At 41.4% G+C, this 60,948-nt stretch overlaps 1 protein-coding gene across 1 annotated transcript; it reads left to right on the top strand.

Moving 5' to 3' along the window:
* The first annotated feature begins 19,620 nt into the window (after positions 1-19,620).
* On the top strand, positions 19,621-28,361 carry SOX11 (SRY-box transcription factor 11). Its single transcript, XM_075923536.1, has one exon. The coding sequence runs from the start codon at positions 19,920-19,922 to the stop codon at positions 21,117-21,119; it is 1,200 nt and encodes a 399-aa protein (XP_075779651.1). The 5' UTR covers positions 19,621-19,919; the 3' UTR covers positions 21,120-28,361.
* Positions 28,362-60,948: the final 32,587 nt, after the last annotated feature.

Here is a 60,948-nt window from a genome sequence, read left to right as displayed (position 1 = left end):
CTGCCATAGAGACACCTCCATCTCCCTTTCAGTCTGCCAAAGGTACATTTAACAACCATGTGGTATCAGCTTCACCTGTTGTTGAACTGCTCCTTACCTGTCCAGGTGCCCCATGTAAGGCTTCATGAGCAAGGGCTATAAGGGCTAAGTGACATCACCTAAGATTACTATGAACATATCCACACTGTAATTTTGTGGTCTGGAAAGAAAGTCCCAGCCTGTACAAACCACTTTCTGTACAAACCACTGTTTCTGAAGATGTGTGCATCATACACCTTTCCAGATCACCTCACATTTATGTCTCTGAAATGCACACAGTGATCCACAAGCCCCTGAAGCACCCCTTACAACTGAGGTACTCTGAGGCAAGATGGAGTGGCACTACAATAGTAATATTTGTGCCTTTGATTGCTCCAGTCCCTATGTCATCCATATTTCCCAGAGTCACAGTTCTACATAGCAAAATGCAATGTATTGACCTGCACACTTGCACACTTCCCCACTCCAAATTGATTTGCAACTGAACGGTACCAATCAGGAATTGCCAGCTTCCACAAAGTCTCAACATGTTTCTCTTCTGAGACAGCAGCTCTCATTCAGGTGTCCTTGCACCGCCATTCAGGGACCAACGCAAAACACAGCTCCGGGATGGTTGCTTTATGCATCCAAAAGTTATGTAGCCACTTCTCTTCATCCCACAGCTGCATGACAATGCGATCCCACCATTCAGTGATGGTTTCTCTAGCTCAAAAGCAATTCTCTATTCTGCACAGCTGTTCTGTGATAGCTTAGTGCAATCCCAATTTAGTGCTGTCCCTGTCACTTAAATTGTCATCCACGTCCAAGTTTTTGTGCTCTGCTATTAATTGCACAAGTAGCTCTGCTGCAGTGTGTGATATCTTAAGTACACTCAACACAGCATGGGAGAGAACTGTGGTTTCTTACGATTTCTCACAGCAGTGCTGGCATTCTCAGCAAGGACTGCCATCCAATCAGTGTGACAGTAAGCCAGAAGCCTAGGGAGGACTTGGAAGCACAGAGGTAAGTGACTGGATGTTTTCCACGTTCCCAAAATGCCTTGTACTATGCTGAGCACTCTCACAGTGCTTATTGACTGAAGGTGACACCAGGCACTGAGGGATGCATTCCCATGTTGCTTTGTTCTTTCTGTCAACAGAGAAGTAATAATGTGGTCATGAAATGTTGACAATAGATGACAGAAAAACAGGTTTGACGACTTTTCAGTTTTGATGACTTTTGAATGTCAACAACACTTTCATCACCAAACGTTTCTAGTGTAGACATAACCTTAGAAGTGCAGATCAGGTCCTATTCAAAAGGAAATATATGTGAACATGTATGATGCACAAGCCCCAGAAGGTTGCAGAGCAGACTGAGCTGTCCAAGTTGAGATATAATGTCAAAAACTAGAAGAGTGCTCAGTTCTGCACATAACATTTACAGAGATGGTCATGAGGTATTCATCTACCTAGTTCCCTGCTTCTCACACACGGCTTCTCTCTATTTTGTGTCCCTTCTTCATTCCTACAATAGACAACCAAAGTCCACTGATCCATGAGAAGGTGAGATATGAAGCCTAAGGCAGGGCTTATTAGAGCTTGTCAAACAATGAAAAAGCAGGTTTACAACTATATTTGTGAACAGTAACTTCAATGGGATGTTCTGGCATTTTGGAGGGGGTTGCAATCAGAATCATGTTCTTTCCTACTTACCTGCTTTATCAAAGCACGATTAGTCATGAAAATATTTTAGAATCCTCCAAATGTTACAAATTCATACAGGTAGAACATCACTCATTAACGATTCATCACTGACTATTTTAATCGGGCTATCAAGAAGCAGAAACAATTCCTTATGACCACACCACAAACTGCAAACCTCAAAAAGCTGTAGTGAGCAATTCACCCACCATTCAGCAATTTAAAATTCTTTAACAAAATTATTTAGCAAATAAAAAATATCATTTCAGAAACTTGGAATTGTTCATGGATGGTTCACAAGTTCCATAAAAAGCTTACATTCTGCTGATATTGGTTCAGCAGGGAAAAAACTATTTGACCAACTCTTCTTTTTGTTTTGGTTTTGGGGGTTTTTTTTGTTTTGTTTTGTTTTGTTTTGTTTTGTGTTGTTTTAAATATACATTATACTGAATTTTGAGGGGATTGTCTTCTATTTTAGATCATTTGACGTGATCTCCAGACGGGTGGGTCTATCTCTAGTGTATCCTCCCCCTTGGTGACACACATATTGGAAAAGCAATAGTCCATCTGAAAGGATCATTTCATAAGGCCTGATCCTGACATTGATGAAAACAGGAATAGAGTGACTCTACAGAAGTCAATGAAATGCATTGGTGTATGTGAGACTTATCATCTTCATAGTTCTCCCCTAAATGTTATCATTTCCTCAGGGAAATTAGTTTTGCTTTTTCTTTCCCCCCGAACAATAATGTGGCTGCCCATGTTATAGTGGCCATTGAAGTGGCGAGACCTCTGCAAATATGAGCCTTGTGTTATATTGTGGAGATGGAAAGACTATGTAGTTGAGAGTGAGCTCTTTCTGTAACTCTAGAAATTATGATGGACTTCCAATGTTATGATCAAGAAATTACAGGCCCTATCAAAGATTTTGTGTATGTGGATGGTGGGTGACTGTGGTAGGAAAAGGTGCTCCCGTCTTCCTCTGTTTATCCATTATGAACACTATTAGTAGGGGAGGACAGCTTTGGCTCAATGTAGGGTGACCAGATGTGCCAGTTTCATAGGAACAATTCCAATTTACAAAACTTTTTCTTCTTTCGGCACCTATCACCTCCACCCCATCCCAATTTGTCACACTTGCTATCTAGTCACCCCGGTCCAATAGGCCCTGACTGGGTTCCAAATGAGTGTTGTCGACTAATTAGCCTTAATGATCCACCTGTAAATTTACACCTGTAAATTCTCTTCCCTGGCTGGCTAACAGACATGTAACTGACCCCTGCATTAGAACATTTAAGAAAGCATGCAACATCTAAGAAATATTTTTCAAAATAGGGACAAGTCTGCACAGCTCTATAACTAAGAAAAATGTTGGTGCTACTGTAAGCCAGCACCTATAGAAACAATTTTGGGTTGGATAGAACTCCAAATTAGTCGTTTTTAGAGGTTTCTCCCTGGACTTTGCATGTTTGCCCATTAAATTTGTATGTGTGCACCTATATATTGAAAACGTGGTGAAAAGTATAATTTTTTTTAAGCTAAGAAATGTAAATGGGTGAAATTCCTTTCTTATGTTACAATGGGCCAAATTCATTGCTGGCAAAAGTGGGTGTAACTGCACAATGTTAATGGAGTTGTGTTTGCCTACAACATTGATTAATTTCAACATCCATCTTTAAATTACTCCGTGTCTTTGAATTTTGCAGGGCACTGATCTGAAATTAGTGCATATTTGTATGACAAATATAAGCTGCAAGATGAGCAAAACAGAGTGAATTAAGGACAGAGGGACAATTTAATTTTCAATTTTCTCATTTGATAATCAGTGCTAACATTTAAATATAGTGTAGTTAAAATGTGTGATGAAAATATGGCAGTTGACACAGTAGATTACAATGACGGAATATGTATTTTGGTCTGCATACTTTTCTGATAACAAAAATTATTTACCCATTAGATATCTATGGGCCTTTAGAGGGTTTTTTTTGGGGGGGGGGGGGTTGGTATAAATACATACACAGGCACCCTATAAAAGTGGATTTTGTCATAACAGTTCGAAACAAAAGCTGACTTTTGATGCTGATTTGGAGTTCTTGTGATTTGCCATTTGGCTATAGTGCCAACTGTAGACACCAAATCCAATTTTGTGAGACCTTTAATGGCCTTTCATGATATGTAAATTAGGCCTATTTTTTCCCTAAGTGCACTCTTTGATTCTAGATCATTAACTTGATATCAGGTTAATATAACTGCTGCCCATCCAAGCACACATTCTATGAATTTGAAAACCTTTCTGAAATATTGCTAATAAAAATGTATTGTGCTTATTAGAACTCTTTAATACCTAGTATTTAAGCTGCCCCCCCTCCCCCCGCCACTACCACAAGGATTATGGATGAATTATGTTCCAGATTCCCTATTTACAATCAAAGTTGTTATTTAGTTGTATAAATACAGTAGGTGTCTCACACCATTAACTCTCTACAGTATTTCACACCCATGTAAGTAAAAAACGGATCAGACCAAGTGTTTAGCAAGTTGGGGAGAGGGGAATCATTTCAATCATGTTTACAAGGCAAAAGAGTTAAAGCCCTGAAAATACATATTTTAAGATTAAAATGCTGCCATTCACTTAACTCCAATATATAGTCCAAAAATTCTGCTATAATAAGAATGGCTGCATATCCTTTTGATTTATGGGATATGTAGTAATAAAGTGAGTTGTAGATTGTGATGGTAATTGTGAAGAATAACTATGAATCTTAGGCACTAAGCAATAATTAGTATTAAAGAGGGCTTTGGCATGGTAGGTTTGTGAAGGAAGTTTTAAATTGCAGATAATTTTTGAAACAAAATAATAATAATCTGACCTGAAAATCCATAATTTTATTCACATTTACTGAAATAGTGCTGCTTTTAATTATGTTTTTTTTAAGTCCAGTTGCTGCTTGGAAAAGCTGTCTTGTATTTATAACAAGCTGTAGTAATAGCACTTTCTTTCCCCTTCAGTTTTATAACGTCAATTCAATTTTCAGGGCTACATGAAAGGAATGATATATATTTGTAAATTGGTATTTCTTGTATCTTTTTTATGGTGCTTAAAAGCACAATTGTGGTTAGGAGGACTCTATTAAATTTACTCAAAATATAAGTGATATAGGAGAAAATTTCAAGTGTTTATGTGTTTTTAGATATGTATAGTTGCTTTGTTGGAATCTTTCATATATTAATTTGTGTTTGTGTGCAGCAAATGTTTAATTTGCAAAGCAGCAAATGTTTAAATTAGCTTAACTGAACTGAACAAATACTGCTTCCTGCTGGGTGCTGGAAAGCATTTATGGAACACAACCTGGAGGGCAGCTGCTCTTTTCTGTTAGTCCTGAAAATCATTACATTTCAGCAGCTATGTGACATACGGTAGGAAATTTTGTTTTAGGGCTGCATTCAGTGCTGAAAAGTATAATAATAAGGATTTTTTTTTTTTTTTGGAAACACACATGAGTTGGACTTTGTTGTGAAACTTAGATGTGTTTTTTTAAGGAAAACTCTTTTGGGAACCAATAACTTTTAACACACTCTTTAGTTTAACTAATTGGAGCTTGGACCAGATGGCCCATGTGGTTTCTTCTAATCCTATGATTCCATGTTGTTGCAGCAGGGCAGGTATACCCAGTCACCACTTTGGGGCATGATGGCCCTGCAGCCAAGTCCAAAATAATTGCCCTGCTCCTCAGGGTGGTATTACCTAATGGTCAGAGTCAGAGGGGGCTGTCCTTAGATTCAGGGTCTAGGTTTATGAGGGTGGTCCTGTAGCTCCGACTAGAGTCAATAGAACTGCCCTTCTGCACAGGACAGTTGCACTCAGCGGTTGAGCAGTATGGCCTAGTGGCCAGAGAGGTGTGGACCACTACCCTGGGGAGGGTTGACAGTGAAAATAGAGATTCTGGGTCCTCACTGCTCCATTGGGTTCCAGCCCAGGGTCCTATCAGAAATGAGCATATCTGCCACTCAGTTAACTGATTAGCTCCCTTTTATACTATGGTTCCAGTTGAAACATGCTCAGAAGTGGGGAGGGAGCATGGTATCCTCAATGCATATCATGGGATTAACCACCGCTGGCTCAGTGTGGGACAGGTAAATGCCATCACAGCTGTTTGTGTACACTTGAACAGTTAAAGTCTTCACTGAAGCTTTAACTATTTCCTTTTATTTGTGTGTAACACAGAATGTCTTTAGTTAAAAGAGAAGATCAATCAGTAACCTTATCATATGCACTTGGATGATATCGGAGTTGCTCTAAGAACATCTTTTCTTGGTACTATTTATTTAAGCATATCACTAGCAGAGTAAAGCTGAAGGGAACATTACTGGGAATATTGTAGAAAAAGTACCTGATGCCAGCACAGTCTGTAAATGGGAATGGACAGGACAGATGGACTCATAATGCATTTCAAAATTTTGAAAACATAATTAATTTTCATTAAGAGCAGAAGGTCACACTGGCAGTTTATGGCAGATGAGCACTTTTTCCTGTGCTTCAGTTTCTTTCTTTCTTTCTTTCTTGTCCCCAATCCAGAGTTCATAAATTCATTCAAAAGCGAGCATGTCATTCCTTGGTGTAGGATATAAACCTATCTATTTCCAGTCCCCTGAATCCCCACAGCAAATGGAGGTTGGCACAAAGATCAAGGATAGAATTTGACCTTTATGAAGTAAAAAAAAAAGTTATTAGAGTATCATTATGTATTATTTGTTCAGTACCTTATTGTCAACATCCAGCATCACTGTGGTATAACATGCTCATGCTTAAATTCACTACTATTCCTGCCGAATTTCCCTTTAGTCACCATCATCCTTTCTATGTTTCTCTTCTACTGTTTGTTTGTCTCTTTACTCCTTTTCTCCTTATTTCCTTTCCTTCAGCAATTCCTATTTGCAAACCACCTTTGGTTTCATTCGCAACCTCCCCGTTCTTTCTCTTAAAATGATTGGCAGTTAAGTAGTTAACATTGGAATTGAGAGTACATCATTAGTACAGCTGATCAACATTTTCTGTACAAATAAAATCCTAATCGAAACACGGTTTTTCTCAAAATCAAAATTTTCTTCCCGTGACTGCATAATTCTACTGGAGATCCCATCATGTGTGTGGTATTCAGAAATGTATACACATTGTAAGTCATTTATCTTTTGAAGCTTTACTGTGGATTTTTAATATAAAATAAATTTAAAAATTTTTGAAAATCAAACTTCTGTGTTGGCAAAGATTGATTTCAGCCAACATTTCCAATTTTCCAACTAAGAGATTCTAAACACAAAAATCTAATTTTGGATCAATATTTCAAAACAAAAAAAAAGTATTGATTCCTTACAAAATGTCAATTCCAAATTAAATATGATGTTCTGAAATAGCGAATAATTGAAATATATATATAATATATATATAATGTCTATATTTTTTCATTTTGACATTTCCAGTTAAAAACATTTCAGAATGTTTTAAGTCTAAAATTTTTCAGCATTTCAACTTCCTATTCCAATTTGCAGTAGAAACTTACTTTGAAATTATTAATTATCATTGGTACTACAGTAGCCCATGGGAGCCCCAGTCCTGGACAAATGCGCTGTACAAACATATGTTACTGAGCTCAATACAGGGGTAACTGGGTATAATTTAATGGCCTGTGATATACAAGAGGTCAGTCTATATGATATAATGGTGCTTCCTGGCTTTAAACTCTGTGGCTGTGTCTATACTGGCATGAATTTCCGGAAATGCTTCAAACAGGATACTATTCCGTTTTCAGTTTTTCCGGAAAAGGAGCGTCTACATTGGCAGGCTGCGTTTCCGTAAAAGCCCTTTTTCCGGAAAAGCGTCTGTGGCCAATGTAGACGCGCTTTTCCGGAAAAGAGCCCCAATCGCCATTTTCGCAATCGGGCTTTTTTCCAGAAAAGACTACTGAGCTGTCTACACTGGCCCTTTTCCGAAACAGTGTTCCAGAATAAGGACTTATGCCCGAGCGGGAGCAAAATAGTTTTTCTGGAATAGCGGCTGATTTTGTGCAGTAGAGCATCATTGCTTTTCCAGAAATTCAAGGCCCAGTGTAGAGACAGCCTGTGAGTCTATGAATCAGAGTAATGTCAAAATTTCTCACATGAGCAAATTTCATTTTCCAAACAGCTCTAGTCATTATATTTAAGATAAATGCCCAGTTTGATTAATGTGGGTAAGGCAGTTCTCGTCTCTCAGGATTTAGTGTGTTAGTCTGCATCTCAGGAGTGTACATTCTAGTTCCTGCTAGCATATTGTGCACTAAATGGCTTGTGTGGATCTTGCTAGAACTGTTTGAAATGGGAAATGCTGAAATGTGACTGATTCGGGATGACAGAATTTGAATTTGGCCCTTTCCAGATAATTCAGAGTTCCAAATTCCAAAGACGTTTACATTATTTTTATAGTGGTCACAGCCTTTCTGGGCAGGCCAGGAAAGCAATGTTAGCACCTTTTTAAGTGTGGAAAGGAGTAATAATGTGAGGCCCGGTTTTGTATCTTGCCGCATGCAAGTGGGAGTTTTGTATACCAAGTATTTCTCAGGAAAAATGTTATACTTTGCAAGACTGGGCCCATGGCTTCCAAACTCAATGGCTATGTCTACACTGGCCCCTTTTCCGGAAGGAGCATGTAAATTTCACGAGTCGTCGTAGGGAAATCCGCGGGGGATTTAAATATCCCCCGCGGCATTTAAATAAAAATGTCCGCCGCTTTTTTCCGGCTTTTAAAAAAGCCGGAAAAGAGCGTCTAGACTGGCCCCGATCCTCCGGAAAAAGTGCCCTTACTTCAAAGTAAGAATAAGAGCCTCCGGAAAAGGGCACTTTTTCCGGAGGATCGGGGCCAGTCTAGACGTTTTTTTCCGGCTTTTTTAAAAGCCGGAAAAAAGCGGCGGACATTTTTATTTAAATGCCGCGGGGGATATTTAAATCCCCCGCGGATTTCCCTACGACGACTCGTGAAATTTACATGCCCCTTCCGGAAAAGGGGCCAGTGTAGACGTAGCCAATGTAAACAGGACTTCAGTGTTGAGGGAAAATAGTGAGGCTTCTCAATAGTACAAGAAAATGCACAACTGACAAAACCGGTGATGTTGTCCATATTTCTGGTGCTACAGCTATCTTGCTGCAAATGAAAACACCCATATGTTGAACAGCAAATAATAGATTTTCAGACTTGCAATGAAATGAAAAAGAGCAGTGTCTAGATAAAATGTAAATCCAATCTTGCCATGAAGTGGCTCTGAATAATAAGAAATGCTTACAGTCACTAAAAGACATTACCAGAATAACACAGAAATTGAACACACTGTTATCAGCCATTCTTCCTTCTTCCAGATAAAGGTAGATGGTTATCCAAAATAATTCTACTCTTCCAGAGAATAAATTACACCAGTCTTTCCAGCTGTTTACCAGCAAAATCCAAGTTCCCTTTTTACATATTCCCTTACTAGCATTGGCTCTATTTCTAAACTTCTTTACACTGGTGTAAATCAGGAGTAATTCCAATGGAGCCAACTATCCTTATAAATGGGATTTTAGATACAAATATCATTTCAGTCTGTATGCTGTGTGGTTTAGAAGCATGAACACAAAACTGAATGAGGAAATTCTGAGTTCAATTTCCAGTCCTACCACACTCATCATGTAGCCTAAGAATCAGATTTTCTGCTTCTGTCCCAGGACTCTTTATGCCATCTGAGTGGCACAAAAGCATCAGAATCAGGCCAATGGCCAAGCTGTCAAGCTGAGAATTATCCTCATCCACAGGGAGTCTGATACAAGGCTGATGGAGCTGGCTATTATACCTTTTAAGCCTTTTAAGCTATGGACAAGGGGAGGAGGAATTGTGGAGAAAAAATGAGATGGGATAGGGAATGAGGGAGGAATGGAAAGCAGAGCAGAGCTCTTTTACACCTATTCACAGCTTTCGTATGGTTCTTTGGAGACATGGGTCTGTCTTGGGGCAACTCTGATTTACAGCAGTAGGCATATAATGTCAGGCCCAGAGCAGCATGAAAATGAGGAAACTAGATCTAACTTCTTCCTCTATTCTGTGCTGATGGATCTTGGTGCAGAGGAGAATCTTGCCCAATGTCTCTGCCTCTCCATCTGTAAAATGGTGATAATGCGTACTTACATAAGTCACTGGGTTGAGAACTGGGTAACACTGTTGTCCAGAAGCTCCTTAAAAATGGAAAGCCCTACCTAAGTAGTAAGTGTTAATTATTATTGTTTCTATTTTGACTGAACATTTTGCCAAACACCATATATCCTAGTGTAATGAACGTTTGTTGTTTTGACTGACTTACAGTTCCAAATGCAGAGATACTGAAAATAAGATTGAGTCTCAGCTGATTTACAAAATCATTAGTAACCACATCTCATATGCAAGAACTGGATTTAGGCCATGCTGATTCAAGACAATCAGTTTGCTGTGCTTACAGAATGCTCTTGAACTACATAATAAAAATGAAATTCCTGATCTGATGAAGTTAGTCATGTTATGATGTTTTACTCATTACAGAAAACCTCAAACCTAGCGTTCAGTGTAGTGAGGAATAAGAAGAGGTTAGTGTAAGCAATATTTTAGTTCTTCACCTTCATGAAATAATTAGTATTTGCATGCACCTAGTTTTCTGGAATATTATATAAATGAAAAATTTAAATTAATACATTATATTAATAAAAGGTTTTTTATTCTTCTTTCAAAATAGAGGGATTTTGAAGTACTATATTTTATTTGCACTTGCATGCATTTGGTGTGTATATGTGCGTTTATTTCTACTGCACATTCCTTTAATACCTGAAAGACTCCTCAAGGTAATAATATTCTAATTAAGCATTAGAAACTTGAAATGAATATATATTTGTTTTCTAAAATGTTTTATTTCAGAGGGCCACATGCTGGCCTTACCCACCTAAAGAGGCCCCGTAAAATCAGTGGGACTACTTGTATGAGTAAAATAAATAAGATTTCTAGTGGGATATATTGTTTGAAAACTTTAGGGTTGCTTGTGACATTATTTATTTGTAAGAGTGGTGTTTGTTTTTCAGTGGCAAAATAACCGATTACACTTTTTTTTGGGAGAACTACAAAGAGAAAGAGAGAGAGAGGTGAAAAGATTTTACATTGAGTTAAAAATGAATAAGGAATTAAAGATCTTTCTAAATATCTTCATGAACCCTGTCTTCCATATACATATAACTAATATGAATGTTTTGCAGTGTACTGTTTAATAAAGCAATGAAGTACTAGTTTCTCCTACAACATATAGATGTAGGGCTTGATTCACTCACATTCTGCCAGCATTGACCATGTCACACTGTTGCTAGCAGTGGAAAATATGCCTTCAAGAGGGAACACAGCATAAAAGTGCCCTCAATACCCACCCTTCCTGCCAGCACTGCCTCAGAAGAGGTCAGGACAAGCCTAGGAGAGAACATCTCCAGGGCACCCAGAGGATGTGTTTATTCAGTGCATCCAGGAGCCTTCCTGGAAAATTTAAAGCTGCACTGTGCTCCTAGAACCACCTCTGTTTGCTTCCCCATAACCTTCCATAGTGAAAATGTAGCAGGCATGACTGATGCCATTTTCTATTTTATATGTTCAAATGTTATTTATTTATAACTGAAAATGAGGGCAATACAATTCATCCCCTCTATTCCTCTTTTTGGCAGGGGGAAGAGTTTAAAGACAAATCTTTCCGTATGGATTCAACTGTATGTTTACATATCTGAGCCTCTGACAAACATATCGGAGTTTAATCTATACCTAGTGCAGGTCTTTGTGTATTTTAGTTTCTGCCTTGTTTCTTGTGTAGGCTGTCCAATCTAGAGAAAGCTTCTTGGGGATTTTTTTCTAGAAATAACAAAACTCCAGTATAACTGTGGTTTATATTATGGACTTGATAGAGAGAAGTTTTGGGTGTGCAGCATGAATGATATATAAGGTATAAACAATCATATATGAACCATTAAAAATCTCCAGATAAGCAACTTAGCCAGCATATCAGATTGGGAAATATTATGCAATGAAATCTGTATGTCCTAAGAGACCACAGAGTATTGATGAGCATACTAATTCTAAGCAAAATATGTATTTTAAGCAGAGATTGCCCAGAATTGGTCCAACATACAGCAGCACCTTCTCTTAAGAGACATGCTGAACAGTTTAGGATGTCAGTGCCTATAAGTGTGTGTATATGTATATGTTATTTATACACACACATACATCAAAAGATATTTATGCATAAAAGCCCCTGCAATTTGCTAATTTCTTTGTATTGTTTTAAGTTTTGACATTACATACAAAACAGTAGTTAAACATAATAAACTTTACTTGTTTTATGTTATTTGCATGTAAGATAATTTGTAGGCAGATCAATGTTCCAGCTACTTGTGACTGCATTAAAATTCTGCTTTTATTGCATTTACGTATTCCATGCACTCAACAGAAATAAACAATTGCAAGTATTAACATTTAAAGAGGGTTAGAAACAATAACATTATTTTCTAACATCAAATATGTTTAATTTAATCTTTTATGGATTTCCCTTTAATTTTTCAGCCACTTTTGATAAACGATACACCTTCTCTACATTATGCTTCCTAAAAAGGGATTTGGTAAAAATGACCTTGTGGGGCTCCAGATTCATTATCTCACTGATTTTACTATCCAGTGAACTCAGTTTGCAAGTACATTTCTAACTGCCAGCTGCACAAACTCAGCCGGAGCTCTGACAGTCACACTGGATTCCTTCCATCTCATGCATCACAGTCAGTAATAAATGTTCTGTATGCCAAATGATGCTCTCAGAAGCACCTGTGCAATCCCATTGCCATCCCTGGATTTGCACAGGTGTCACTAGAGACATAATCTCCAATCAATGGGGTTACACAGATGTAGCTGAAGGAAACATTTGGCTTGCAGAATAACTACTATTGGTCTATCTATCTAAGATAGAAGGAACCCAGCTTGACTTTCAGAACTCAGACCAAGTTTCAGAAGCTGGCAGATGATAAAAACATCCTTTTACTTGCAAATAGCAATTTTGACATGGACATAATGAATGTGGAATCTCACAATTCTAATTTCATAAAGTCACTTTTAGAGTCCAAGTGGTTTTATGATTTACAGAACGCAAAAAGCAAGAGTTAATTTGAAAAATTTGAATAGTGTTTTGAATTTTTATCAGACAATAAGATTTTTTTCCTTTGCTGTAAACTTGAAACTTGATAAACTAATTAAGATATTGGTAAGGATGTTGTATCTTTGGATTCAGACAAAAATAGAATTATCTATCAAATTATTCTTCTGTTTAGTTCAGTTTATCTCTTAGGGCATGGTTACACTGCCTAGCTATTTCAGGATACTCTGGTATCCCAAAATAGCTACCCCACATCTTAACAAGCGACCTGTTATTTTGAAATATTTTTTGAAATAATGGGTGTGCTATTTCGGCATCCGAATAGCACATTATTTCAAAATTTGGCACTGTGTAGACGTGCCAAATTTTGAAATAGCCTATTTTGAAATTCAGTCAAAATAAGATACGTAATTTGCATAGCACAAATTGTGTATCTTATTTTGAGTTTAGAGTGCTGTGTAGAGTGCTGTCTTGATGACAAAGTAAGTTATTTTCTAACTCATTTCCAAGCTCCAAGATATTTTTACTTTCAAAAAAACTGTTTTGTGAAAAGCAAAGCACTAGGCTATCTTGAGGTGAAAGGCTCCATAGTCCTTTATTCATCCTCTCAGGCATACATTTGCACTATTATTTAAAGTCACATGTAACCAGACAGTTCCCTTGCTAAGGGTACGTCTTGACTCTGAAAAAGAGCTGATCTTTTTGTGTTAGCTGACATGGAGTTTGTGTTAGCTGTCATGTGGTAACTAATAAGAAGTAAAAATCTTAGTGAAGACAGGGAAGTTTGTAGCTTTTACATATATTACCTGGTTAAGGTAAAGACTCTATGAGAGCCTTACTTTCTAACTCATGTTAAAAACCCAATTTCCTTCTCTTTTGTGGCATTTTACCTTGTGTGAGTTACCATCTGTTAGCTAACACTAGGTAAGAAGATAACTTTTTTCCCTAGTGAAAACAAGACCTAAGCAGCTGACGAGGCTTATGTTTATTCCAGATAAGATCCATAAAGAATGTGTTGGTGATATACTCTGAAGCCTCACTCCTCTCTTACCAAACATGTCCTTGTATCTCTTATCTTAAAACAAACCTCCCTTGACCCTATAACTGTATCACCCCATTTTCCTCCTCCTGTTTGATTCTAAACTTTGAGTTAAAATATCTCCCACACCTTCCAGGGTGTCGTCATCTGCAGTTGTCCTAGTACTCTAGACATAGTTCTAGTTTCACACCTGACAACTTCTACAAAGCAATTTTGGGTGGTCTTGGGCAAAACTCTTTGGTACACTGAAAGTTTGGGGCCAGAATGAAAATTAAATGTAACATTAAAGTAAAAGACAGATGGAAGAATGTACTGATTATATTATTCATTTTCATATTCAATTAAATAAAAAAACCTTTTTTTTTTCAAATTACTTCAAGCTGACACAGAATTTTCAGATCCATGCAATAATTCAACAAAAGAATGTTGGTGGTACCAGTTCAGATACTGATGGAGGCAAATTCCCATTCTCACCTTACACTCTGTCTTGCAGCGAACCCATTGCAGTTTCCATTCATCTCCTCTACTCCTCCTTCAGGGATCCCAGGTTTCCCTCAGCCAGGGAATTTCCCCTTTCTCTTACCTGCACAGGACATAATTTTTTCAGCAGATTCTCCTTCACTCCATAGTAGAGGAGCAGACACCTTGTGCACTAGATCTCAACGCAATTTGCCCCGACCATTGCTTTATTTGGGTGGAGGTGATTCTGGGCCAAATTTTGCAGTGGCCTTGTGACCTTCTGTGCCATGTTACAACACTACTCACTAAAACCTCGCTCAGCTGCCCCTCCACCTGTACAGAGGGATGACATGTCAAATTTCAGTGATGTGATCATACGGCAGGTTTGTGCTGCAAACCATTCTAGGTGCAGCTGTACTTATTTAGTATGGGACTAGTGCTTAAGAATGGTTGGGCTATCCCTCACCAAGCTCTGCAGTGAATGAAACTTTGAACAGATGCAAAAACTTTGCAGAGAGTGGTGGTAGTGGTGAAGATGCACAGAAAGCAGGGAGCCTGTCATCCAATTTTATCTAGCATGCCACACTGGACTTTTGGTATAAAAACAACTGTTGACTCATACCTCCCACTGTTGAAGAAACCCGGCTCCGTTTCTTCTACAGCAGACATGACATATCTGTGAGTCAAACGTAATTCCTATTTTGGCAGATAGCCCATTAGAAGAGCAGTTCATAGGCCAGTCTGCTTCTCAACATGATGATTCCATTTACTTGCAGTCTTCAGTCTCAGGTGCGTTTCTGAAGACAGGTCTATTCTCTTATTCATTTTCCACAAATCTTTTCCTGTGCAGCAGATTTCTGTCTTGACTGTGCCTATTAGTCTGTTTTTCAAATTTCATCATCTCTCCAGCAACACCCTCCCCCCCAAACATCAGAAAGATCAACATTAACTAGCCTACAAGAGGAGTCTGCTTAGAGTTAAAAAAAACAGTTTGAAAGATTTTTAAATGTTGCCGAAATACACCAAAGGCACTCAAAAAACCAAACAAAACAAGAGAGGAAGGATTATGTGGAAGTCTCCATAGTATTTATATTCATCTTTAGAAAGGAGACAAACTCGGATAAGAAAAAATGTTTCAACCAGAATAGTCTTCTTTAGTTCCAATGACAGTGATGAAAAGATGGGAGTAATCTAGCCAGTTTTTTCCTCCCACTAGTTGTAACAGTGTAACTCAGAAAGGCTGAGGCTATATCTAGACTACAAGCCTCTTTCAAAGGAGGCTTTTTCGAAAGAATCTTTTGAAAAAGCCTCTTTTGAAAGAGAGCGTTTAGACTGCAACCACTTCTTTCAAAAAAGTGAGCCACTTTTTCAAAAGAGAGCACCCAGGCAGTCTGGATGCTCTCTTTCGAAAAAGCCCTGTTTGCATTCAAGAATGCCTTTTTTCGAAAGAACACTTTCGAAAAAAAGCGTTCTTCCTCATAAAATGAGGTTTACCATGGTCAAAAAAACTGCCACATTTTTTCAATTTAATTTCAAAAGAACACGGCAGCAGTCTAGACGCAGGGGAAGATTTTTCAAAAAAGGCCACTTTTTTCGAAAAAACCCTGTAGTCTAGACACACCATGAGACCGCTGACAAGGGAAACTGAAGTCTTCTCTACAGCTTTAGCTGAGAGGCAGTTGGCTTTTAATTCATGTGATAGAGGCTCATGGCCTTAACAACTAAGGTAACAGATTCAATCCCTCCTGCCAACAACCAGGATTGGTCAGGTTTATAATAGTAAATCTTTTCTTTTTTGATTTTGCAGTGTTATTGCTACATTAACAGCTCGGGTAGTTAAAGGTCGGATCCAGAAATGCTTTTTAGATGACACCCAACTAAAGGCCCTCTTGTTTATGTTTGAATGCTTAGTCACATTTAGAACTGGTTGGAAATTTTCCATTGAAATAGATTTCCATCAGAATTAAATTAAAAAGTTTCATGGAACATGCCACATTCATTAAAACTTCCTCTCATTTTGATTAGGTCAAAATATTCTGTTTTGACTTTGTCATTTCAACTTGTATGTTATTATAAATTACAATACATGTTATAATTATATGTTCCAGCATAAAAATCAAAATAATAAAGTTGAAATGGAACAGCTGAAACCTACCAAAATGAGATGTTGAAAAAATATTTGAGATATTATGTTTCACAGTATTCTGTGATTTCAGTTTTTCAGCCTGATTCAGAATGTGACCAAATCTCAGAATTTTCCACCGGTTGGACATTCTATTTTTCAACCACCTCTACTCTACTTATTTAAAACAACAAACAAAAAACAGCCATAAGAACAGACATGAAAATGGCCACATTGCATCATACCTATGTTGCATCAAGCCTACCATCCTGTCTCTGAGGGTATGTCTACACTACTCTGCTAGTTCGAACTAGCGGGGTAATGTAGACATACCGCACTTGCAAATGAAATGAGGAGTAACGGTAGTTCGAACTAGGAAGCCTAGTTCGAACTACCTAGTTCGTGCCCCGTGTAGCCGCGCTGCATGGGGTTCGAACCAGCAGGGTTTTAAAAATGGCGGCTCCCCGCTTATGCAAATGAAGCCCGGGAAATTCAAATCCCGGGCTTCATCTGCAAGTGCGGTATGCCTATATTACCCTACTAGTTCGAACTAGGAGGGTAGTGTAGACATACCCCAAGAGTGGCCACTATCAGTTTCACAGGGAGTGTAAGGAACAGGGCAGTTGGAGTGATCCACTTCTGTCTTCTGTTGGTCAGACATTTAGCATCACCCCAATCACAGGGTTACATCCCTAATCACCTTGGCTAACACCCATGGATGGCACTATCTTCCATTCACTTATATAGTTCTTTTTTTTTAAACCCAGGCATACTTTTAGTTTTCACAATATCACATGGCAATGAATTCCACAGGTTAACTGTGTCCTGCACAAACATACATTTCATAATTTGTATTAAATATGCTATTAAATGCTGCCCTCATTTCTTGGATTGTGGGAAAAGGTAAATAACACTTTGCTAATCACTTTTTCCACATTTCAGAATGTTATAACCATCTATCATAACTCTCCTTGCTTGTCTCTTTTTCTAAGATGAACAGCCCCAACCTTTGTAGTCTCTGTTCATATGGAAGCCATTCCATACCCTTAATCATTTCCGTTGGCATTCTGGGACCTTTTGGTTCCACTTTATCTTTTTTTGAGATGGAGTGACCAAAATTGAACTCGGTATTCATAGTGTGGGAACACCATGGATTTATACAGTGGCTTTTTGATATTTTCTGTAATTTAATGATCGTTCCTAACATTCTGCTAGCCTTTTTTGACACTTTTCCAAAGTTCTGGGTATCTTAACATCATTAACAATAAAATCCGAGCAGCCAGTATTTATTTCACAGTAACTCAGCCAGCCAGAAATCTACAGAGATTCCTTTCTACCCCTTCATCATTGTGGGAAACATATCTTCACCCTTTCCAAACCCCTATCAAACAGATGGGATTTGTAGTATGCCCACATGGGCACCAAATTTAGGCTACTTCAAACAGAGTGGGGAGAAAATAAGAGTTTTGGAGCCTTCACACAGAATGGCCAGTGTCTCTCTCTCTTTTATAATGCGGGGAATCCTACTCAGGCCTCACTGCAGATCACAGAGGTGGTAGTATTACACTGGGACAGATCACACAGATAGACCAGGCTTAAAGGGTCTGCTCCCCCTATTAGGAACATCTATTTAGATATATTTACTGTAAGTCATAATTTTTTATGATGGGCTGACTCATGCCATATGGATTTTCCTTTTTACCTCATACAGCCCAGATGATAAGTAATAAACATTATTACTGGTTAGACTGGACGATTAGGCATGTTATGGAGAGCACTGGGAAGCATGTTGCTTCAGAGACAACATTTCTCACATAACCCCTTTTTGTGATGTGGGCAGTAATTTGTAAGAATCTGTTTTCCAGACTATGCTCTCTCTTTCCTCCACTCTGTGCATCCGGACAGCGCTTAGAAGAAGTGTGGAGTGGGGAGTATCTGGTGCTTAGATACTTTTTTCACAGGATCTGGAGCTATCATCTAGATAGCCATAAAACTGAAGGGGGAGGGAGGGAAGAGATTTGCTCTACTTAAACATTTTTAAATACCATCTATGCAGCTGACTTATTAAGAGTGGATTTAAATAACCATGTGTCACACAGTGCCCTATTTACTCTGGTTTACTATCAGTCAGGACAAAAAAGGCTAATTATTGGCATTATGGTCTAGTCAAAATTAGGTGGTGAAATAAATGATTTATGATAGGCAAAGTACTGTTTTTATGCAATTAGGTTGTTTAATGTATGCTATATTTTCTTGATTTAAAAAATGATTACAGGTGGAAGTAATGCCAGAGGTGGTCATGGGCCAATTTGTGCTTGTCAGTGTCACAGCCACCAGATTTTGAAGTACAAAACATCCTCACTTCTCAAATAGGTGACATTGATGTTAACTGATCAAAAGCCAAACCTTTGACTGTTTCTCCTACTATTGGTTTAAGGATGGCAGACAGGGCAACACGAGTAAAGGGGTGATGCCTTGATTGCATGGAGGAAGTTTGGGGAAGAGAACAAGAGAAAGAAGGGATAAAATAGCCACTATGCAAACACAAGAATGAGAATTCAGTACTTATCTTTTAAATTGATTTTGTTGCTTTGCCAAAAATATATAGTGCATGTTTTGAAAAGCTTGTAGTGTTAAAGCGCCACCTTCAGTCCCTTAGAAGCACGGAGAGCAGATGCCCAGAGGATGCACCTCAGTCCCTAGCTAGGACATGAGCTCACCCAGACTGGCTGCACTAGGCAGTGGAAAATAATGGCACCAGATTCACAGCCACTATCCCATGTTCTCTAGCAAAATAAATTGCTTTGCTTTCTAATAGCCAGCCCAGGAGGAGAGGGTGAAAGCATTAATACAACCCATCGTAAATGACCCATGCAAGTCATTTTTAATATATGTATATTAAGATTAAGCTCCCAGCCTCTTCCAATTCCACACCTCCCCCACTGAAACCGTAAGAAGGGGAGGGGGCGAAGGTGGGGGACTTCAATAAAGGCAGAGGGGAGGAGTCAGTGGGAGGAGCCGGGCTTACACTATTGGCTGGCCCGGGGAGTGATGTCACCCATATGAAACCCTGATAACTAGTTCGGAGAGGACCCGGCCGCAACTTTTGCAGAAGGGGGCGTGTGATCTAGTGGGAGCTCGGGTCCGAGCGGCTGCTGCTGCTGCAGGGGGAGGGGAAAGAGCCAGCCGAGCCGGAGAGAGCCCTGCGGGTGCCTGGTGCCAGGGGAGCAGGAGCGGCGGTACGAGCGGCGAAGGGAAGGGAAGGCGCAGGCGGGGAAGGCAACCCGCACGCTGGGCTCCACCTTGTGCCTCCTGTGAGGGCTCGTGCGGCGGGGCAGAGAAAGGGCTGGCACACACAAAGAGACCGCTCCCAGCCCGGCATGGTGCAGCAAGCGGAAAGTACAGAGACTGAAAGCAACCTGCCCAGGGAGGCGATGGACACCGAAGAGGGCGAGTTTATGGCATGCAGCCCGGTGGCTTTGGATGAGAGCGACCCGGACTGGTGCAAAACGGCGTCCGGGCACATTAAGAGACCGATGAATGCCTTCATGGTGTGGTCTAAGATCGAGCGGAGAAAAATCATGGAGCAGTCTCCGGACATGCACAACGCGGAGATCTCCAAGCGGCTGGGCAAGCGGTGGAAAATGCTGAAGGACAGCGAGAAGATCCCCTTCATCCGGGAGGCGGAGAGACTGAGGCTCAAACACATGGCCGATTACCCCGACTACAAATACCGACCCAGGAAAAAGCCCAAAATGGACCCATCCGCCAAGCCCAGTGCCAGCCACAGCCCGGAGAAAAACGCCCCCACCAGCAGCAGCAGCAAAAGCGCCAAGAGCTCCAGTAAGAAATGTAGCAAGCCGAAGTCCTCCTCCTCCTCTCCCGCCAAGCCCGGGGCTAAAGCCACCCACCCCGGGGACTACGCGGGAGAGGACTATGTCTACGGCCCCCTGAAAGTGAGCAGCAAACCGGTCAAGTGCGTCTTCATGGACGAGGAGGACGAAGAGGAGGAGGAGGACGACGAGCTGCAGCTGAGGATCAAGCAAGAGACGGAGGAGGAGGACGAGGAAGACGAGCAGCAGCAGCAGCAGAGGCGATATAACGTGGCCAAAGTCCCGGCCAGCCCCACCTTGAGCTCCTCGGCAGAGTCCACCGAGGGGGCCAGCCTGTACGAAGAGGTCCGGGGCAGCGCGGCTTCGCACGGGAGCAGCGGCAGCAATAGACTGTACTACAACTTCAAGAACATCACCAAGCAGAGCCCGCAGCAACAGCCCAGCCTCTCCCCGGCTTCCTCCAGGTCCATCTCCACCTCCTCCTCCAGCAGCGAGGAGACGGACGACCTGATGTTCGACTTGAGCTTGAATTTCTCCCAGCACCCTCACGTCGCCTCGGAGCTGGGCGGCAGCTCCGCTTCGGGGAACCTGTCTCTGTCCCTGGTGGATAAAGATTTGGATTCGTTCAGCGAGGGCAGCTTGGGCTCTCACTTCGAGTTCCCCGATTACTGCACCCCGGAGCTGAGCGAAATGATTGCAGGGGACTGGCTGGAGGCGAACTTTTCCGACTTGGTCTTCACTTACTGAGCCGCGGGAAGGCGTGTCGCTCATTGAGAACAACAGTGCAGAGAAATCGGAACGGAAAGATGATGCTGGCGGCGATATGATGGAAGCGGTGGAGTAAAAAATGAAATAATCAAATGTCTTGTTTTTTTCTCTTTTTTTAAGTCTCAAAGTTAGTTCCAAATCGAGCCCGGAGTTATGAATTTGTTTTTAATTTGGTGATCGCAACAACAACAAAAAGGCATGGGGGACTGGGGGAAAAATGATACAGAAGTCGATGTTCGAAGCTTGTCGGTCTGTGATTGAAGTCTGGAAGATGGTCTGCAAAGAAGTCTTTTGGCAGCACAACTGTTACTCAAGGGGGTTTGTGGATTTTTTTCCCGTGAGAGATCTTAAAGAACTGTTCTGATTTTTTTCTGAAAGGGACCATTGCAACTTTTTGGAGGGAGAAAACTGATGTCTTCTATGCATCCGATTCTTAACAAAGCTGCAGGGAGCTTGAAAAAATGCAGACTGTACAAACGCTTACAAAAAGAAAAAACTGTGAACTGACTTAAGATCAGAGTTTACTTTTCAGATCAAATTGTCTATGGTTTTACAAATGTGATTTCTACTTGCCAACTTTTTTTTTGTAACTTGTTCCCTTATACCTCCTTGATTGAATACCAGACAGCCTAGACCTCAGTACAAAAAGGTATTGAAACATTTTTGATACATAACAGACCTCAGTCTTTTTTAAAAATTAATATATTTTCAGGCGTATTTTTGTACAGTGAAAAGGGAACATTCTTGCTGTGTTTTTTCAGTAAGACTTTTCAGGCACTTCTTCCCTTTTATTTTTTTTTCTGTTTTTAGCATGCAAGTTTGTTGGTACGTTACGTCCTGGTTTTAAAAGGATTAAAATTTTAAAAATAATCCTTGCATCTAAAGGCCTTGTGGTTTAAAACAAAAAAGAAACTTTTTGTACAGCTATAGTTCAGATTTGTTCAATATTTGTAGGTAAAGATTTATTGAAAATGGTGATATAGACCTCAGAGCTGTTATCTTAGTTTAAAAGATTGTATATGTACTGTACTATAGTAGGACTTTATGTATCTCATACGCTGTGATATGTGGATGGGGCCCCAGATGGAAGGTATGAAACTGGATTCTCGATTTTTAGCAAAAAAAGGCACATAGTTAAAAAAAAGTTTCTCATTTTGTGCAATATAATCTAAAGTACAGACCATCTGCATATTTTGTAGCAAATGATGGCAAAAGCAGACTTGTGCACTGTCAACATCATTGCCTTTTTTTTATGCTGAAAGTCTGTATCTTGACAATTTTAATAAATCAGCTGGAACTGATAGAAACTCGTATCGCTATTAGTGTCTGTAGAAGTAACGCTGGCGATGCCCTGAACCCACGCCCCACCCGCGGAGCTGGAGGCGGCTGGGTCTGTGTGCAGCTAGGGGGGAAGAATGGGAGATTGCTTTAGCGCTGCGTTTCTGGGCCCCGCCCCACTCCTGCTTTCCAGGTTCCGCCAGCCTAGAAAGGGAGCCCGAGAGTGGCTGCTCACAGAAAGATGGGCCGGGGGCAGGGGCGGAGAACGTGATTCCAGGCGCGCTTGAATGCTAGGCTCTCTGCCGCTTTACCTGCCTTCTGTCCAGCTGCATCTCTGCTCGCCAAAGGGGCCCATCGCCGCGGCTAGTGGAGGGGCCCTTGGCTGGGGGCGGGGGGCTGTGGCCCTCTCCCGGGCGGGCGCGGGTAGGAGTGCCTTCAAGCTGCGCTGCGAGCGCCTAGGAGGTGGGGAATGGCTCTGGCTCCGCTCCCTTCCCCCAATGGCAGTGCTCGGCTGCGGAGCACAGCGTCGGGGAGCGCAGCTTGCTCGGCCGGGGCGGGGGATTCTTCCTCGGGATGGCGGGGAGGGGTCTGCGCTGGCTCCCGGGCGAGGGGGCCCTCCCACGTCGGCTGTGCTGTGCGCAGGACTCGGCTGGCTGGGCGCGGAGGGGGTGTGTCCGGCCATGTGCGGCTGCTTCCCGCCTCCCCCTGCATCCCTTCCAAGGGGCAGGCGAGGCGGGGGAGCTGCTGGATTCGTGTCCTCTCGCTCCTGTGCAGCGCTCCCCTCCCTGCCGAGCTCGCCGGGCCGGAGCGATTTGCCCCCAGCCCACCCTCTCCCCGCCTCTTTCCTCCTAGAGCGGCTTGGTCGGGCCCCGTAGTGTCACCCTGCCCAGAGGGTGCTGCTGCCGCCTCGGCAGCGCCACGGCGCTAACCTCCGCCCCGCCCTACCGGCAGCTGGCGAACCCAGGGGATCCGCTCCAGTTCCCTCTCGGCTGCAGTTGCCCGAGAGTTGGGGCGTGGGAAGGGCGGATGGGAGCGGCTGCTGCAGACAAGCTGACTTTGTAAATGTGCATTTTTCCCCCTTAGAAGCCGTCAGATTTCAGTTTTACACTTTGAAAGAACTGCTGATGGCACTGAACAGACTGGCCAGGTGCGATGGTGTTTCTCCAGAAGTTTTAGTTTTATCTGATAGGCGTTGGTTCATTCTTTATCCACTAATAAATGATCCAGCTGTTTACAAGGACAATTCACTGTGCTGGTAATTTTGGTGGCAACCCACCGCTACAGGCTTTCAGACTTGCTGAAAATGAAAATCCTGCATACATATTTGTAAGGCATAATAAAACATAGCAGTTAAACCTGCATGCATGTTATGTTTAATCAAAGACAATTCTTAGGCATTTAAGTGGTGAAATATCTACTTTAGGTTAGTTAAATAATCTGGTAGTTAAATGATTAATATAATCTGATCTCTTTCATAATAATAATACAGTAGTATTTTTTTTAACAAAAGGCACTCATGATTCTAAATGAAAGCTGGCATACATCTTTGCTATCAGAGATACAGCATATCTGGGAACCTAAATTTGTCTTGCATTGTGACAATAAATTATGGGAAAAAAAAAATTTCAAACAAAAGTACAATATACAAAATATCTTTGGCAATGGATAGTCCTCAATAAAACAGATTTTCTTAAATTTTCAGGGTTTTTTTCCTCAAATGACTAGTATGTTCTTTATAATTACTTAGCAATTAGGTTATAAACAAATGACATTTATCTCTTCTAAGGCAAAAAATAAAATAAAAATGTAAGTGCTCTATAGCCTCACCATTAGCTGTCCTAGTGTTGAAAACCAGTTCATGTTCATGGATGAGGATTATAACATTAGATCATTTCCCAATCTTAAAAACTGAGCCAAAATTCTCTTAGCAATTCTTTCAGCTATCATGAGAGGGTGTGGCAATTTCTTCCACTCCCTTCTTTCTGATACGCATCCTTGGTTATTAAAATGATAGGCAGTATAATTGAACATTTGTGTTTTGCAAATGTTCATTGAGTTATGTCTGAATGACGGTCAAATCTAAACTGGGATTTAATTTGTAATAAGATCTATGTTTCAGCTTACAAAAATCTTGATGTATTTTTGGAGGAAATGTTTAAAATTACCATTACAAAATATGAATCAAGACTAACTAATTTGAAATACCCAAGTATAGAGCAGTCAGGCAGATTTTAAAGAGCAACAGGTTTACTTTAGACAAAGGAAAAAAATACCCTGACAAAAGCGTGTGGGCTTTTGGGAGTGAACTGTAAAACAATATGTAAAATTAATATGCATTATATAGGGGAACAGGATATATTTTTCCCAAGAAGTTTAACTTTCCATCCATTAGAGTGATTAATTTTGCATATTGTCCAAGGAAAAAGAATATTCTAATTAAACTATGATACTTTTAGGATCAAAATTTGCTCCATGTTGAAATCAATACCTGGGAGGTAGCCATGTAGCCATTAAAGATCACTACATCAACTAAGTTATTCTATTTTATGTGGCTATGTTCCTGGTCAAACTGAATTTTTAGGCCCAGTTTTTTCCTTTTACGTTATATGATTCTTGTTAGCTTCCCTCTTGGAGAAATCTTTGAATTCCATGCTTAGTGCCTCCCACTTACTTCCTTAATTGTTGCCCCTTTTTCATTTGGCCTCTGTGATACTTTTCTATCAATAAGCAGACATAGGGGAATAAAAGAAGAAAACTCATTTTTTTCCAGTTGGAAAAAAAATAACTTTCTTTACAACATATAGGATCTCACTTCAGTTTCAGACCTAAATAAAAGGTGGTGGTATTTTTCAGATTTTGAAAATGAATATTTTTGGAAACTTCAATTGACATTTCCCCTTTCGATTACTTTCTTTTGTTCACTTTCTCAACTCTAAAAGTACTAACTCATTGTAAATTGTTTGATTCCTTTAAAAGGGCAATATTTTTCAAGTTTAACAGGAAGACATATTCAAAATGTTTTTTAAATATCTAAATAACATGGTCTAAAGTACAGGCATTCACATCCACCCAGGCTAAACTTCCCCAAAGATAAGAGTCTATTGAATGTGGTTTACATGTGTGTCTTGCTTTTTCACTCACCCACGTGTAAATCAAGGGCAACTCTAGAGTTACTCTAGTGTAAAACTGTTGTGAGGTCAGAGTCAGGGCCATATCGTTTTCAGTTATTTGATACTCCACATTCCTTTTCTCTCTACCCTTGCCAGATCATCATATTTGATGGCCTGGTGTGAGCTTAAACCTGCACCTCTTAGAAAAAAATCACCTTGAGCTTAATGAGAGTTTTTTGCCTAAAGAAGGATGTGCAGGATTGGACTTTAATTCCTCCTGTTTTTTGTTTCTTTTTAAATTTTTTTGGAAAACAGCCCTTTTTCTAAATTCCCCTTAATCTTAATTTATGATAATGACCAGAAAGAAACTCCCTCCCTATACAGAGTTGCCTTAGATTTCAACTATTCAATTTTATTCCTTTTATTTCTTTTCCCCTAAATTTCAGGCTGAGATTTTTAAAATTTATTATTTTTTTACACACTACCTGTATCAATTAACTGCCTAATTAGTTTTATCTTCTCTACATGGATGCAGTGAATTTGTAAGAGAATTTCACACGCAAGTAGTTTTTTAGTGAGTTTAAAGTAAATAGAGTTTTAAAGACCTATTTTTATATTCAATATAAAGCACAAATGTGCAGAAAGTGTAGAATGACTTACAAAAAAGGAAAACAAAATTTGTATTTCATGTATAAAAGTAATACCTTCCTTGGGTAGATTTTCTCTTAGGAAATCCAATACTTATGCCAGTGCAAAGATAGGGATATTTTAAAAACTTTTAGAAGATTATGGTGGACAGCAGTTTCAAAGCAATGACTTCTATATATAAAAGTAAACCCCTGAAGCAATACGGTCAAAAAGGGGTGAGTGGTTTTCAATGATGAATAATCAACCTGGAAGTGTGAGAATGGAGGTTCCAGTGCTTATTATTTAATCAAACTTTTTTGGGGGCTTAGATATTATATCTGGATTTTCTGTGCAGTGAAATCTTGCAGAGTGAATGAACATGAGGAAATTAAGATGGATTTGACTATCATGGTATTACATAATAATAATATTCACCTCTCACAGAAAATCAAGACACAGTGATTTACCATCTGAGGAAATTTGATTAAATAATAAATACTATTCCAGGAGCACCTATTATCACATTTGATTTTGTTTCCATCTTCCTGTGTATCTCCAAAACCAACTTGCCTCAACTCCTGGGTGCACCAGGGAGAAGAGTTATATGCCATTGTTAGTTGATTTGCAATTTCTATCTGGTTTTGCTCTTGTATATATGTTGGAGTTTTGGAGTCTCTACATAAATGCTGTGATACTTTTTTTTTTCTTTTTTTGATGGGCTGTTTTAAAATGGAGGCCTATTTTTCCAGTGTGGGACTTTTGATGGTTACAACATTTCAAAGATGTTGTGTGATGGCCACAGGTGGGGAAGATTGAATGTTTTAGAGCCGTTTTTCAGCATGACACTTTTAAAATATGTAATCTGAAAGACTTTTCAAAGGTCACATGAAATTAATTTTCATAGACACTCCAGGTCTGGGGGAAAAAGCTGAAAAGTACTTTTGTTTAGAAGTCTGAGTGATGGTGGGGGGGAACCTTTACTTAAGGTTTTTGCATGCCAGTGCACGGCCTATTGCTATGAGACAGAAGAGGGTAAGCCTGCTTGAGGCAATGCACTGGAGGACAAAGTGTTTTCTAGCACTAGAAAAAGAAAATGCATGGCAAAGTTTTGTCTTCTAGTAGACTATATAGCATGCAGAGTTTAGTATGTGTCAAACAGTGTATGACATTGCTGTATCAAAGTTGTAAAATTAAGCATTATTTATTGAAAACTATGTATTTTTTTTTGTAAAAACCTGATCACTTAGAGGATTAATAACAGTGACTTTGTGCTAGTGCTACAATCTTAACCAGCTTCTTTACTACAGTACTTGATATGCAGTGTTAATGCTCAGGGTTGAAAACAGTCCACTCCAATGTCTTTTTTTGCAAGAGTTTTTAAATAAAGGAACAACATAATACAATTGTTCAAAAGACTCTAATAAAATTGTGTGATCAATCTTCATATGTGTTTTTATGTGGATTTTTTCCAGTTTTGTATTTGCTAAATGCAATTCAATTATTGCTGGGGCTCCATTCTTCATTCTGTGGGCACCCAATACTTCTAGTAAATGGAATGTTGTGTCTTTCTTTCAAAGCCAACATGGCACACAATCCTGACCAGGGTAACATGTGCTGACAGAGAATGCTGTTCTGTGCACATCCAAGAGACAGTGAAGTGAAGAGAAAATTATCTTCTTTCCCTCTCTCTCTCTTTTTTTTCTTTGTTACAACTTTGGATAAAAACCAAAGTGTTTTATGTAAACCTTTCAGATATGTTTTAAAGTAGAACATGAAAGAAAGAAATAAGATGGATTAAATACCAGCAAACCCCGTTTCTCTGTCTTTTTCTACAGTTTACAGTCTATATGTATTTTGGCATAGAAATAAATCATTCTGTATTAAGATTTTAGATATGAAAATGTTTTTATGAAAATCTGTAATTGATTCATGGAACTATAATAAGGTGTTTGAATGTGTTTATGTGGTGAGATTTTGTTGTATATTAAATATGGTTTTATAGAAATGTTTGTGTTATATTGTAACAAATTCAAAATGCACAATTAGCAGAAGCCATCTGTTGCTAAAATTCAACATCCAGAGGTCTTATATGTACATATTTTATCATTCATCAAAGGATAAACAAGACTTGTATTGGGTTAACTTTTGTTTAATATGTATATCTTCAAAGATTGACTTAGATATGTAAATATAAACCTGAAAACTTTGTTGTATCCACATCTTGATGTATGGCGGGTTGTAGCTTCCTGCATGAAGGAAAAGATCAGAAGCTCTTTGAGCATTCACTGGTGGTTTGGGTGGTTTGTTTTGTTTTGTCTTTGTATAGCATCTATAACAATGGGGTTCTGTTCCATGACACTAACTTAATAGCTATGATAATGCTAATTAATTAGTAAAGGATCGTGCTCCTCCTGAAATCAACAATAGAAAAGTCAGTGAGAGCAGATTAGAGCTTCCAAATCTGAGAATAGATTCTTATCTGTACAATTGATTAATCAAATAAAGAGTTCCTTAGACATTCTGGAGCATTAGAACATCTTGAATAGGGAAAAAAACCCACTGGTTAGCTGTCTTACTTCCTAAGGCTGCTTACTCAAGAAATAATAATGCCAATCTAGCTTTCCAAGTACTGTATATGGAGAACATAACTAAAATATGATTTTTTAAAAAGAAGCTCACTTCGCATTAATAAGCTATATGTTACCTGCATGTGGGTATTTGACAATGTGGTGCAGTATAAATGTCTCGTTAGTTTGACTTTGGGAGAGATATAACAGCATTCATAGGCACATGATGGTGATTCTAGACCAGTGTCAATAGGCCTTTTAAACAGCACCATGCCATCGTTTATTCTGTAAATGCTTCAAATGGTACTTAAAAGATATTTTACAATTGTTTTATAGAGCTTTAAAACAATTTGTTAGGTAGTCTGACCAGATGTTTTGATTTTACAGGAAGACGCTCAATGTTTAAGGCCTTGTCTTATTGAGGTGTCTATAACTGTCCACTTGCTTCTGTTTTTTTTTTTCTTCCACACTTGCTATCTGGTCACCCTAATGTTACACTAATATTTGAATCCTTAAGCCTTTGGGTAGCACTAAGCAGCAAGGCAAACAGACACCTCTAAAATAGTATTGAAAAGCTTATACATATTTTAAAGTGTCACAATTTTATGATCCGGTGTCTTAGGACCTACCAGACCTAGAAATCAATGTCTCATATTTCATTAAAAAGCTGGAATTATCCACCTTCTAGTGGTCAAGTTTCCATTTTCTAGCTTGTGGGCCTATGGTTATCAAATCTTATATCCATCTCAGATCTGGGCTGAATATTGCCTATCTTGGTTCTCAAACCAGTGACATATTTGGGAGGGAAATTTTATAGTTAGGGGGGAAGGAATGGAAACATTAGTCTGACAGATTATTGGTACTGTTTTTCACATTCCCCTGCCTCTAAAGCCCTGGTGTTTAATCACCACCGATGGGATTTTCATACTCCTTTTCCATTGATGTCAGTGGTAAATCTTCCTTTGTCTCCCATGCGAGCAGAAATAAGCCAACAATAAGTACTGTTGAAAATGCCAACCCCTGATTCCTCTGAGTGAGAACAATTTTAGAAACCACTAGAATTACCAAAATTGTTCTTATACATAAACTTCTGAGTTTGTTTTGATAAATATGGGATCCCACTAGTGCTAGAAACAAATGGTATGTGTGCCCCACTGGAAAACTAAGTATCTTTCCTAGCCAGTTGTATAAATGTGTTTCCAGACATGATGGGTCACAAGATATCAGTCCTTAACACTGTCACTTTTGGTGATATTGTATGATTATAGCCGTGCATAAGTGTTACTTGGTGGAAGTGGTTTTGTGAGGAAAGAAAGATTCTCCCAGCAAATTGATTTTAGTGCTGATTGACATCGCTTTGAAATTTTTGTCTTAATAGAGATGGATGAATATGCAGGCACAGTCGCAGTAGGTAGACACAGTCGAAGGTATATGTCAATAGTACATGCAGATTATCCCATACATAACACCACCACTTTGAGAATTATTCACTTGCAACTATGTGTGTACATATGATAGTGATAACTGATAATGACCATTCTAAAAACACACGCAAATACCCATTATATCATCCTAAATTCAGTTACTTATAACTTTTGGAAGGTTTAACCTTTTGGATTAAAACTTCCCATGCTTGGTGTCTGTCTCAACATGATCTTTTTGCAAAAGTCTGAGCATAATCCCTACAGTCATTTTTTAGTTAAATAATTTTTAAAAACCTTCCAACAGTTTCTACATTTTTAAAAATGGCAGGTTTTTTTTTTTTTTTTTTTGCATGGGAAGGATAAAAGTGGTGTAACCCTTTCAGATACAATTTGACATCTCTATGGGTGTATTTACACTGCACCCGTACCTAAAAATAAGCTATGCAATTTGAGCTAAGCAAATTACATAGCTTATTTTGAGTCAATTTCAAAATAGCTAATTTAATAATTTGGTGTTGACTACACAGTGCCAAATTTCAAAATAATCCACTCTTCTGAAACATCTCTTACTCCTCATGGAATGAGGTTTACAGTGACATTGGAATAGTGAGCCCGTTGTATTTTGAAATAACAGGCATGCTCATAAGATGTGGGATAGCTATTTTAGGATATCTCTAATATCTCAAAATAGCTACACAGTGTAGATGTAGCCTATAAGATTTTGCATGTGGGCATTGTTTTCCCATGGCTTAGCTGTCATTTGGAAAGCAAAAGTGATTTGAAAATCTACTGAAATGTTTGCAAACTAGAAAACATCACTATTTTCCCCATTACCATGATAGAAGGGTAATGCACTTTGGAAGATGCATAAGGAATGAGGCAGAACTCCTTTGTAATCAGCCACAACTGTCAGAAATTGATAAAAGGTGTGACTCAGTCTTAATAACACAATGTGCCCTTAAGTTTCACAATAATGTAGCATCCTTGTACTTCAAATTCTTGAATATTTGTTTTCTCTGTGACACCAAGACAACTAACATACATGCTGTTAACCCTCTGTCACAGCCCTCTGTACACTGCAGATACATCATTGCTATAAAGTAAGACAGACGGCTTTTAGGCTAGCTATCTGTAAATCATCTTTATATATACTCCCTCCCACTACTGTAACAGTTTGGGTCCATATGTAAGAGTAATAAATAAAACACATCAAAAAGTTCTGTGAAACAAATAGTTTTACCTTCACATTTGACTGTCACTTCGGTTGCTTAATGCGTTTTAGTGCGCATATTTTTAGAGGTCAGTACAAAATTGCTGACGTGATACTGCAGTGCAAATCTCTTCACTTGTAAGTCCCCGATGGGAAGATTTTCAAGGGTACAAAGGCATATGGGCACCTAGCTTCTGCTGACAGTCAATGAGAGTTAGATACAACACCCTACATCAAGGACTCAAAAGTTAGGACATACCAAAATTAATTTGTCCTCCTTGTGCACATGTATGATGATATAGTCTTTAATTACAGGACCTCACTCAGTACGAAGAAGGCATGGTGGTCCCTTAATGAGCAACTATTCAATGTGTTGTTTTTCTCCTCACTGTTCAATATATGGCCCGATGCCTTATTTACTGCACTATATTAAAACCCTGCATTGAAGATAGAATTATTAATTTCCTTATGAGCCTTTTGATGGTGCCCATCACTACAGTATCTGAGAGCTCTGAAAACATTAATTTACTTCCACAACACCTCTGGGAGAATTCTGGTATTCTTGTGCTTCTGGGTGGGTGAAGACAATTCACAAACTTCCATGAAAGTGGCTTTTCACATATGGAAAGTTTTCAGCCGCTGATTGTCCCATACCTGCACCACAAAGCTTTCCCACCTCCCCCTCAAATCTGAATCCTCTCCCTTTTTCTTCATAGGTCACAGTGTCCTGGCTCATCTCTCTTATTGCAGTAAACCAAAACTCTTGCTCTTCCCCTGCCCAGCCCTTCAAGCGGGGCCCTGCCCCTGTCCATCCCTTCTCTGAGTCCCCACTCCCTCTCTCACTCTTCCCCTATTCTTGCTCATTTCCATTGGGCTGGGGTAGAGGGCTGGGGTGTGGGAGTGGGTGAGGACTCTGGCAGGATGTGCAGGTTCCAGGGTGGGACCAAAAATGAGGGGCTCAAGGCAGCATGGGGTTGGAGGGAGAGGGTGACGGCTTCGGATGGGGATGTACGCTCTGGGATGGAGTTTGGGATGAGGGGTTTAAAGTGCAGAGGAGGGGTCTGGATTGGAGCAAGGGGTTGGGAATGCAGGGCTGTGTGGTATGGGCTCCTGGAGGTAGTTTGCGTGTGGGAGGGGGCTCAGGGCTGACACAGGAGGTTGGGGTAAAGGAAGAGGTGAGGGGTGCATGCTCTGGATGGTGCTTACCTCAGGCATCTCCTTGGAAGCAGCAGGTATGTTCCTATGGCTCCTAGGCATAAGGGTTGCCAAGTGGCTCTGCACTTTGACCCCACCCACAGACACTGCCCCTGCAGCTCTCGTTGGTTGCAGTTCCCAGCCAATCGGAGTTGCAGAGCTGGCATTCAGGACAGGAGCAAGGTGCGGAGCTCCCCTGTCCTTTCCTGCAATTTGGGGCTGCAGTGACATATCAGCTCATTCCAGGAGCTGCACAGAGACTGCCATAGTTGTGCTGTGCTGCCAATTGGACTTTTAATAACCATGTCAGTGGTGTTGACTGGAGCTGCCATAATAACTTTTTGTGTTGGCGCGCTGGTCTAAAACCAGATGCCTGGCAATGCTGTCTGTTCCATTTTCCAGCTTCTAGACCCCAGTTTCAGTTTATTTGCCCACCTCAACTCCCACTGGAACTCTCCCTACCCCTTGCCAGCCTGCACTCCCAGTCCCTGCTGTCAGCCCTAGATGCAAGCATTCATGCCTAGTGGCTAGAATAGCAGCCTGTCAAGCATGGCAGTTGGAGCAAAAGCCCCAGACCTGGAACAGCTGTGAGGATCAGAACTTGACTCAGGAACTAGGAATCAGAGCTGGAACCAGGCAGGACCCAGACATGGCAGTAGTACTGAAGCACAGTGGAAAGGCACAGGACAGAGCAATTCAGTACTTCTGGGCTTAAGTAAGAACGCACCTTGTGACTCCCTTTAACTTCAACCAGTCAGGTGATTCTGCTGTATCCCATCTGATCTCATTAATCTGTCTGCCTGGAGACACCACTAGATAGTCCCAGCTGTACGGCCTCATTCCTCCTCCTCTCTCAATATCTTGCCCCTACCCCTTCAACCTGTCTTTTGTCCCCTTTGCATTTTAATCAGGCAGCTTTCACTTCAATGCTGCCTGGGTTTAGCACAGAAGTGATAGACTCCCTGCTCTCAGTTCGTGCCTGGACTTGGCACAGCCATAACCCAAAGCGCCATTGCAAGTGGTGCCACTGCTTCACCACTGTTTGGAGCATGCCCTATGTGGACAGAATCTTCAGAGAATTTAGCTGTTAATCTCTAGGCAGTCTCTCTAGAGGTATGTCTACACTACCACCATAGTTCGAACTAGGGTGGTAATGTAGGCAACCGGAGTTGCAAATGAAGCCTGGGATTTGAATTTCCCGGGCTTCATTTGCATAAAGCCGGGCACCGCCATTTTTAAATGTCCGCTAGTGCAGACTCCGTGCCGCGCGGCTACACGCGGCACAGACTAGGTAGTTCGGACTAGGCGTGAAACGAGGAGTAACGGTAGTTCGGACTGGGAAGCCCAGTCCAAACTACCTAGTCTGTGCCGCATGTAGCCGCACGGCATGGAGTCAGCATTAGCGGACATTTTAAAATGGCGCCGCCCAGCTTTATGCAAATGAAGCCCGGGAAATTCAAATCCTGGGCTTCATTTGCAACTCCGGTTGCCTACATTACCACCCTAGTTCGAACTATGGTGGTAGTGTAGACATACCCTAGTATATGTAAACCACCACAATTGCCTCAGGGGGATAGCTTCTTAGTTCCTCCACTAACCAACACCTGCTTCCATGGCTTTGGGTGAACTGTCCAGGATTCGAGGGGAATGGAATTGGTTGTTCCATCCTAGCTTTCACTACTTGAGGATGTAATTCCATGTCTCTGTTCCACCCATACTGCCTGGGGGGATCTGCCCCTGCCTTCCCACTGCCCCTCACAATGCACTACCAGTGCCTGAAGGGAAACCAGCTGTTCAATCTCTGAATTGGGAACCCGAGAACAATTGCTCTTTCATCCACTACACATTTTTGTTTCAGTAACTAATGCACTCAGCAATGAATTGTACCTTCAGTTACACACAGGCAGCTCACTGAAATCATAACATACAGAGAATCATATACAGAAACCATACATGCCTCAGTGGAATACAGCCTATAATTTTGAACAGCTTTTGCTTATATCTCTTCAGTGAGACTAAAATGGTGGGATTAGGTCCAGTGAACCTGATTCTCATTTACAGTAAGGTTTTCCTTCACACTGCCAGAGCAGTACAAAGGCACATGAATGTAAATGAGAATAAGGCTTATGACTTCAAAGAGGTTGTAGAGGTGTAATGGGGGTATGGGTTAGTCCCTTTGGCTGAAGATGAGCCTGCTCCTGCTGTTAGGAGCACTGAGCCAGACTGATACCCTTACTGAAGTTTATCAGAACCTTGTTCCATGAGCAATGTGATTAACTTCACTGCAGCTGTGAGTAACGTAGGGTATGTCTACACTACAAAGTTAGTTCGAACTAACGGACGTTAGTTCGAACTAACTTTCATAGGCGCTATACTAGCACTCTGTTAGTTCAAATTTAATTCGAACTAAGGGAGCGCTTAGTTCGAACTAGGTAATCCTCATTCCACGAGGATTAAGCCTAGTTCGAATTTACTAGTTCGAATTAAGGGCTGTGTAGACCCTTAATTCGAACTAGTGGGAGGCTAGCCCTCCCAGGGTTTCCCTGGTGGCCACTCTGGCCAACACCAGGGAAACTCTATTGCCCCCCTCCCGGCCCCGGACCCCTTAAAGGGGCACGGGCTGGCTACGGTGCCTGTGCCAGGTGCAAGCCTGCCAGCACCCAGCCAGCAGACCCTGCACCTGGCACGGATCGAGCCACCCACCCGATGCCCCCGAGCCCTCCCCCTCTTCCCGGGACCAGGCTGGCGGCTCCCGGGAGCTTGCCCGGGACCGCAAGAGGCGGGCACCCGCCTGGGCTAGTGCGGACATCGTGGACCTCGTCCACGATCTCCGCACTAGGCACAGGAAAGTGGCCGTCTAGGGCAGGAGAGCTGCCAGCCTGGACACCCAGGAGCAGGAGTGCATGAAAATCAGGGTGGTCCAGTGAGACCCCTGAGCCCTGAGCTTAGAATGTCTGTACTGGGTCAGACCAAAGGTCCATCTAGCCCAGTAGCCTGTCTGCCGACAGCGGCCAACCCTAGGGACCCTAGAGGGGATGGACCGAAACAATGACCAAGCCATTTGTCTCGTGCCATCCCTCTCCAGCCTTCCACAAACCTTGGGCAGGGACACCACTCCTACCCCCTGGCTAATACCACTCTATGGACCCAACCTCCATGACTTGATCTCACGTCCCTTTTAACTCTGTTCTAGTTGTAGCCTTCACAGCCTCCTGCAGCAAGGAGTTCCACAGGTTGACTCTTTGCTTTTTGAAGAACAACTTTCTGTTACTAGTTTGAAGCCCGCTGCCCATTCCTTTCCTTTGGTGTCCTCTAGTCCTTCTTTATGGGAACTAATGAAGAACTTTTCTTTATGCACCCTCTCCACCCAACTCCTGCTTTTAGAGACCTCTATCCTGTCCCCCCTCCGTCTCCTCTTTTCTAAGCTGAAAAGTCCCAGTCTCTTTAGCCTCTCTTCATATGGAACCTGTTCCCAACCCCTGATCATTTTAGTTGCCCTCCCCTCTCCCACCCTCTCTCTTCCCCTCTCCCACCTCCTTTTCCCAGTCTCCCCCAGTTTTGTTCAATAAAGACAGATTCCATTTTTGAACACAATTGTCCTTTATTTTGTACATCAAGAAGAGGGGCTAGGGAAGGGTAAGTGGAAGGAGGTGAGGGAGGAATGGGGCACGAGCCCCCGATGGGGAGGACTGGGCTGGCTCTGCGGGCTTTTGGGGTGGAAGCTCTCCTGCAGCCCCCCCGATTGCGTCCTCTCCCATGATGGCAGCCTGCGGCAACCGCAGCCGGGCTGATGGCCGAGTGCTGTGATGTGCCCAGTGTGGGTACTCTGGGCACTCCAAGCCAGGACTGCTTTGCAAGCGGGGCACCCCTGAGAACTGTCTGTCCGGGGTGGGGGTCGGGACCCTTTAAGCGCAACCCTCAGCTAGCCTGAGACAGCATCTCCACGCTCTAAGTCCTCCTCTGATGCCCTGCTGGCACTGTGTCCGGCCATCCTTAAGCCTGGTTCAGGATCCACTTAATGTGGACATGCTAGTTCGAATTAGCAAAACGTTAATTCGAACTAGTTTTTTAGTCTGGATCTGTTAGTTCGAATTAGCTTAGTTCGAATTAACTAATTCGAACTAAGTTAGTTCGAATTAACGTTGTAGTGTAGACGTGCCCATAGGTACTATGAGGTATGAGTAAGGGGATCAGAGTCTGGTCCAGAACGTATTATTTAGTTTTATCTGAGGAATTCTCCTAATGAGTATTACTTTAATTATAATTTTTTAGTTTTGGTTTAATCTCTTATCCTCAAAAGTTAAAAAAATATCCACCTGAATTTAAATCATGATTTCTTTGTGATCTCAACCAATCAGTGAAATTTACAACAATCACATCATTGACTGACTGATCAAGGGAGTATTCCATTTTCAAGAAACTAAATCAATGTTAGTAAATTAAGTTAATATTTAAGTAGGAAAATACTTAATGATTCCTTATTATCTGGTTCAGGTGGATTGCTTTTCTTTTCCAAAGGTGTAGTTTATGATAATAAGGCTAGACTCACAAAGGAGACGTAGGCACTCAAATACCGATCTCATAGGTCCCCTCCCATGCAGTGGAATTCACAGTCCTTTGTTAAGTTCCCAGGAGCCCCATGCATTGTATGGGGGAAATTAGAAGCTTAAGAGCAGAATTCACAGAAAGCTGAGTGGGCATCTGCCTATGCTAGTCTGGAGTGAACTGCAGAGGCAAGGTCTACGGCCCAGTCCCATGAAGATATGAGACACTTAATGACACTGCAGAGAGGTGCCACCTTATGACCAGGATTCTCAGCTGTGAATTTTCTCCTGGAGCAAGGCACCTAAGCCAGTCAGCTTTTTCTTGCTCATGAAAAAGTAGGGAGAGACAGATACCCCCATCCCGTTATAGCCAATAGTCAGTGCACCCATGTGGGAGAGCTGTTTTCAAATCCCTGCATTTCCTGTCTTGACTGCTGCTCAAGGGGTGTGGATGGTGGTTAGTGGTAGGATCTCTCTGTTTTTCTTGTTGAAGCTTATCCACTTTGAGTAAATAGTTACATTTTCATGGGGCCAGAAAAATGGGGATGAGTTTGTAGCCTTGTGGCTAGAGTACTGGCTTTGAATGTGGAAGAGTCAAGTTGAAGTACCGGCTCCTGTGAATCATTAAGTAGCTATAAAAATAGAACACTCCCAGTAGAAAATAGGCACCCTCTTGCATATCTAATAGGTTGGTGGGTAGAGCCCTCTCTTGGAATATCAGCAAGATGGATTAACATCTCCCTTCCAACTAAGGCAGACTGGGGGTTCAGACTTAAGCCTTTCTCCTCCTTGTTTCCTATTCAATCCCCTGGGCTACTGCACTCAGCTTACTCCTAGATTTTTGTGTTACGTATATTCAGTTTACACTTACTAGATTGGTCCCATCATGCAAGATAGACAGGGGAGCACCTAACCTCAGACTTCCACTGGCATATAGGCATGAGTAGTATTGAGCAGCTCAGTGATATCAGGGTTTAGGAAGTTTTCCACACTTCTACTGGCAGACACACCTTAGGTGGTAGTGGGGCAAGGTCTTTGTGAAAGCCAGAGAGACCTAAATGTTGGGTGTAGGCCCCAGGGCATGTCTACACTAGGAAATTATTTCAAAATAACTTATTTCAAAATAATAAGTCCCAAAATAACTGTTTCAAAATAGTGTGTATACACTACAGGAGAGACTCAAAATTAGTCCGAGATAGGCTCTCTCAATGTGTATGTGCTACCTTGGCATAGAGCCCCAAGAAGCACAGCGGAGTAATTTACTTTGAATAACTCTGGGGCATAGTTATCTCAAAATAGCAGCAGTGGAGCATCTACACTACTGCTATTTCAAAATAAGCATTTTGAAATAAGCGTTATTCCGCGTGGAAAGCAGGAGTTATTATTTGGAAATAACAGGCTTGGTAGTGCGAATGCTTTGCTTGTTATTTTGAAATAAAGAGAGTCATTCCAAAATAGTTATTCGTAGTGTAGACCAAGGCCTACTGGCAGACACACCTACAAAGTTAGGTGGCAGTGAGGCAAGGGCTTTGTGAATACCAGTGAGACCTAAATGTTGGTCTTAGGCCCCTAGAGAGGCAATTAATTTGTCAATCTAGCCCATATTGTCTGAACTAGAGGGCAGACATAAGCAGAAAGCCTTTGCATTTCTCTCTGTATGAGAAATGTTTCCCATGTATAATTTAAATATCAATTTCAACTCTCCAGTTGTGCAGCTGCTCAGCATACTAAACTCACAAAAGTGAATGGGAGCACTAGTCTGGAGGTGAGTCTGCAATTGACTACAATGGACATTCTGGCAATGGTAGTGAGGAGTGAAATGTTAGCCAATGGTATTTGTAACATGCTTGTGGATTTGGTGATGTGAGAGGCACAAGGACATTTTATTAAACAAAGTATCTTCATCATCATTATAAATGTTATTGGAAACATACAACTCAGTGTGCTATATATTTCATTTCCAATTTTTAAAGAATGCATTAACATCATCTTCAAATACAAGTGATGATAAAATAGTGTGGAAGATTACACTTCAGTGGAGTTATACCAGTGTAAAGAGAGAGTCAGGCAGCGGCGATGGAAGCTCCAGAGTTGTGAGTTTTGGCCTTTTTTTTAAAGAATCAAATAATTATTCATTATTATTCCTTATTCATTTCTACCAAAATATAGGAAGTACAATAATGAAAACAATGTTTTGGGTTTTTTTTTGTTTGCTTTCTTTTTGAGCAAAAAAAGAGCAAGGTATTCTGTTAGTGTAAACTAGTGCGGCTCTATTTGCCTCAGTATTGTTAAGGAAGAGATATCAGTTTACATTAGCAGAGAATTTAGCCCTCCATATCCTACAGTAACAAAGTAAATTAATGTAAAAATACTGTTGTCCAGTTATCCCTAAGAAAGTCACTTGGTATGAAACAGGAGACAATATCTATTGAGTAATGACCTGCTATCGAATGAAGACTCCCACTTCTGTTGGATTAGTAGGCTTTACCCATTACCAAGTTTCACAAAATGCTAATAAAATATTTATTTGCCTATTACTTTTCTTGACCTATTAGTTGAGTTCACTAATGGATTCAAGCTTCCCATAGATGAAGTTATACATTGATCTGAAGCTTAGCTAAGCTATTCTCCTCTGTGGTGTCCATTTACATTTTCTCTAAAATGTATTACTACCTTTGAAAATCAGGGTAAAGTCTATAACGCTGTAAAAATGAAAGGAGAAAAAATTACTTATCTTACCTCAAATATTCCTTTCACAATAAACATGAAAGGAAAATTAATGGTCTAGCCCAATTGCCTCTTGTTTAGGACATCATATTAAAACTCTGTGATCCTACATTGTACTGTTCATATTTGGTCAAAGATGTATTAATTGAAAAATATTCTGGTTCCTCTTGCAGAGTGAAATTCTCTCAGCTCTTACTAATGGATCCCAAATCTGATTGCCATACATATTTTTAATTCATAACAGTGGGAAGCCTACATGTAGGAAAACTGGTATCTTGGAGCTGATCTGCATCAGGGAGGATATAAAAGGAACTCTTGCCCAAACAACAGAAGGAGTTACGTTATTTCTTCCTCAATAGCTCTCTCTCTCTCTCTTTTACCATGAAATTTGGTATGCAGCTTCCTCTTATCATAATTTTAAGCATGGTCAGGGGTTGATTATGCCAGGAAAATGGGGTGTGCCTAGAATAGGATTGTTTGTCATAACATGGAAAGGGAAGGGGCTGATAGGAAGAACAATTATACTGCAGAGTTATCACTGTAGGGGGGTAGTGAGCATGGAGGACAGCTATCCTGTAGAGTGACCACGGGAGGCAGCTGCACCAGGAAGAGTGTAGCCAGCTGAGGGTCAGGGCTCTTCAAGTTGCTGGCCACTGGTCCAGGTAACTGGCCTCCCTGATCCTAACATCTCCCACCTTGGCAACAGTGCCAGTCTGGGGGTTGGGGGAGCAGGTAGTGAGCCCCACCAGCCAGCAGCTGTGCCAGACACATACCTGCTGCATGGAGGAGCACTGCTGGGGGCTGGGGCCAGGATGTGTAGCCCTGTCCCCTCAGCTCCTTGCCAAGGAGGCCTGCTGGCAGGGCCCTGACCTCCTGACCACCCGTAAGAGCTGGAGGAGGCAGAAGCTGCAGTGCCATCCTCACTGCCACGGACAGCCCTGGTAACCCCCAAACCCTCCCTGATTCCTGCACCCTCACATACTGCCAGTCCTCTGCCCAGAAGGACCCATGCAATGCTGGCTAAGTCTTCTAGTATGCATGATAAATCTGAAAGAATCATTGAGGTTAACAATATCATTTACAGGAAAGATTCACATCATATTGAAGAGATGGCCAAGTCCCTGTAGATGTTATGGCAGTAGTAGAGGTCGAGATGCTCCTGAAAACAATAAAACCTGTGGGAAAAACATTTAAAAAGGTTGACTAGCCTCCTATTTGAATTTTATCAAGACTCAGGAGGAAAGTAAGGAAGTGTTGGGAGGGTAAACTTTAAGGGTCTGCTCCAGGAAGAGTAATAGCCGGATCCTGTGAGGTACTGGGCACTTATCCACTTCTCAAACTGAAATCAGTAGGAGCTGGGTGTTTCAAGTATCTTGGAGGTCTGAGTCCTAGTGAGGAGGAGAAATGCCAGATAAGTGAAAAGCAGGCTTCCTCCCAGGAGGCTATGCTTTAAAGAGCTTACTGAATTTCCTTTCTAGTAAGTCTGTTTCAAGGGTTATAGGTGTGAAACGCACATATCTGATAGTAGGCTTATGTTTTTCAACTAAAAATTTCATATAAAATGTTTCTGAATGTATGATGACCATACCAAAGGTCCATCTTGCTCAAAATCCTGTCTTCTAACAGTACCCAATGTCAGATGCTTCATAGGGAATGAAAATAACTGGGAAATTATCAAGTAATCCCATTGTTCCTTGTCATCCTGTCTAGCATTTGGCCATCAGAGCTTATAGGCACCAGAGCATGAGGTTGTATCCCTGATCATCTTGGCTAATTGCTTTTGTTTTTAGATCATTGCCACTAATCTGATTCTTTTTTCAACTTATAGTTTTGGCCTTCAGCATCCTTTAGTAATGAGTTCCACCGGTTGACTGTGCACTGTGTAAAGAAATATTTCTTTTTGTTTTTTCTAAACCTGCTGCCTGGTAATTTAAAACAAACAAAAGGAAGTACTTCTGTTTTTCAACCATCTTTATTTTACAAAGTTTCTCACATACTGGGGCCTTCATTTAGTACCCAGTGGGATAACATATCCTCATAAATGACCACTAGTCTTTAAGTGTGTTAAGTGTTCTGGAAATCTCTTGCATATATGTCTACAGAATGGTTGAATAATACCAAATAAAATAGTTTTTCTTCTCCATGAAATATCTGAACACAGACTTAAATAGCGATGTCTGTCATTTACTCTCACTGTCACTGCAAATGTACATTTAAGATGCCTTTTGTCTACAGTAGCAATTGACATGTATTTGTGAACAGTGTAGAACCATAGAGGACATTAAAGAAATTAAATTGAGCACTGAGAGAAGTAGAATGTGAGACACATTACTGTCTTTGAAGCAGAAGTACTGCAAGCGTAATATATGCGAAAGATTACATCATCCACAAAAGGGACTGGATTCACAAACATGCCATAAATAAATCATTCAACAAAATGAAGAACCAGCAAGAGGGGCCATTGAAGTCACAGACTTAACCATGTGCTATTTACCCAAGAATCTAGATCAGCTTCTTCAGAGTCCTTCCATTCTCTCAGGTAAGCACAATAAGTATTGTCATTTTAAAATTATGCTTATAGGTTTATCATGTTTCCTTTAAATTCACAGCTGGTTTTGTGAAGAATAAAACCTCTTATATTTTTTTAAAGAAAGTAGCAATATAATAATACTAAAGAGCAATACAATGAAGATGGTGCTTTGCAGACATGCAAAGAGATATCTCTGCTTTTGACGATTTTGCAGTCTACCAATAAAATTATTGAAAACACCAAAGTGACTTCAGACTTTTCAGAAAGTTCCATTGACAACCAACAAGATTTAGACACCTGTGTCTAAAATCCCTTTTGAAAAACTGGGAATTAAATTCCTGTGGGTATAGCTACACTGCAAGCACACAGAGGCTATGTCTACACTGCACACTTATTTTGAAATAACTCATGTTATTTTGAAATAACAGATGGCACATCTATAGAGCAAGCCCGTTTTTTGGAAATCATTTTGAAATAACAGGCTTCTTGCTCCAACATCTGCAATCCTCATTTTATGAGAAGTAAGGTAAGTCAAAGGAAGAGTGTTCTTCCTTCAACTTCCTGCTGTGTAGACACCACCAAAAGCCGAGTTAAGTTACTTTGACTTCAACTACTTAATTAACATAGCAGAAGTTGCATATCTTAACTCGACTTTAGCCCTCAGTGTAGACATGTCCAGAGTGATTACAGCTCATGTAGACATAACAGAGCTATGGATAGGGTACTGGAATAGTGAAGCCATACCAGCTTCTGATTCAGAACAGCCTTTCCAAGCCCACCCAGAACCCTAATTAGCTTTACAGTTCTGTAACTCAAACTAGCTAGAGCACACCTACACAAACTCCAGTCACATTCTGTGGTTGCAGTGTAGAAATACCTCTGGATGTTTTTCAAAATTGTATCCTGGATTGTTATTTATTTACTTAATGTCACACATGGTACATATAAATTGCCTAAAGTTCCTGCTCCAAAGAAGTTGAACTCTAATTTAGACAAAAAACATTGGAAAACCACACACAAGTATGGGAGAGGATGAGAAAGAAGAGAGAGAACCAAGGATAAGAGAGAAAGTCTTGTTTTTAAAGAATGTTTACTTTCTCCCCATTAAGATTATTTTTCTTAGTGATTTTTAGTCTGGGGATCAGTAAGTGAATGCACTATTATTATTACAGACATTTGTAAGCTGTTCATTAGCTGCTTTTCGAAGCATTTCCTGCCAAAGTATTTAAAACCAAAATAAATCTTAGTACTGTACTTGGAAGCAATATTTAGAAACAGCAAACCATTCCACATTTCATAAGTAAAAAGCCTAGGATGTCAATTTCAAAGTCACTGACTGCAGAATTCTGGAGCTCATCATTTAAAGTATCAGTCATAATAATGTGGTCACTGTAATTTAATGCCAGCAAAATTCAAGGCAGGAATGTCACTCAGAGAAATATTTATGTATGTTTTTGCATTTTAATGCTAAATTCAGATTATCACCATCATTTCTTTTTTTTTAAATTACATACAACTGGCTTACAATTTTAATTTTAAAGGTGTTTTTGCTTCCTGATGCATGCACATGACCACTAAATGACAAGCAGTTATTTGACAATGATTCGACATCATTGGCCTGGAACATTTTAACTCAGTGGTAAATATCAAAGGTACAGTGTGGGGGAAAAAGTGCAGGTTATACAAACTGTCCAAGAGGTGTAAATGGTCCATAAAGAATGGAATGTCCATCTGCATTCCAAGGTCCACCTGCTGAGCCCACAAAAGGAAATAGGATGTTCTTATATCCACAGGGTATGTCTAGACTGTACAGCTTTTCCAGGATAGAGAGGTATCCCAGAAAAGCTCTGACGTGTCCAAGGAACACGTCTGCTTTTCTGAAAAAAAAGTCAGAAAAGCAGATGCGTTTTTTCGGTATCCCTCTAAACCTCATTTTACAAGGAAGAAGGGATGTTCTGAAAGCGGGTTTTTTTCCCGACATTTGGCCCCATGTAGACGGGCCAAATGTCGGAAAAGCCTATTTCGGAAGAAAAGCAGAAAAAGATATGCAAATTGCTGACTTTTCTTTATAGTATAGACATAGCCTAAGTGTGATTGAACATTTGCCTCATTTTGTCAAATTCACTTCCTCTTAAAAGGCTGGACGGTGATTGTGTGCATGCTAAACAGAGCAGACATTTTGAAAATATTGCCCAGAACTAATAGTATTCAATCCTTGTACTGTGATTTCACTTTCAAATATTAATGGCTAGTCTGCATCTTCATGTCATGGCTAAGCATTGAGAGGCGCCAATGCTGTGGCAGAAGCTCCAGGAGGAATTTGGGCTTTCTGACAGAATGCTTTTCCTCAAACTAAGGATGGCAATTGAGTCCTCCCCCTCCTTTAGATAGGAGCACATCGCACTCTCCACTGTACTCAGCCAATTCATCTCTCTATGACAAAGGAGAGGGGGTCATTGTATCCTCACTCAGCACTTTTGGGGGAGGCTAGATACCACAGCCAATGATTTTGGGGAGCAATGAGAGTGCCCAGCAATACTGTGGGGGTATGTCTACACTACCCCGCTAGTTCGAACTAGCGGGGTAATGTAGGCATACCGCACTTGCAAATGAAGCCCGCGATTTGAATTTCCCAGGCTTCATTTGCATAAGTGGGGCGCCGCCATTTTTAAATCTCCGCTCGTTCGAACCCCGTGCCGCATGGCTACACGCGGCACGAACTAGGTAGTTCGAACTAGGCTACCTAGTTTGAACTACCGTTACTGCTCGTGGAATGAGGAGTAACGGTAGTTCGAACTAGGAAGCCTGGTTCGAACTACCTAGTTCGTGCCGCGTGTAGCCGCGCTGCACGGGGTTGGAACGAGCGGGGATTTAAAAATGGCGGCGCACCGCTTATGCAAATGAAGCCCGGGAAATTCAAATCCCGGGCTTCATTTGCAATTGTGGTATGCCTACATTACCCTCCTATTTCGAAATAGGATGGTAGTGTAGACATACCCTGGCTTGCCACAGCACAAAGGGAACAAGTGAAGAAGGAGTTTTGTGCCATTTTCCCACCCACTAGTAAGTTGTGAATGGCCCTGCACCCATGCAAGTTCAATTATTTTATCTGCAAATAGTACTACTTTTTTGAAAAAGAATATAGGACTTTGTCCTGTTTAATCCAGAGGAAACATTTCATGTTTATTGATGTTTCAGGTTGATTGACACTATTAGTGAATTCAAGATTATTTTGGCAAATAGTTTTAGCCAAAAAAAGGGGGGGGGGTTCAAAAGAGTTGAAAAGATTTGTTTCAATGTTTTCCAGATGAAACATTTTGGCTCTTCATTTTGAGATGAATTTTATTTTCCAAAATTTAGCCAGATTAATGCTTATAAAGATTGCATTTCAGGTGAAAAAATGTTTTACTTGATCTGAACCAATTTTTGTTTGTTTGTTTCAGCAAAATAGAGTTATCCACTGAATAAAAAAATCAATTATTTGCTCAGAAGAAGTCATGCTTTAAGTAACAGATGATGGGCCTTCCTTTGTCTAACAGATCTAAGTGAGAACTCAAAAGTTGCCAAATCTTCCAGTGTTGCCAGATATTCATGTACTCTTTCCTATGGGCTTCTGTTTAACTCAGTTCAAATTTAACTTTCAGTTAATTTCTATGACCTGCTTAGGCATTAACATATTTTTAAAAGGCCATCAAATTGATTGGATCATGAAATGAAGTAGATAGAGGGGAGGGAGGCAACTGGATAATAGTTATGACCAAATTGTTTCAGAGATGTAAAGTGCTAACTGGAGGTCCAGACAAGGAAGAGGGGTGGCAGAGGCAATATAATGGTAATAAACAGATCTAAAGATTGTATAGGTGCATTCTTAGACCAGGTGTTCACCCCAAATCACCAGGTATATGTAATGTCTTGTGTATGTTCCCTTCCGATTTCAACCAAAGAAGGGACTGCCCACTACTCCAAATCCATCCTAGGTCTTTCACTGAACCCATTGCATGCCAGGATAGAACTTCAGCTGTTCAGGCAATGTGTCCTAACTATGTGTGGAATGCAGACATAATAGAAAACAATCACAATTATATGTCTTGTTATTATGGCAATAAAAACAAGTAGTTCTGTGGCATCTTAGGATATGTCTACACTACTGGAAAAAGTTGAATTAAGATATGTAACTTCCGCTACGTTAATTGCATAGATGAAGTCGAAGTAGCTTTACTCAGCTTTTGGCACTGACTACACTATATTTCCTTTGACTTCATTACTCCTCATGAAAGTAGGGTTACCAGCATTGACTGGAGTGCTCCTCTTACTTCAAATTATCTGTCTTAACTAGACTGCTAATTTAAACCATAGAAGATCAACAGTGGCAGCTTCTATCTTCCTCTGTAGTGTAGACAATTGTGTAGACTAAGTTGAAATAGCTTAACTTAGCTTTTGGTGCTGTCTACACCACAGGAAATCTGAGGTAGAGCACTCTTCCTCTGACTTCCCTTACTCCTCGTAAAATGAGGGTTTCAGGAGTTGCAGTAAGAAGTCCTCCAGCTCACCATTATTTTGACATTATGTCAAAATAACTGCTTGTAGTGTAGACGCAGACTATGTTATTTCGGAATAACATTAGTTATTCTGAATTAATACTCTGTGTAGACGTACCCTTAGAAACTAACAAAAATATAAGGCACTACACAACTACTTGTTGTTTTCACAGTTAGGGTGAATCTACACAGCACCCTAAATTCAAAATCAGATATACAATTTGCACTGTGCAAATTGCGTATTTTATTTAAAATCTATTTCAAAAAAGCTTATTTTGAAAATTGGCGGATCTACACAGTGCCAGTTTCAAAATAACACATTATTTTGAGCCATCCCTTATCTCTCGTGCCATGAGGTTTACTGGGATGGTGAAATAGTGTGCCTGTTATTTTGAAAAATATTATGAAATAATGGGCGGCTTGTGTAGACGTGGCGTAGCTATTTCAGGATACCTTCGGTAGCTATTACATGGCTACCCCTCAGAGGCTTTGTCTAGACTGCAGACTTCTTTCAGAAGAAGCTTTTCTGGAAGGCTATGTCTAGACTGCAAGCCTCTTTCGAAAGAGGCTTTTTCGAAAGATACTTTCGAAAAAGCCTCTTTCGAAAAAGAGCATCTAGACTGCAAGCGGAACTTTCGAAAAAGCAAGCTGCTTTTTCGAAAGAAAGCAGCGAGTGAGTCTGGATGCTCTCTTTCTAAAAAGCCCTGTTGGCATTCAAGAACGCCTTTTTTCGAAAGAGCACTTTCGAAAAAAGGCGTTCTTCCTCGTGAAATGAGGTTTACCACCGTCGAAAGAAAAGCCGTGTTCTTTCGATTTAATTTCGAAAGAACGCGGCTGTAGTCTAGATGCAGGTGAAGTTTTTTCGAAAAAAGGCTACTTTTTTCGAAAAAAATCCTGAGTCTGGACACAGCCGAAGAGATCTTCCAGAAAAACTTCTTTTGAAAGACAGCATCCACACAGCAAAAGTGAAACAAAAAAGTGATCTGCTTTTTCAAAAGATAGAGTCCACATTTATTGAACGCTATCTTGCATTTAAGTTGTGATTACTGTGGACAGACTGGCCACCAGGGCACCTATGCTTTTTCCTGGAAGTCCCTTCTTTAAAAAAAACCACTCTCTTCCATGTCCACACATGCCTTTTTCCAAAAAAGCTTTTTTGGAAAAAGGCTTCTCCCTTATAGAATGAGGTTTACTGCTGTCGGAAAAATGCCTCCATTCTTTTGACTTTCTGTTGAAAGAACACATTAGGGCTACGTCTACACTGGCATGATTTTCCGAAAATGCTTTTAACGGAAAAGTTTTCCGTTAAAAGCATTTTCGGAAAAGCACGTCTAGATTGGCAGGATGCTTTTCCGCAAAAGCACTTTTTGTGGAAAAGCGTCCGTGGCCAATCTAGACGCGGTTTTCCACAAAAAAGTCCTGACCGCCATTTTCGTGATCGGGGCTTTTTTGCTGAAAACACTACTGTGCTGTTTACACTGGCCCTTTTGGGCAAAAGTCTTTCGGAAAAAGACTTTTGCCCAAATGGGAGCAGCATAGTATTTCCGGAAAAGCACTGACGATCTTACATGAGATCGTCAGTGCTTTTCTGGAAATTCAAGCAGCCAGTGTAGACAGCTGGCAAATTTTTCCTCAAAATCATCTGATTTTGTGGAAAAACTTGCTAGTCTAGACACAGCCTAGCAGTGTGGATATAAGTATAGCTTTTCCAGAAAAATGGCTGTTTTTCCGGAAAAACTGATGTGTAGACATACCCCAAGACTTTTTATTATAGCAATAGTAGAATTGGAATGCATTTTCCCAAGTTTGTTTTTTCAATGAAATCATGAAGAGGTTGTTCTTTGGTTTTTCTGCTTGTTTTGTTTTCTTTTGGTGTTGCTTTGTTTGTTTGGAGTGGGAGTTTTCCTGTGATTTTCAACTAGCAGAAGAACAGGTTGAAATGTTTTTATTTTCCTAATTTCAGGGGGGGAAATGATGGAATTTTCACAAACTTTCTTCACAGCTTTCCTATCAGCCCATGTCTAATTTTGCTTCGTGAAAGTTCTGGTGAGCTGTAATACAACTGTATGGTCTTTTGTGTGCACTTATAGTACAGTATGAGTGAATTGCTAAGTAAATAAATTGTTTTTAACAACATCAACAATTTGCATTACCATAGTGCCTAGGAGTTGCAGGTAGTGGTCAGGACTCATAGTACTAGATGTACAAACCCAGAACATAAAGACAGTCCCTGCCCCTTGTATTCTAAACCAGTTTGCCAAATGAACTGAGTATTTTTAACTGCCTGAAACAATTTCTAACAATTTATTTGGCTCCCAGAAACCTCCATGTAGCTCTTTTCCATTTAAACACTTTTGTGTTTTTCATAATCATGCCACACTGACAGGACACTTATTTAAGCATGAGCCAGAAAAATGCATTTCTCCATATCATGTTTGTTTTCAAGTTATTAGCTAAATTTCTTTAATGTTTTATAAAGTACTTTATTAGCAAAAAATAAAATCTCCAAGGAATTAATTATGTTTGCTATTCTTTCATGTAAGGATATTTTTGAGGGAATTCTGAAATCTTCATTTGCAGCAAAGTATGTATTATATTCAAAGATTTTAAGAGAGTAGTCATGGTAATTCCATTTATAGTATTCATTTGTGTGCATGTGGAGAGAAGATACTACTGATGTTCATTTAAAAAGTGTGAGGATTTATAGATGAAAATAGAAATACTTTCACACATAGAGTAGTTGATGTAAGTATAAAATTTCATTTTTAACAAAGTGAGGCACTTCAGTCCCCAAACTTGTAATTAGGGCTCTATATGGAGCTAATCTGTGCATTGCTAATCACAGGATCAGGACTGAAATATGCTCATTTTCATGTCAATATCCAGAAGTTTCTTTTAGCTCTCTGTTCTTTCATGGCTATTTTCATAAGTATTTCGATGTTGTCTAGACTCTGGGAACAAGACAAAGGATTATGAGCTTACCTCAACCTTTAATTTACATTCCATAATTTACTTCTCTGCCAAAGAGATGCTGGTATCCCACATTAATTATTGCAAATTATTATTTATTGAATGCTACCATGTATTTAGAGCTGTACAAACAGAGTGGAAGACATGGTCATCTCTCAAATTGTTTACTGGCTCATTCAGATTCATATAGTATTACAAACGATGAATCAGAAGATTCAATTTCCAAGTTAAGCACTTTTATATCTATATTTGGTGAAGTATAGAAGTGTTTATGGAGGTATGAGAATGATGGGAAGAAAATTATTTAGATCACAAGAGAAAGGGTGACATAGACAAAGGCATAAAGGTGAGAAGAATACTTCCCGGAATCCTGGTGCCATTATTACACTTGGGCATGTTCTCAAAGTTCAACATGTGCTTAGGTGCTGTGCTTAATCAGGCCATTACTTTTTTAATACTTCTGTTCTGGTAACTTCCCGAGGCCCCAGTTAAAATTTCAATTTTTGTTTTTGATTTTTTCCCCCCAATTTCTCAACCTTTTTATCACTGTACAATAAAGTGAATATCTATTTTTTGTTTTCTTCTCTAACTTTTTCATTTTGCCTCCTCAAATGTTCAAAATCTCTCCAACTTTAGAAAAGTGTGTGACAAAAGAAAAAAATGAGACTAACTTTGTGAGTCTGTACCATTTAAAAGCTTTTCTCATCTTTTTGAAAAGTTAGCATGGCAGAGATACAATTTCCTTTTACCTCTCTGTGCCTTCTTTTCCAAAGTTAATGACATTTAGACAAGTTACTGAGCCTCAAAAAGAAAATTAATAATTGTGTGTCTGGTGGGGCAGGGACGGAAGGGGAGGGGAAGGAGAAGACAGGAGAAGCCCAGACATTCATTCATTCCAACTTCTCTCGGTTGTCTGAAGAAAGCCTCATCCACCTGATTCGGTGGCCTGCAGCAGACACCAACCACAACATCACTGCTGTTTTAATACTTGTTTTAAAATCCTGCTGAGCAAACTTAGAGAATATCACCACTAACCTCAGTGCTAATATGTTATGTTAAGTTTGGGGCAAGTCGCATAAAAATGGGTTGATAAGTTAGAGGGAGTTCAGAGAGTGTCAACAAAAGCGAAGAAGGGACTGGAAAGATTGGTTTATGGGAATAGAAATGTTAAAAATCAATAGACAACTAGATTGACTAAATGAGAATTAAGAGTAAGACAGAGCACGACTGTTTGAATGGTGTGAATGCTGAGGAATTATTCAGGGTGGCACAAAAATTATAACTAAGGGTAAATTAAGCAAGAGACCCCTTAGGCAGAATATCAAGGAAAATGTCTTAAATGTGTGATTACACTGTGGCAGAGCATAGTAACGGGTGAAAGTTCGACTAAATCATTTAAAACTGAACTTGATGAGGTTCTATCCTATGCAGAGAAATCCTGCAACTGATGGAGGAGCTGACCAAACCTCTCTCTTTCTCTCTCTTTTAAATGATAGAATTATGTAACAGTTCAAGTTCAAAACTTTTAGCCTGGTCATATAATGTACCATTATGTCCAATATGAAGCAGCACTTTGTGTTGTTGAGGCATAGACCTGAATGGAACTGTTTAACATTTTTCACATAGACCATTTTTGCATTTAGATTTTTAATAGGCAGGAAAAGCTTAAATGATCTTGGAAGGAGAGAGGAGTAGAAGACAGGGTCAGGAAGATAGAGGGAAAAAATCACCTGCAATATTTTGGGGGAGATTGTGCTTAGATGTCATGATTATCATAAGTGCTTAAAGCTTCATGAACTGGGCACTGTGAATCCTGAATGAGCAGTTACCACACAGTTACTTAATTCTTTGCAATGTGGGCTGAATGAGCCTTTCAAGTGCTACTAAAGCCTTTGTTAATCTTCTGTAGTCCCATATAGTTTTAAACATTTGTAAGAAACATCTAAATGTAAAATGGAAAAAAAGACCCCCCTCTCCTTTCATTTATTTATGATATAAATGTAGGGCTTGAAGGGGCCTTAAGAATCACATAGTCTGTCCTCCCACACAGAGGAAGGATTGAATAGTTCTAGTCCATCCCTGTTTTTCTAGCCTGTTCTTAAAACCCTTCTGTCACAGAGATTCCACAACCTCCCTTCAGCACCAGGTTCATAAAGACACTAATAGCTCCATGGCATTGGACTGCACCCAAAAGGGGCTTTGGCCTGGTGCTCCATGTGCCCTATGGTCAAGCCATGCTGCTGGCTCCTCTCCACCCCCAATCCCTCCTGGCCCCCTGTTGTTCTCTCAGCAGGCTGGCCCAGAGCTTCTCCCTGCCCACTGGGCCCTTCCCCCCCATCCCTCCTCCCTCTGTCGCCTGCTCTACCCCACCCTCACTCATTTTCACCAGGTGGGGAAGGGGTTTGGGGTGTGGGAGGCCTTCAGCTAGGGATGTAGTCTCTGCGTAGGGCCAGGGATAAGAGATTTGGGATTCAGGAGAAGGCTCAGGACTGGGGGTGAGGTGCAGAAAGGACAGGGCTGGCCCACAACATTTTAACACCTGAGGAGGGGAGCTCAAATGACGCCCCCGTGCCTCCTCGCTTGGGCCAAAACTTTGAAAGGTCTCAATTTTCTGGGTCCTAGTGGTGCCCCTGCTCCCCCACAGTCTGGCACCTGAGGGGGCCACCTCAGTTTGCCTCATTTTAAGGCCTGCCCTGAGAAGGGATGCAGTCTCTAGAAGAGAATTTGGGTGTAGAAAGGGACTCAGGGCTGGGGCAAGGGTAAGTGAGGGGTAAAAAGAGTGTGCTCTGGAAGTGAGCTAGTGTGTAGGAGGGGGTTCTGACTAGGGATATGAAAGACTAGTCAACTAGTCGGTTATCTGATAAGCAAATGCATATCGGATAGTCGATAAGCTTGTCGACTAGTCACTTCCCCCTCCTTTGCTGCCTCTATCAGAAATAGGCAGAAAGGGGGGAAAAAGAGAGGGTACTTCAAAGAGGCAGCACCACATGGAGCCTGGGGCCAGATCCATGGATCCACGCACCGCTGCCACTTTGAAACACCACTGTGGGAGCCCGGTGTCAGGCTCCTCCCAGCATTTCAAAGCAACAGTGCTGCATGGTGCCTGTGGTCAGCTGAGGACTCCCCCTCTGATCCTGGGCTCCGTGCGGCGCTGCCACTTTGAAACACCACGGGGAACCTGGCATCAGGCTCCTCCCAGCATATGAAAGAGGCAGCGCTGCGTGGAGTCCAGGATCAGCTGGGGATTCCACAGCTGACCTCGGGCTCCATGTGGCGCTTTCACCTTGAGAGTGTAGCAACAGACCTAGGGCTGTTTCTACACTTGAAAGGCAGAAACACCCTATTGACTAATTGATACAAAATGCATCGATCATTCAATTAGTCAATTACCCACAATTTAAGATCCCTCGTTCTGACCTGGGGCAGAGAGGTTGGAAATGGAAAGGGGGTTCAAAGTGTGGACTCCAGCTGGACGGTGATTACCTCAGGCAGAAGGGCTAAGGTAGACTCCCTGACTGCCCAGTGCTGCACAGAGCCCGGGATCTGCATGGCTCCCAGAAGCAGCCAGCATGTTCCACTCCTAGGCAGAGGGGACAAAGGTTCTGTGCATTGCCCGCAGGTGCTTCTCTGCAGTTCCCATTGGCTGGAGTCACAACTCCTCAGCCAGCCCTGAGAGCCACCTGGAGCTTACCCTGTGGCACTGCAGTGGCAATTTAAAGGGCTGGGGGAGACTCAGTACTCCTGGCCCCATCCCTCCAACAGTGCCCCGAACTATGGTTTATGAAATTGGGACAGATTTTTAAAACTGTTAAAAAAAAGAACATCTCATTTAGCACGGGCACTTTAAATGACAGGGGTTCCCCCCCTCCTTTTTCTGCTTTTAATTTGGGGGTTCTAATGAACCCACTCATCTGAAGAAGTGGGCTGTGCCCACGAAAGCTCATGATACTCTCTCTATATATTTGATAGTCTCTAACGTGCTACAGGGCTACTTGTTTTTTTTTCAAAACATTTTAACACTTGAGCCCCATGAGTTTCCCTGGACCACCTGTGCTCCAGGCCCAGTGGGAAGCTGCATTCACCATGCTGCAGCCATGTGTAACTTGGCCCAGTTCAATTTGTTTGGGAGGAGAAAAGGAGCTGTTTGACAGCAGGAGGTGGCTCGGAGAGTGGGGGGCTGGGAGTGGTCTGGCTCTGGATTTGGGGCCAGTCTAGTTTGAGAATAGAGGTGTGGGAGGAGCCCTGTTCTGGTGGTCAGTGGGGAAGCTCAGGTCGAGAAGGGTCAGTTGACAGAAGAGGCTGGGTTGGGTTGGAAGGGGATGTGGTCCAGTTTGGGGCTTTTGGTCTGGGGAAGATTTGGATCTGCTCCAGTTTCAGGGTTTCAGTCTGGAGCAGGATGTGGGTCTGATCCAGTTTGGAGGGTTCAGTCTGGAGAGGTATGTGGTTTTTGTCTGATTTGGAGTGCCTGGTCTTTTGGGGACACCGCTGGTCTTTATCCTAGTCTTTGTGTCTCTCTGGCTGGAGGGAAGGACTAGCAAGACTAGTGTGAATAATGATGCTGTAAATAAAATGTATTAAAGTGTTTCATATTTTTTATTTTTAAAATGTTTTGAACACTCTTTTAAATCTGTCCCAATTCATAAACAATTAAATTCAAGCCATGTTAGTTCATATGAGGAATGGGAAGGATGAGGTAGCCTGACAGTTCTTTTTTAGTGGGAGCAGCACAAGGCTGGGGTTTTGGTGACTTCAGCTTTTGTTAACTGTCCTTACCCTCTGTGTTTTAATTTTATATATTTTTTTCTTTTGGAAGTTGTTGTATGTGCTCTCGTGTGCGTTCTTTTCAATTTAGGGCTGCCTAATGACTGCCCCTTCCATATCCAACTTAATCTTTTAAATACAGTAAATGAAACATGTGTGGTTGTGCACTGTGTCAAAGATAGCTCCTGTGTCGGATCTTCTGTTTTTTCCAATCTTTCCCCATGGGGGAAATTTGTTTGCATCCAGACCCACGAAAAGTTAATTTGGCCCTGCCTCCCTTGGAAGCCTCTTTCAGTGCTTAACTACACTTATTGTTCGATATTTGTTTACAGAAACAGAGAAATTTAGGGCTGGAAGGGAAATTGAGAAGCCTTTAAGTCAGGCCTCCTGCACTGAGTCAGGAACAAGTAAACTGGATCATCACCGACAGATTTTTGTCCAACCTGTTCTTAAACAGCCAATGATGGGGATTCCACAACTTCTCTTGGAAGTCTGTTCCTGAACATATCTATCCTTATAACTGAAAAGGTTTTCCTAACATTTAAGCTACATTTCACTCACTACAGATGAAGCTCATCATTCCTTGTCCTACCATCAGTCCTCTTTATAACACTGTCCTCTTTATAAAAGTCCTTAACATATGTGAAGACTATAATCACATCCCTTCCTCCATCTTTTCAGAAACTAAACATATCCAGTTTTTTTCAGCCTTTTCTCATAGGTCAGGTTTCTGAATCTTTTATCATTTTTTGTTGCTCTCCTCTGGACTCTCTCCAATTTATCCCTCCTTTCCTGAAGTGTGAAACCCAGAATTGGACACAGTGCTCCAGCTGAAGCCTTACCAGTGCCAATTTGAGTGAGACAATTACCTTCTGTGACTTACAAAGCAAAATATTAGTCTTTTTCACAGCAGCATCACACTTTTGCTCATATTCAATTTATGATCCACTATAACTTTCAGATCTTTTTTCCATCACTGCCGCCTAGCAAATTATTCCCATTTTTTTATTTGTGCATTTTTTTCTTCCCAAGTGCTTTGCACTGGCTTCTTCACATCTTCTCAGGATAGTGGTGGTAGACAAAGATCTATGGACCATATTTATTCATGGAACGCTTACAGCTTGTTTTTAAGATATTTATCAGAATATTCCAGATCTGATTCTGCATTCCTTTCACAGTAAATTAACATTGATTTTGAGATTGGACCCCACATGAGGATTTATTTTACCTGTTTTTTCTTCTACTATGGAATTTCTTATGTTTGTCTTGTCGTTAGTATTTCTCCCTCTGTTGTGGGATTTTCAGTTTGTGTGTAAATTAAATGGGTCATATCCTCAGCTCCAGTCAAAGTACAAATTGTTCAAGTCAGGCCTCGGGGCTACCTCTGATGCTTTTGCAGTGCTGGGCTCCACCATGCACGCTCTTATCATATAACAGGGGTGGAAAACTCAGCATCTAATCCAGGGAGTCTCCCCGGAATCTCCCCAGATGTGATAAATCTGGAACCATCTGTGTGGAGGTTTTGTGGTATTAACATACTCCAAGATGCAATTGCTGAGAAGGTGCTGAAAACAGAGCCAAGGATTTGTGCAGCATGGAGGGATCCTAGGCATGCTCCCTTTCCCCCAGCCACATTCTCCGTGTTCTGCTACACAAAATGAGGGCTACAGGGCAAAATGAGAGTTACAGGAGTCACAGGCTTGTCGTGTAGACACACAGTATGTTATTTCTGAATAACGTCAGTTATTCCAAAATAACGCTACTGTATAGATGAACTCCCCACAGATTTAGCATGGGGAATAGCAGGAGAGAGGTGAAATAAACTTCAGTTCTAGTGATATCAATGATAGTTTTGTCACTGACTTCAATAGAGCAGAATTTATTTAACTCTTATACTTTATATCACTCTTTAGATTACAATCTTTTCTGGGAAGGAATTGCCTTCTCATCTGCTATATTATGGGCACACTTTTGTCCTTATGTAAACAATAATTAATTAATATTCAAAACAATAAACATGTAATGAGCAGCCTCAGACCTACTGTAAAAGACTAAAATCAAAGGCGGATTAATATCTAGAGGTATATCAAACAAAGAAAGGAAAATTATAAAGAGCCTTCCCTCTGAGGTCAATATCACTTGTGAATCCAATCAGATGGAATGCTCATTGCAGCCTTCCCACTTAGAACACATTCATTTCTTCACCATTAATCTGCATGATGCCTCCCCATCGTTCACAATTGTCTCTCTGTGACACACATCTTGCTATCACATGATAAGACAGATGTCAATTATACTTTAATACCTTATACTAATGGCATGTGTCTAAACAATATGCAGACTGTGTTTCTAAAGCATGTGTAATGACTCTATTGAATTAAAGGAAACTTGCCAGATAGCAAGTGCCAGTTAGGTTAAATGGAAATCTGACAGGCTGTCTGAACTTGTAGGACATTTAATATGTTGCAGTAAAGATACTCCATATTTACATAGTGCTTTATATTTTCAAAATACTGCACAATACAATTTATTTAAACTTGAAAACATTCCGGGTACGTCTACACTACAGCGCTAATTCGAACTAACTTAGGGTATGTCTACACTACCCCGCTAGTTCGAACTAGCGGGGTAATGTAGGCATACCGCACTTGCAAATGAAGCCCGGGATTTGAATTTCCTGGGCTTTATTTGCATAAGCCGGCCGGTGCCATTTTTAAATGCCGGCTTGTTCGAACCCCGTGCCGCGCGGCTACACGCGGCACGGGCTAGATAGTTCGAACTAGCAAACCATTCCGCACTATCTGTACACCTTGGGAAGCGGTCGAGCAGGCTCTGGAGGTGGCCTCGCAGGGCACAGCCCTGCTCCTCCAGTGCCTCCAAGCTCCTCTGGCACAGCCTCAGGTCCTCCTGGACCCAGTGGTCCTGGAGACGGAGCAGTTGCTCCAGGATCCGGAGGTGCCGCCTCTGGTGCTCCTCCTGGTTCCTGGCTCTCCTGCTTGCCCGGGCGCGGGCTGCTGCTGCAGGCGGGGTGGTGCGCCCTGCAGTCCCAGGTGCTGCGGCTGTGGTGCAACAAGACCAGCGGTCAATTACCCCAGGGGCCCAGGTGTGTGAAACCCAGCTCCCCTCTGCAAGGCCAGGGCCCCTGCAGGATCCCCAGCTGCTGCTCCGTGGTGGGCAAGGCCTAGGCACACGGTCCCGGGGCTCCCTCTCGCCCCAGCCCCCCGTACACACAAGGGGAGCATGATGGTACTCACAGGTGGACGCCTCCCCGGCCTCGGACGACACAGGCGAGCAGCTCTGTGGAGTGCCTCGGGGGTTCCGGGTCCTGGGCAGGCTGCCGGCAGGCTCCTGGCTCTCGGAGCTCCTCTCCTCCTCCTCCTCTGTCTCCTGGAGCGGTCCCTCTGCCCTGGGGTCTATCACGTCTCGGGGGGCAGGGACAGCATGAGCCCCCAGGAGGCGGTCGAGAGTCTGGAAGTGGGGGCACGCCTCTGGGTCGGCCCCTGGCAGGCAAGCCTGGGAGTAGGACTGCCGCAGGTCCTTTATTTTCCAGCGCACCTGCTCCCGGCTGCACTGGTGGCCCCTGGCGGCCAGGCTGGCAGCCATACGGCCGTAGACTGCCGCGTTCCTGTGGCTAGTGCGGAGATCGTGGACATTGGAGGCTTCCCCACAAACCTGGATGAGGTCCACGATCTCCGCACTAGACCACGCGGGCACCCGCTTCTTGCGGCCCCGGGCAGGGTCCTGGGAGCTGCCAGGCTGGTCCCAGGAAGAGGGGGAGGGCTGGGTGTCATCGGGTGGCTGGCTCATGGGTGTCAGCTGCTGGGTATGCTGGCACGGGTGCTGGCAGCCTGCAACTGGCACAAACTGTGTAGCCAGACCGTGGCCCTTTAAGGGCTCCGGGGTCGGGAGGGGGGCAGTAGAGTTTGCCTGGTGTTGGCCAGAGTGGCCACCAGGGCAAGCTGGGAAGGGCTAGCCTCCCACTAGTTCCAATTAAGGGTCTACACAGCCCTTAATTCGAACTAGTAAATTCGAACTAGGCTTAATCCTCGTGGAATGAGGATTACCTAGTTCGAACTAAGCGCTCCATTAGTTCGAATTAAATTCGAACTAACGGAGCGCTAGTGTAGTGCCTATGAAAGTTAGTTCGAACTAACATCCGTTACTTCGAACTAACTTTGTAGTGTAGACATACCCTCATAGTGGTGGCTACATACAATGGAGACACTTTATCATCACTGGTAGAAAAAGCTACATCACTAGCTGTAACGCTGGGGTGGGGAACCTTTTTTGGGTCGGAGTCCACTGGCCCACAGAAAAATCAGCCTCACATACCAGAGCCTACAGGGCCCCAGCCTAGTAGATTTTGTGTGCTCCAGTCACGCAGTGGGAGAGCAGTGGGGGGAGGGGTCTGGAGGACTAGCTGAGCTCCCCAGTGCTGGGGGGGGGGGGGGCATGAGCCTTGGGGGCCAGGGAAGCCAGGAACCACATCTGGCCTCTGAGCCTGAGGTACATCCCTGCTGTAATGGATATGACTGTTATGATGGTGCTATTCCCAATAATTCCTCTCCTTCAAATGTTTGTGGCAGATTATAATAGTCCCCATAGTTTGACTCAAAGTTCTGCAAGTCTTTATGTCTCTCTCAAACTCTTTTATACTTTTGGTTGCCCTAAAACTCTTCAGTTGCCTTTGCAACTAAATATCATTACAGCAGTATTTAATAGATATGGGTAGTTTTTGCAATTCAACATTTTTTAACCAGCTCTAATTCTCACATAGAAACCCTTCAAATGTGTGTTATGTGGCCGGAGCTCCCTTCTAACATCAGCAGCTGACATAGAACTCCTGAAAGCTAGAGGCTGGCAGGGACCAATGCAAAGGCACAAAGCCTCCATGCAGACAGGCCTAGCTTTATCATGGCTGAGGAGATTCATTGCATTAGATACTGAGCCTTCCACCACTGTTATGGAGCTCAGCACTTAGAATCATGGAATCATAGGGCTGGAAGAGACCTCAGGAGGTCATCAATTCCAGTCCCCTGCCCAAAGCAGGGCCAATCCCAACTAAATCAACCCAGCCAGGGCTTTGTCAAGTTGAGACTTCTCACCCTCAAAGGAAGAATAGGTCAAAAATGCCATAAAGTGGACTCAGTGGCATCTCTATCCTCTGTGGAGGGGCAGGGGAGAGGTCTACTTTTAATTAGGGACCCCATAATCCTGGAAGTGTAAATTCCTATCTCATGCCCATCCACTGCTGCACAGATTCAGTCAATGAAATCATTGTGTGTGGGACAAATAATAGTAACTTATTTACCTCACAATAGGAACCAGAGATAAACTACATTTGCAGATACGTAATCTCCATTGTAAGATTACTAATTATTTCTGCTTTTATGTAGCCAGGAAATCCTGGAGTATAAAGCAATCCTAATTTCTGTGGTTTTCACCTGATCAAGATAAAATCTGTTGATCTTCTTTCTTTCGCCAAAGGCAAATCACAAATCCATGACACTGCTGGTTAATTATACTGTGCATACATATGACACTGCTGGTTAATTATACTGTGCATACATACTTCCACATATAAGCAAGACCTTGATGTTTACATAGTCAATATCTCTTTGGATTTTATGTTATTCCCATTTTAATAAAATGAAGATACACTGCATTGATCTTTTGTAATCTCAGTAATTCCATAAGTTCGATGAAAGTGACTGATTGGTTTAGGCAAAATCTTTTTTTTTTCTCTTCAGATTTTATGCTAGTGTGAGAGTATGCTTTTTTTCGACAACAAGTTAATTACCAACTCTTCTTGCAACAAAGAAGGGAATGTATTGATTAAATGTAGCTGTAAAAACATTTAAGAAATGCCAAAGACTAGGTTTTGTTCTCTCTGAAGTGAGTCTTGTAACAGATGCCAGATTTATAACACTGGAGAATAAAATCTTCTCTACACAGAGCTAGCACAGTGGCAATACAAGTTTCCCAAACTGTCACTCAACCATGCTCTAGTGGGAGTACTTCTAGATGGGAGAAAATAGCTCACTACTATTTAATCCTTTGGTACAGATTTTATTTAATAAGGTCCATCTATTTATTATATATTGGTTGGGCAAAATACATGGATTTTTAGGCCCCAGTCCAACAAAGCTGTTAAGGTAACTTTAAACAGGCATATTCCCACTGATTTCAGTGCTTTGCTCCTTCAGGACCTGATTTGTGTGTGACCTGGACAGGATTTAAATTAGTGCCTTAAAGTGAAATGTTTTTTCACTAATCCCTAGCCTACTGCCTAATGAGCCACATTTGAAAGTGTATTGAGTCCATCTTA

Source organism: Pelodiscus sinensis, chromosome 3 (assembly GCF_049634645.1).
Source record: "Pelodiscus sinensis isolate JC-2024 chromosome 3, ASM4963464v1, whole genome shotgun sequence".
Classification (NCBI taxonomy): domain Eukaryota; kingdom Metazoa; phylum Chordata; order Testudines; family Trionychidae; genus Pelodiscus; species Pelodiscus sinensis.
The sequence above is the reverse complement of the archived record's forward strand: the minus strand, read 5'-3'. Positions and strand labels throughout refer to the sequence as shown.

Bases quoted from the DNA above. Each gene is read 5' to 3' on its own strand.
- SOX11 (XM_075923536.1), top strand. From the start codon at position 19,920: ATGGTGCAGCAAGCGGAAAGTACAGAGACTGAAAGCAACCTGCCCAGG.